This window comes from Indicator indicator, chromosome 17 (assembly GCF_027791375.1).
Source record: "Indicator indicator isolate 239-I01 chromosome 17, UM_Iind_1.1, whole genome shotgun sequence".
Classification (NCBI taxonomy): domain Eukaryota; kingdom Metazoa; phylum Chordata; class Aves; order Piciformes; family Indicatoridae; genus Indicator; species Indicator indicator.
Window position 1 is genome coordinate 17,301,608 of NC_072026.1, and position 69,094 is coordinate 17,370,701.

A 69,094-nucleotide genomic window follows, 5' to 3' on the forward strand; every position below is an offset into this window, starting at 1 on the left:
GCAGCGAGACCACAGGCAGTGCCAGTGTGCAGGGCAGGGTGCACCTCACTGAGGCACCCCACCCCAGGGACTGCTGGGGACACCCGAAGGGGGCAGGCAGGGGTTTGTACCCCAGCCTGCTCCTCCACTCAGCCCTTAGGTGTCCTCCCTGCATGCTCAGGGAATGAAGGATCAGTTTTCCTGTCGGGAAAAAAAATGCCCTGAGTACTGACATGGTTTGTGGGCCATGGCTTCAGCTTGGTTAGATGCTGTGGTCTGGCAAGATGCTGGGTCCATCTGTCCCATAAGGTCCCTGCATGTGGCCCGGGGGTATCATGCAGCAGGAAGCCAGCAGCACTGGCTGCTATTTTATCCCCAGCCAACCCAGAGAGGAGCCACCTGCTGTGGGTCAGCACACTGAGAGCCACAGCTTTGTCCCCGTGCAGAGGTGGCTTTGTGTGCCAGGACAAACCTCCCAAGGCTGGGATGCTGCTGGGAGCTGCTGGTGCAAGGCTGCAAAAGGATTTCAGCTTCCCAGGTAGAAAGAAGATGGAGCAGCCCCAAGGAGCTGAGCTTAGAGGAGCAGCAAGAAGAGATGGAAGGAGATGGTGTGTGAGGGCTGCACAGTGGCAGCAAGTGGAGGGGCTGGGAAGGTGGAAACCAACTGGGTCATGCAGGAGTGTGAAAAGAGGGCACTCAACACACAAACAACCTGAGATTCCTCCTGCCTGTCTGTGACAGCCAGCGTGACTCCTCTGCAAGATTAATGGGATCTATCAGAGGTGATAAGGAGGCTGCTAAGCAATGAAATGTTCCCAAGAAAGTGAACTTCCTCATTCCTGCCAAGAAAGGGAAATTCATTCAGAGCAAACAGCACTAGGACAAACAACTCAGCTGGAAACAGAAAGTTCTGGAAGCCAGACAAACAGCCAAGGGACCCAGAGGCTTTCGTGTAGGAGGAGCTGTGCTCGGAGGAGCCTTGTCCCCTGGGGACTGCCACATAATGAATGAGCAATGGGAGCTGCAGAAGGTGCCAGGGATTAGCTGGGATTTAGGGGCCTGGGGGACCCAGCCAATTTGCTTTAATTGATCATTAGAAGCAGCATAATCCCAGGGACAATCAGCGTGGGAAATCCAGGCAGCCATGCTCCAGGAGGACTTCTCTGGGGCACAAGTCACAGAGGGGTTGTCTCAGTCTGGGCAGGAGGCAGAGCAGAGGGGCCAGGGGTTGATTTGCACCCTGGGGAAGGCTCACCTGTCCATCCTGCCCATGCATGTCCCACTGCTACCCCACACCCAGGACTGCCTGCAAGCCATGCTTGGGGAAGGGGCAGACAGCTGGCAGACCACCTCAGTGATGGTGATACTGGTGGCAGTTCTGTGCCAGGTTTACCCCATCCCCAAACACTGCCATGGACATTTCTCCTGAGCTCAGCATGTAGGTTCCCCTGGCTGTGTTTAAGGTGTCCTGCCAGCCTTCCCAACCCTGTCAATGATTACCCAGGAGAGAGGTTGCCCAAGAGCCACTGGGACACGAACAGGTCAGGCATGACATCCCCACACAAACACAAACAGCTCTGGCCGGGCAGGGTGCCAGCTCCCAACAGCTCCTGCTACAGCCCTTTGCTGACACAGCCTCTGGCATGCAGAGCCACCCCAGGCTTCACCACCCAAGGGTGAGCTGCTGCAATAGGGCAGCAGAGGCCCCTGCAAAGCCAAGATCCCATTGTGAAGTGGATCAGCCATTGGCCCCTCTGCTCCTGGAGGAGATAATGCCCCTGTGGTGGTGGCACTGCCCCATGGCTGCTGCCATCCTGCCTGCGTGCCACATGTGTTTGCTGAGGCAGGCGTGGCAGGGAGGAGGGCACCCAAGGCCGCTTGGATACCATAAAAGGAGAAAAATGTGGGTGCAGGGCACACCCTGCCACCTGCCTACCAACCTGGCAATCTCAGGGCCACTTCCACCCCTTCCTCAGCAGCCCTGGCTCTGGGGAACACGACCATATTCAGCCCTTGCTTGGGGCTGCCTCCTGGTGTGGTGGCTGGTCTGTGACCCTTGTCTCGGTTGGGGACATGGAGACGATGGCAAAGGTGCAAACAGATTCCATCTGATCATCCATGGTGATTTGCCTCCCCTGTCGTCAGCCCTCATCATGGGGAAGGAGACACCCAGCTCACATGTGCCAGATTTCCAGGGCCCTGTATGCAGGGATGGCCTCTGTGAAAAGGAAGATACCCCTGGCACCCCCCAGCATTTGAGCAGCTGCCTTGGAATCTGCTTCTAACCCCAAGGCTCTTCTGCCCCAAGGCTGTTCTAGGACTAGCCAGGGCTCTTGGTGTCCCTTCTCCCACGAATATCATGGAGCCTCCAGGAAATCCTCCCACTTGCAGAATGGGTGTTCTGGCTGAAGGAGGGGGGTGTGGGGCTCACCACTCCTCACCACTCCTCACCACAGTGATGTTCACAGAGTAGCCTAGTCCCCCAGGTCCCTCAGGAAGGGTCTCACTCTGCCCTTCATGCCCTGACACCCCTATCCCATTGCACAGGCAGCGCCCAGGCAAGGTCCCTGGAGCTCCTGCCCCAAACTGGGCAGAGGGGACCCTGCAGAAGGGAGAAGGGGCTGCAGAAGCAGATGCAGCGAGTAGCCTGCCCTGCAGCCGGGGCCACAGGCCACTGCTGTGCAGGCAGAGATAAAGCCTGGAGCTGGCTGGCAGTGCCGTGTGGCGCTGGAGTGTTTGTTTTGTCTGAGCTCTCCTCCACCTCACACCACCACACAGGGCAGGCAAAGCCAGCAGCCTCTGCCTGGCTCTGCCTGCTGCAGCTGGCTGCTGCAGCCCTGCAGGGTGCAGGGTTGGCTCTGATGCAGATCTCCCAGGCTGTGGCATGTTCCAGGCCATGGGATCACAAGCTGAAGTCCCTGCCATGACTTTCAGTCTTTGCTTTTTGCTGTGGAACCTCGCTGGTGTTTTGCAGAAGGGGTCCCCAGGAGAAGGACCCCAGAGGCCCCACTTGCTGCATCAAGTCCCAGGTACACCCAGAGCTCAGAGCAAGAGGTAGTCTATGAGAAGATGCTGCCCTCCAGGAGGATGTGTGTGCTCTATCTGCACTCAGACCAGCGACAAGCAGCATCACTTTTCCAGCCTTTCCCTTCCAACCCTGCAGAAACTTCCCCTTGTACTTGTCTGTGCTGTCCCCTCAGCCACTTTGGTAATTCTTCCATGTGCAGATGGACCGGAAGGTCAAAGCCCTTGGCCACCTTCAAGCCAAACACAGCTAAATCTCTTGCCTGAGAGAACTGAGGCATACAATGGGGCTCCTGACCCACCATGAGCATCCCACATTGTGAAACATCAATGAGGTCCTGTTTTTAAGCAGCAAACTCGAGCCCTGCCCTCAGCCCTGCTGTTTCTGCTGCCTGAGCAGCTGTTGCTGCTCTGTGCTTCAGGGAGAAGCCCTGGGGAGGACTCTCATGCCAGGGAGATACAGATGGATGCAGAGTGTGCTTGGGTGCTCAGCTGTCCTTGGCTCTTCCTGCAGACGCCCAAACCCTCCCCTGCACAGAGTGACAGTGGGTGACGCAGCCTACGTGGTGGCAGGGGCGCTGCGGCTGGGTCAGTGCCACAGGAAGATGCTCCCATGGCAGGAGGGGAGCCGTGGGGGTGAGTGCTGGCAGGGCTCTGGCTGGTGGCTGGTGCTTTAGCAGCACCTTGTTACTGATTCTCCAGGAAGGAGACCTTTGGACTGTGGAACTTTCGAGGCTCAGGGAGAGAGAGGGTGAAGGCAGAGTCCAGGCTCAGAGCTGGCTGCCCACGCTTCCTTGTCTGGTGCTCACTGGGCTGGAGGCACGTTAGCAGCTCTGGGGTGAATGCCCTCTGCCAGGGCTGGTGCATCTCCTCCAGCAGCAAACTCCATATACCAAGAGGCCCTTTTCCCCTCCCATGTCCATTCACAGCCCCCCTCATTCAGACCCCCCACAACCCATGTGCAGGATGAGGGGCATGCAGAGCCCTCTCTCTGGCTCAGGAGGTGCCGTCCTGTCTTGATGTGAAGGGGGTCCTTGGGGGAGCTGCTTGGGGACTGCTGCAGAGAGCTTGTCCTGTGCCAGAGAGCAGCTGGGTCCCTCCAGGCTGTCCCAGCCTCATGTTGTCCCCGCAGCAATGCCAGTGCCCAATTCCTGCACCCTGGGCTATGCTCACATGGCCACAGCAGCAGCCCCTGCCCTGCACTTGGCAGCAGGGCAGGACCACCGGGCACCGCAGCTGCTTGTCGGCCGCCTCAGCTCCCAGCCGGGTCCTGCTTCCTCCTATGGAGGATCCCAATTAAACCAATTTCTTGGACGTCTCCAGCGATGCAGGAGCCGGAGGCTTTGTAGTTGTGCAGCCCCTTGTGCCACCCCCGGGGTCTCCCTGTGCCCCTTGTGCCCTCCCCATGCCCGGGGCAGCACCTGCCCTCTTGTATAACACGTGGCCCGATCCTGGGGCAGTGGCACCGCTGGCCCCATGCTCGCCATGAGTCTCATTGGGAACAGATCCCAGCAGGGGCTGAGTGCCGGGGCCTGGCCTGGCCTCACCAGGCACAAACAAGGCAGCAGCCTGCTGGGCCAGGAGCCGCTGCTCCTCTGAAGCTGCCGCCCGGCCCGGGCCCCGCCGGTGCCAGCCCGCTGTGCCCAGGAGCCGTGGCGCCGAGCAAAGTGGCACATCAAAGCCCTTCTTGCCTCAGCTCCCACCGGTCCCAGCCAGGCACAAAGAGAGGATTTGGCTGGGGAGAGGCAGGGATCCTCCTGCTTTGAGCACCCCTTCCCCTCGCTGGAACCCAGCCCCAGCACATGGCGAACGCTCGGGTTGGGGCAGAGAGGGATGGGAGCTGCCATGTGGGAATGCAGAAGGTGGCAGAGCAAGTCTGCATGGGTGGCAAGAGGGGCAGCAGCCAGGTGGGCTGAGCTGTTCACTCCAGGGCACAGGACCTGCACTCCCAGAAGCCCAGGACAGGTAGACAGATGGTGGCAGGGACCTGCATTGTATAGTGGGAGGATGCACCGAGGTCCTGCTGCAGGAAACTCCTGGGGCTGTGACATGAGGGACACAGCCCCAGAAGTGTCCCATGCCAGTGGGACAGTGCATGGGCACATGCCTGAGTCAGGGTGGCAGTCCATGGCACAGGGACAGTGCCAGGGCAGGGTGGACGTGGGCTGTGGCCAGCCAGCAGACAGCCTGCTTGTGGATGGCCTTGACGTCACCAGCACCATGGGAGAGCACACCCACACCAGGACACACACAAAGCCCTGCACCCATACACGTGTGCACACACCTGCAGCCACACACAGCTCCATGCTCAGGGGCACCAAAGCTTCAACGTTCCCCAGGCAGCCCCTGGGATGGCAAAAGGCTCTGGAGATGTGAGCAAGACCTTGCTGCAAGGGAGGAGATGAGAGTGGCTCAGATGCCTGTGACAGCAGATACTGGGTGGAAACCACTGGTTCTGGTACCATCCAGAGCCACGGGCTGCCCTGCAGACTAGGAGCTCTGGGACTGGCTGCAGGGCAGCAGTGCACAGCAAATCCTTGAGCCATGGGCTGCCTGCTGGCTCTGGCAGGCAGTGTCATTATCGTTATTATGGTTATTACAGCAAAACCAACAGCAACAATAACAACTGCTGCTCGCTGCAGTTGCATCATTGCTGGCATCACCACCACTATCAACTCACTGGGAAACTGCCACCCCAAGGGCAGGAAGCACAGCAGACAGGGAACTCATCCTGTGCCAGTGCTTGCCCAGTGAGCTGTCCTCTCTGCAGAGGACCCACAGCCCTGGGCAGAGACACAGGGGTGGAGATGGACTGACAGCTCCAAAACACCCTGCTATCACCCTGCTGGGAGTTCTCCCTGTCCCCAGGGGCCTGGCAGGGTGTCACTTGGAGAACAGCCAGGGTGGCTGTCACTGTCCAGAGCTCTGCCTCTGCCAGGCAGGATGCCCCACTCATGGAAGGGGACCTCTTGGCTTTCTGGCTCTCCTCATGCCCTAGCAAATGTTACTGTTAATGGGTGGATTATTAAGGAATTAGGGGTTTGTACAGTAAATTGGTCTGGTCTGTAGGCTGCTGAGGGGCAGGGATTACCCTGGGGCAGCGGCTGTGTGCCAGCACCTCTCTGGTCAGAGCTGGTGCTGCTGGAGAGCTGAGCCCCATGGGTTCTGGCACCCAGCCTGGCTGGCTGTGCCTGGGCTCTGCTCCCTTCAGGAAGCCAGAGTAGGGATGCTACATGCCTCTGTCTCTCCACGTCACTCTCCTGTCCTTGAACTCCAGGTCTCAGAGGGGTCCTGCTTTTTGGGTGGGGCTCCCAGCTCTCCTAGAGACTGAGACAGGGCTCCCAAACCTCCTGGTGTTGTGGGGCAGTGCCTGGGAAACAACCCAAAAGCTCACTATCTGCCCTAGACAAAGGGAAGCAATCCCCAGCTTCCCGTAACTGCTCACTCTTCTCTGACATCACACTTAGGAGAAGCATACAGCCACGGCACGGGCAGCCCACACCCAGCAGAGGCCACCCATCCCTCCTGCTCTGCCCTCCCTGCCTTTGCCCAGGCTGCTTCCTTTGGGATGTCGTGGGGAAGCAAAACAGCCAGAGCCCAGGGCCAGGCTGTCCCTTGCAAGGCTGAACCCAGGAGCACTGTGGAGCGTTTCTGGCCAGTCCCAGCTCTGCCCTGCTGTGTGCAGCACAGCTGTGATGGTGCTCACACGTCTTCTGCTGAATGCCACCACATCACTGAGCAGGGGGGAGCAAGGTTCTCACCCTGAGAGCAAATCCCTGCTCTGAGCCAGGCCAGGATCATGCTCAGGGGATTCTGTGGCAGCAGCTCTGGCCAGGAGCCTCCCTGCTGCCACAGGGCCAGAGGACCATGCCAAGGGGGACAGCACACGTGTGGGGACATGTGAGCACGCACAGAAACCCTGCACCAGGCTCTTGGATTGGGCATCCCACCAGAACCTGAACCGCTGGGGCTGTCACCTCTCTGTGTTTTTGTCCTGGGGAAAACAGAGAAGCCACTTGTCATTGTCACCTCTGCCAGCACCCCCTCCCTGCTACCTGCCTCGCACAAGAGCTTTGCTGGCTGGTAAGGCCTGGGCAGTGCCAGCAGAGCACAGTGGGGCAGACCCTGCATTCAGACTGGATGTGATTAGGCAGACAGAGGCTGAGAACAGCACGACTGCACCACAGGAAAGCTGTAATGCCAATTAATCCAGGCTTGGGGACGTGGCACAATCCTCTGGGGCTGGTGGGGATTCAGGCAAGGAAAGAAAATGCTCATGCAGTGTGTAGGCACCAAATCAACCCTTGAGTCTGGCCACCAGCATGCCCATCCTTGAACTCTGTCCCTACCCCCTTGCTTGGGGTGACTCGCTTCTGCCCAGGGCTTTAAGAACCATCCCCTGCTCCCCTTCCACCACCCTGGGGTCACTTCAGCTCTGATTCTGGTGACCAAGAAGGGCCAGAAGCTATAGGAGAAGGTGACAGGGTTGCTCCGTCCCTGTCCATCTGATCCTCCTCAGCACAGGCCAGCCACCCACTGAGCTCATGCCTGTGGCATCCAGGGCGGGCGAGTGCCAGGAGCCGGGCACCGTGCTCTATGTAAGTCCAATGTATCTGCTCCCTGCCTGCTGCTCCCATCGCAATGGCAAGCAGGCAACCAGCCAAAAACACCCTTCCCTTCCCACCTCTCCTCATAGCAGGACTGTGGGACTTGTGGGGAAGATGGGGAGACATGAAACCCCAAGGCTGGCCTGGCACCCCCTCTCCCAGGCTGTCCCCCTGCATCCTGTCACCAGGATGGGTCCCAGCCCTGATGGTTTATCCACTGTTGTGATTCAGCCAGCTCTGCAGGCTCTTCAGCCTCCTCCTCCCACGAGCTTGCAAGCTGCTTCTGGGCAGCCTCCCTCTGCCTAACAGCTCTCACACCTTCTGCCACCCTTCTGCCAGCCCAAGAGCTGGCACAAGGCAGCACAGGGTGATCTCCTTCAGGGCAGCTTTCAGAGATGGGTCCTCAGCACTGGGTAGGAGCCAGCCCTCAAAAGCACCCTGGGACCCCAAGCGCCCCCATCCCATCTAGGTGTTGGGGTCAGCTAGGAAGCAGGGAACACAGGTACCAACCAAGGCACTGGTGGACTGAGGAAGAACCTGAAGGTGTTTTCCAGCCCAAACCACTTCCATGAGGGACCAGTTCCCAGACACATCAAAAGCAGAACATTTTCTTCCTGATTCAAGTTTAATTTTTGCATCAGGACTGATTATTTTTAACCAAAGCCATGAAGCCAGAAACAGGCACTATGCTTCTGCTAACTCTGTTTCTTTTGGGAACCCTCTAGTTTTCAGGTCTAAAAGATCCCACAGATGATATGGAGATCCCACTGGTGTAGAGGAAGCTTGGTGGGGAGGATCTCTGGGCTGAAAGCTGAGATGTGCTGTGCACTGTATTTTTTAGGTGCCGGATCACAGCACTCTGAACCACTCTGGACCCTCCCCTACCTGATTTTGACTCTAAGCTCTGGATCTCCAAATCAAGGTGACCTGAGGCACCCAAGAAGCTTTTCTTCCCCCCAGCCGTGTTGTGCTGCTGAAGAGGAAAGCCAGGCAGCACAGGGCTCCTTTTTTGTTCAGAACTAGTCTCTTCAGCTGTTTGCTGTGCAGATGACGTTCACCACGGCTGTTGTTCCCTCCCTGGAGAGGGAACGTTTTGGAGCTGCCTCTTGCGTGGCAGGGGCTGATGCAAGGCGCATGCCTGGGGCTGTGCGTGTGCAGGATCAGGCCCTCCTGGTCTGTGCCCAGCCGAGCACACCACAGCACTCTAATGCTAGACTGCTTCGAGGCACCGCTGCTGAGCCATCAGGGGACTCTGCCTGGGTGTCCCCACCCGGGAAGGGCTGCCGCATCCCCCCAGCAGCAAAACTCCCGCTGGGCACAGGCACTGCCAGCCTGCTGCAGCCACTTTCCCACGTGGAGCCCACCGAGCCCCGGCGCAGCCCTGCCCGTGGAGCTGCCGCCCGGCCCGTTACCATGTTTGGGTGTTTCTGAGCCAGAGGCTGACTCAGATCTTCATTCCCGGGACTTGTTTACACGGCCGGGGCAGAGTGGGAGGAGCATGAGCAAGCAGGACTGGCACTGTGGCTGGCAGCAGGGCTGGCACTGTGGTTGGCTGCATGGCTGGCCCAGCATGCCCCTCATGAGCAGCTGTCCCTGTCACCCACTCCCATGCCCCTGCTTTCCTTTCAGAACAGGAGCTGGCAGGAGCCCAGCCAAGCACAGGGAGCAGCAGTGGGGCTCACACAGTGCGGCCGGGGCAGAACCAGGTATGCTGCTCCAAGCAGGTCATTTTGGACTGCTCTACCCCTCTGAGCAGGATCAGACCAGCAACTTCATTTTCCCTTATTTATTTCCGATGCTGTGCAATCCCTTCCCCTTTGCCAGCTGTGCCCATGGCACAGTGATGCCCCCATCCTGCCACCGTCTCTCTCAGCAGCAGCTGGCATGCATGCCTGGCTCGGGGAGTTGATGCCATTGGGGTTTCTTGGAAACCAAACCACTTCTGGGCCTGCCTGGAATAGCACTCAGCAATCAGCACAAAACCCTCCCTGGGAGAGCAAGAAGTCACTGCTCTCCTGCCTTGCCCCCAGCATTGGGCAATGCCTATGGCAACCCCTGGAGCCATGCCCTCCATGGGGAAGGAGAGATGGATGTCTCTGGGCCTCTCCAGGTGGCTGCTTCCATCGGGATGCTATCAGCAAGCCTGCAGCAGGGCAGGCAGAGGTGCAGATGAGCAGAGAAAAGACTGTTTGGGGCACTGACTTTTCCCAGTCTCCAGCTCCAGGGTGCTGGAATGGGCACCCAGAGGCCTCTTTGCAGCCCTTGTACTGAGGGTGGTGGTTGCAGCCCTGGAAGGACATTTCTTGCTCCACAAGCTTCGTCACAGCAGGCTTGTTTATCCCATCAAGTGTTTGCCCTGGAAAGACAAACTTTTTTTGTTTGTTTTGATTGCTTGGTTCTCAGCCATTGAAACACCTGGCTTGACATAGAAAATGAGAGAGAGTGAGAAAAATTCATCAAAGCAGGCTCCTCTGCCTCTGTTCTTCCTTTCCTGTGTGCCCTGAGCAAGCGGCTTACCTTTAGCAAAGCTCTTCCAGGAAGCTGTGACCAGCCCAGGATGGCACACACCTGGCCAGCCCAGGCTGGCACACACCTGGCCAGCTTGCCTGTCTGGGTGTCCTGTTTGGGTAGCTCTGAGGGCTTGGGCTGGGGGGAGTCCCATGGCCTCACAAAGCAGGGGTGCCTTTGAACGGGACAACTTGCTTCTGCATTCCTGGTGCCAAGGCAGAACGTGGCAGAGAGAAGAGCCATGCCATGGTGGGAAGGAGACAGCATCACCTCCTGCTCCTCCGTGGTGGCTTTGGTCCCTGGCTGGAGCTGAGCAAGCAAAGCAGGGCTTTGCTACAAGACCGAAAGCAAAAACCACATTTCCTGAACTGCAGGCAGCAAGCAGAGGAAGAAGAGTGAGCAAAGCAGCCACCTGTGTCCCACTGCTGGGAGAACTTTGCATGGAAGAAGCTAAGCAACAGCAAATAGGGGTCTGCAGTGAGGCCTTGTGCATGCAGAGCTTGGTGGCAGGGGCAGCAGAGAAGGACTAACAGTGCTGGGGAGCGTTTGTCAAGGAGCTTTGTAGGTATCCTGGGTGCTGGAGCCAGGTGGGTGCTTGCAGGGCAGAAGAACAGGCAGCTCCTGCTCCTGTGTGGGAAGCTGTGCAAGAACTTTCTCCACAGCCTTTCAGTCACTGCTGGACCTGGGCTGGGAGCAGGCAGTGTTGCTGGTGTGCAGCAGCTGATCCCACAGCCTTTGCCACTGGGGTGGTGTTTCTGGGGGATCTGGGAGCCTCTCTAGCACATCTTCCCCAGCTCCCTACCATGCTGTATGGCCATGGGGATCTTCCCATCCCTCCTGACCACTACAGCACCCAGGATTTCCTTCAGCTGTGTTCTGTGGACATTTCAGGGCTTTCCTCCACCCTGCCCTATCCCAGCCATCCCCATCACCAGCCCCAGCGCTCCTCTAAGAGCAGAAACCAAAGCCTGGCCCTTCCTGCCTGCCCACAGTGTCTGACAGCTACTGCCCAAAATAGCTAGAAAAGCCCTAAAATAACCACCACTGCCCACTCATCCCATTCAGTGTCATGAGGAAGATGTAGGAGTGCGTGCAGGGGCAGGGGTGGGCAAGCAGAGGGCCCAGCCTAGGAAAGTTCATCCCGTGGGAGCATGACTTCCCTGGCCACGCAGGAAAACAACAGTTGCTGTGGTGACGGCTCAGCGCTTTCTGCTTCCTCCCACAAAATGGGGTGAGTGTGACATCAGCAGCCATCATCCCTGACAGCACAGCTCCAGCCTCTCCCACCCTGACTCAGTGCTGGCCACCTGCCCCAGCCCCACCTGGCACCCAGCCAGGGTGAGGATGTGGCTTCCCCAGTCACCCTCTCACCATGCCCAGGCATCTCTAGCTTTCCTCAAGCTCTCTTCAGGTAGCAGGATATGGAGCCTGGGTGACACTCAACACGTTCAGGCTTGGAGATGGGGTGTCCCCATCCTTCCAGCCCTGTTCCGGCTTAGCCAGCAACATAAATGCCACCCCCAGCCATGTAACCCCTCTGCCAGTGGTGGATGTTTAAGCAAACCCACTGTGGTCCATGTGCCCTTCACCTGCCTTCCTCTTCCACCCTGGGCATGCCAGGGCAGCCAGCTTGACCCTGCATCCCCAAAGTGTCCCCTCCACATGTGAGGTGCTTCCAAGTGTCCCCAGGCTAATGGCTGCCAGGGCACTCAGGGGAGGTGCTGAGCTGAAGGCTGACAGGGATTCCCAAGCCAGGGGAGCAGGAGTGGGGTGAGCTGGCTACAGACAGAGCAAAGTGTCCTCTCTGCCTGCCCAGCATCAGTGATCCTGACAAGCACAGCATCTCCCAATCCATCCAATCCCCACTGCTAAACTCAGAACACACTGAAGTCTCTTTTCCTGGTTCTCACTCTCCCTTCTGCTTGATGCCACCGGACCCCTTGTCCCACTTCCCTCACCCCTAAAACGGGGCCAGACGCAGGGCTAGGCTGTCCCAATGTTTCCCCTCCCTTCCAGAGCCCTTCCTCCCCAGCCTTCCCAGCCAAGCACCCCAGGGTGGGCACAGGGATCCTCTCTGAGCAGCTTGTCCCCAGCACATCCCCAGCACTCCAATGGACAGAGTGCTCCTTGTTCCTGTCCACATTTGCAGCTCATCTCCTTCATCTGGGGGGGGACATGCCAATAGCACCCCTTGTCCCCTCCCCTCCTGGCCCATCACGTCACCTGGTCCCAGTCCAGCCGGGATCCCCTCGCCCCCGGGGTGCCCGCACTGACTGTTTGTGTCTGCTGCTCCCTGGTTACCAGCCCCTGAGTCACCACAGAACCTCCCAGCCAGGGCAGGGAAGCCCAGAGTCACATTTTCCATGAAAGCCCTGCAACGTTTTCAACCTTTCGAGGTGGGGAGAGATGTTGTCAGGTTGTGATGCAGGGTAGGGACCTCCCAGGGACTAGGACTGCCCCCAGCCCCATGAGCAGGGACCCTGCCAGCACTGTGCCCTGCCAGCCCCAGCCCCTGTCCAGCCCCATGCTCTCCAGCTCCATGCCCTGCCAGATCCAAAGTCAGGGGGCTTCCAGGCAGACCCAGTCTGGCTGCAGAGCAGGGCACTGGGGAAAGTGAGCTGAGATGCCAGGAAGATAAGGCAAAGCCTGGGCAGCTGGGCCTGGCAGTGAGGCTGCAGCATGACAAGCAGCATTCATCACTTGGTGGCTGCAGCCTTGCATCAGCTTTTCCAGGGCAGATGGAAAATGTCACCTGTCAGGTGGCTCTGCTGTGCCTCAGCATGAGCCCAGGGCTTGGCTTCAGTTCTGCTGCATGGCACTTGTGGATCTCGACCACCCCAGGGCTGTGAAGTGCCAGAGCCACAGTGCAAACCCCTCTGGGGTGACTACACCAATCCAGCCAGGGTCCAGGCTCGTGTCCATGCTGCAGACCTCCCACATGCTGGAGAGCACTGGGCAGTGTGTGCCATACCAGCTGGGGACAGCATGAGGCCCTCTCCCCCCAGCCCTGGCAGCCCTAAGGTCCCATCCAACCCAAACCATTCTATGAATCTATGAAAGTGGATGGAAAGTGTCTCCAGCACACAGCTCAGCACACCTGGCCCCCGTCTGTGGCACACCCAGGCTGCAAGGGGTCAGCAGGGTGGTGCTGACAAGACTCCAGATTTGCCCACCCATGCCAAATTGGGCTCTTGCATCCTGAGAGCAGCCTGGGGACACAGGCTGCTGGGCTCTGCAGATACAGCTCCTCCTGGGTGTGTTGCACCCTGATAGTGAAGCTGGTCTGCTGCCAGCTGGCCAAATCCTGCCCCCTTAGGGACAAGCGGAGCCAAATGGCTCACAAACAAACAGCAGCAAAAGCTTTCAGGGTCCAGAAAGTAGCTCCGGGACAGGGAGGGGTGTGTGATGCAGGGGTGTGAGGTAGTTGGAGGGGAAGGGTATTCTTCTATCCATGCTTTTCCCAGGAAAGATTGGACCAGATGATCCTTGAGGTCCCTTCCAAGCTGGTGTTTTCTGATTCATCTTTCAGGGAATGCCACTTACTCCCATCAGCTCTGAGCACTCTTCCCTTTATATTTGCAGCCTTCCAGGCTCCCATCACCCCCTCCCATGTTCAGCTCATGAGAATCACAGAACCACTGAGGTTGGAAAAGAACTTTAAGATCAAGTCCAACCTTCAGAAGAAGGCAGGAGGTGTGCATGGACAGGGAAAAAGGCACTAGGCAGGGAAGGCACAGACCAGGGAGATGCAATGTGACAACACTGTGCCAGCCAGCACGTGGGAGCTTGTCACTGGTGGGGTGGGATGTGGGGGACATGGACACAAGAGCCCTGCTGCTGAGTGAGGGGTGAGCAGGTTCCCTGCAGCTGGGCAGACAGTGGGGCAAGACAACTTCCTGCAGGCACTGTGTCACCTCCGGCCCTTCCTCTTGCCCAGACAGACAGACAGACAGAGAGATCCCTTGGTGAGCAACCTCAGCAAGCATGCTCTGCACACGTAGGGAGCAAACCCACAAGTGGGCACTGAGATTGCTCACCCCCTTCCTGCCTTGCAAGGTCTGTGGGGGCTCTTGATGAAGCCTCCACTCCCTTGGAGCTGGCAAAGGTAAAAGAGCTCTCAAAAAACATTATAACAAGAAAGGTCAACAGGATCATGCCCTGTTTGGGTTGGAGATGGTAGAGCTCCTCTTGAGCCCCATCTCTCCCTTCCCAGCACCATCCAGCCCCACAGCCCCCACCCAGCCCCACCAGCTTGCCAGGAACCAGCATCTGGAAGGGATCAGAGCTGCAAACCGCTGCAGGGAAAGAGGAGGGCTATAAATAGCAGCAAGTTTCCAAATCAAAGACTAAAAACAACAACAAATGAAGAGCACAGGCTGCAGTGCTGGCTTTTCTGCCCAGTCCGTTTGTATACTTAGTCATTTTTTATTCCTAGCTTGTTTTCAATGTTCCCTCATCGTTGTGATGTTCTGAGTCTCTCCTCTTTCCCACTGGGCAGCTTCCCAGAGACACATTTCTTGGAAGGTTGTAACCTCTTTAGTAGCTTTAAACCAAATTCCAGGCAGAAATGTTCCGTTTTCTGTTAATTTAGCAAAGCCTTATCCCTGTCCAGGACAGGACTGACCTTGTTGGACCCAACAGGGTGGTAGGTACAGCTGGGGGGCTCTGATGTTTCACCCAAGTGAGTGGATGATGTTTTCTGGGGAGCTCATTGGTGGTGGGAAAGCACCTCCAAGGAGAGGCTGGATGGACACCCAGGTGTCACCATGATGGTCAACATCATGGCTAGGAGGTGGTGGAGGGATGAACTGCAGAAATATTGCCCAGCTGCTTGGAGGGTTTCCTTTGGCCCATCTCCAGAAGTAGACACTCAAACTCAACCTCAGAAACTGGTTCCCAAGGGTATCTCCTTGTGTCCCAGGAAGAGGCTTGGCACCCCACAGGTACTTCCCACTCTCCCTGCTGGTGCCCAGGGACTGGCACGATCCATGGGTCACTCTCCAGCTTCTCGCAACCACCACAGCTCCTGACAGTTCATCTTTCATGGACCACTCATGGTCCCAGAGGCATGGCCAATGGAACATGTGGGCCTCAGCTCCTAGTGAGTGTGCTGAGTGTTGAAAGACAAGGGAGAGATGAGAAATCTCACCTTTCCCCAGCACACCACTCCCCTGTTCAAAATCCCCAACCACAGCTCATGCCCTCAAGCCCTGGGTGAAGGAGTCCCTACCATCTCCCTCTCCACCCAGGGCACCACAGATGACTGCAAACCAGGGCCAGACAGCCCTGGGCAGCACAGACACAGCCTCACGTGCAGCCCTGCCCCAGAGCTGCTGCTGTTTACCAGGTTTAGTGCTCACTGAGGTTGTTTTCGTGAAGGGCTGAGGCTTGGCAGGCTCTGCACTGGCAGCAGTGCTGTGCTGCAGCCTGGCCAGGATGACAGGGCACACACTCAGCCACCCTTTGAGATATAACCTCATAAATCTGCTCCATGCAGCCAATGAATCACCCCTGCTCCTGCAGGCTGAGCCTTGTTGCTCTGTGCTGGGGACAAACATAACAAAAACACCTGGGCAGTACCCCCTGAGCAAAGTAGCAGCAGAGCCTGCACCCTTCTTGCAGCCTCACTGCTCTCCCCAGCACCCCTGGCCTCCTGCAGAGGGGCAGGGAGGTGCTGGTGCTTTGGTGCTGAATCCTCAGGCTCCCTGGCTCATGGGTGTCACAACCACAGCAGCCACACAGCCTCCAGTTTCCCTCTCCTTGGGCCAAGTGTGGAAGAGGACAGCACGCACTGGAAGTAGCCAGGGCTGAAAAAGCTTCATCTTTAGCTTCCTCCTTGGGATGCTATTTGCTGCTGGCTAAAACCAGAGAAGAGCAGGGCCAGCTTCCTGGGGACCTGAAGGCACTCAAGGCCATGGTGGTGGCTGCAAATACCAGCCCTGGCAGCAAGGGCATCAACAGCCAAATGGGGAACCACAGAGAAGACACTTGCAGCAATCACACTAGAAAACACCAAGTAGGGCAGTACTTGGCTCCCTGGGGTCCCCTGTGGGAATGCTGCCCATCAGTGGGAATGTGATGCTTGCCATGAGCTCTTGGCCTTTGGACACAGTAGAAATCCAGAGCAAGGTCTTCAGGAGCTAGAAGAAGGCCTTTGGGCTGGACAAGATAAGACAAAGCTGCTTGGTTCAAACAGCTTCATGTCCTCCATCTCCAGACATTATGAGCAGGGTGCAAGAACATCCTCACTTGGGATGGACCACAGGAGCACAGGCTGATGGTAACAGCTGAGTAGAAAGCCAGGCAAATGCCATGAGGCTGAGAGGCAGGGACACCATCCTGCCTTCGTGTCCCAGCCCTCCTGTTTAAGAACTATTACCCATCACACCTCCCCTTGAGCCCCTCAAGGGGTCCCAGAAACCCAGAGCACCCTAGCAGGGTACCACCCCAGTCCTGGGGGCACAGAGCAAGGTGCTGCCACTGCCTGTCCCATGGGGACCCATCCCTTCTCCTGGGGTGGCATTCAGTGCTGGTGGCATGGCTGGCATGGCTGGGAGCTGCTTATCTCAGGTCGTTGGCCCCATGCCCAAAGCCAGAGCTGCTCACATCCCTCAGGGTCACTGGGGCAGTTCTCAGAGTTCCAGCTGAGCCACAGCTGGGAATGGCCTGGCCCCGGGCATGGGTACCCACAGACAGGGGCATGTGCTGGCACCACTGTCTTGGCTGGTATTGGGCTGTGTCCTGACCCACAGGCTGCCCTGCTTCGTGTCCACATCCCACTGATACAGCCAAGCACCCAGGACAGGCTGCCTTGGGGGTACCCCTCCAGCCAGACACCCCCACCAGCACCCACCACTCACCTGCCTCCCACCCTTCTGACTCACTTCCAAGGAGGGATGAGGAATGGCTGCAGTGGGCAAGCTGGGAACAGGCCCTGCCTCACCACCATGGTGCGGAGCATCACCTTGCTGTGCCCTCTGGCCATGGCTGGCCCCAGCTGGCTGCTGTCAGGAAGCTGAGTGGCACAGCAAGGCATGCTGCTGCCAGCCCAGCACCAGAGGGGCTGCCAGAGGGGCTCCTGACTTCCCTTTCACAACAGAGGCTGTGCCATCAGCCCACGATGATATCAGTGTCCTCCCATGCCAGATGATGGACGCTGTCCAAACTCAGCCTACAAGGAAGCAATTAAGCAGTTGTGTGCCAATCTGGGGCAAGGAGAGGGTGGCAAAGCCTCATGCTGTGCTGCCACTGGGTACACAGGTGTAGGGGCTGGTCCTGTCCCACAGCAGGTCTGGATTCTGGGCCGGGGTTACCACGGGGCAGAGGCAGTAGCACCCATGCAGCCTCTGTGATTACCACAGCTCTGGCAGGGTTAGACATTGCCGTTGTCCAGCAACCAAGGGCAGGTCCCAAGCGACCTGTGAGGTTTTGAGCCTCCTCACAGCAGCGGGAAGCAGCCTTCAAACTCGTTTTTGATGGCAGATGGCTGTAGAGACTCGTGATGTCACCAAGTGACAACACACACAAACCTGGTGGAGCTGGGTGGGTCTTTCTCGAAGGCTTCAGCTGCAGGAGTCCCGTGATGCTGTGACAGTCTGCGTTTTCCTTTGAAAGGCAATGACACAAATGGTGAGTTTCCTGCGTTCCCAATTATGGTGGGGAAAAACCTGGAAACTTGCCTAAATACGTGCTAAAAGCACCCACAAAGGAAATGTCACCGGAGAGGCGGTGACAATACCTTACTTGAAAGGATGGAAAACCGAAATCCCACGATGCCCTGGGGACTGGAGCCCCTGGGGTGACACACCGGTTCCCCTGTGCCCACAGGGCACATCCCGCTCCTCTGACCAGGTGGCAGCGTCTCTGGCAGCGGGGCCACATCCTGATGCTGTGCTGCCAGGGAACAGAACTCGCTGGAGAACCCAGGACCAGCCACCGTGCACTTTGCTGACGCAGCACAAAGCTGGAGCACTGCGCTTGGCCGAGTCCAAGGTCAAGGGCTGTAAATTCCTTGTTATTTTTATCTCCAGGGTAGTAGCCGGCTGCAAACAAGAGGAAGAGCATCTGGGAGAGGGGGGGGGGGGGGGGGGGGGAAGAGGGGAGGGAGGGAATTAGGGAGAGGAGGTGCAAGGAAAGTGGTTGGGTTTGCCTGCTGAAATAAGGGCAAAACCTTAATAACCAGGTGGGAGGGGAGAGAGCAAATAGCGGTGGCAGGGTGCTGGCAGAGAGGGGCTTGCAGGGGTGGGCAGAGTGTGAGTTTATGCCCCAGCAGCTTTGGAGCTGCAGGTGTCCTGGCAGCTGGGGTAATGCTGCTGCAGCCCAGGTATGAGGGAGGACTGGAGCACGGGCACAGAGTGCAGGGCAAGCTGGACCCCGGGTGTGTGTCTGGGCACACGTGTGCAGCAGAGAGGATCTGCCCTGAAGGCTGAGCTGGGAAACAGCAGCTTGTGTCTGATGTTAGGAAAGGCCCTTTTCTCCTCTTTGGTGCAGTCTTTAGAGGCAAGGCAGGCACCAGCTCCCTCCTGCTCTGCCTGGGGCAAGGATGAGCAGGGATGCTGTGCTTGGGGACCACTGCTCCATCAGTGACCACCACAAAACCAGGGTGTTCACTGGCATGGTGTCCCCTGCCCCCAGCCAAAGGGAGATGGGGGTGCTGGGCTGTGCTCTGGGTGTGCCCCCCCATCAGATGGGAGATGGGGGTGCTGGGCTGTGCTCTGGGTGTGCCCCCCCATCAGATGGGCATTTTGCATGCAGCCTACACATCCTGTGGCATCTCCACAGCAACGGGCAGAATACAGCGAGGGGAGATGGTGACCATGAAGAAACCACGTGCCTTCAGCTCCTCACATCCCACTCAAGGCGTCAGTTTAGCTGCTGAGAGAAAGCAGTGATGTTCCTGGGGTGTGAAATGACTAAATGCTGGGGCTTGAGGAGAAGGAAAAAAAAAAAAAAAGTCAGGGAATGGTAGGAGAGAGGAGTCTGGCAGCAGTCGCTGCCGGCTGCGCTGAGCATTCTGGCACACACCCCCGCGCCTGCTCGCAAGCTGAGCGATGGAGCCATGGGGTCCAGCTGGGTGCACAGGGCCCCTGTGCCCACCCCTGTGTGTCACACTGTCACTGGGGCCTGTGGGGCCCATGGGATCTGGCCAAGGGCAGCTCGTGTTGGTGGACAGCTACACAGCCTCAGCCTTGCCCTCTCTGCCCCAGCCCAGGGGCTCTGCTCCTGGAGGGGCAGCACAGGTGGAGCTGGTTCTCCTGCTCCGGGAAGTCCTCAGGTCCCAGTCCCTGAGCCCAGCAAGGATGAAGCAGGCATCAGAGGAACAGATTTCCATGCTCACAGCCCTCAGCCTGCTGCTGGCAAAAATCTGTTTCCTGGCACTCTCCCAGACCTGCCCTTCTGTCCTTCCCTTATGCCCTGCCCTCCCCTGCTGTCATCTCTGACTGCAGCTGGTCCTGCTCTCTCCACACATCCTGCTGAGACACCAGGGATAATCCCAGCCCCCAAGGTGCTGCGGGGCCTTGGGTTCTGCAAAATCTCTCTTGGGAAAGCCAAGGTCTGGCTTCAAAGACACCTGGGGCTTATGCTCTCTGGAGTCCCCAAGAAAGTCCCACAGGTAGTCTCCAGATGGCCATGGGGCTGAGACAGCCACCACCTATGGACCCTGCTCCATCTCAGCTGTGGGTTGATGAAGCTTTCCTTTTCCCCATGGCTCTACCCTGGGGTGCTGGATGGCAGAGTCCTGCCAGCCCCTCCATGCCCAGAAAGCCCAAGATTGGCAGGTGCAAAGTCCACACTGCCCCACTCCTGCCCTTCCCATTGTGCCACCGGCCTCAAGAGACACCAGAGCTGCCCAGAGCATCACTGCTCCCAGGGCTGCATTCCTGAGCAGCAGAGCCAGTCTGCACTGCAGGGCACACACAGAGGCACTGCCAGACAGAGCCAATCAACCAAAGCACACCTTTCCCTGCTTGGCAGTGCCAGGCCTGGCAGCTCCACTAGGAGGATGGATGCAAGTGAGAAGATACTTCATGCCCCAGTCAAAACCAGTGTAAACAGAGCAGCGTGATCTGAGGAGCAAGGGGAAGACCCTGCATGGGGAGAGGACCACTTCTGTGGCACACAAAGGCCCTTTTCAATGACCTAGAAAGAGGAGCACTGTGTGCAGCAGCTCTGAAATTGGGACAGAAGACAATGCAGTGTGAGTCCACTGCAGACAGAAAGGTCTTTGTGAGCTGCTGAGCATCTCCAGCTCTGCAGCTCTGCAGCCACCATGGGTCCAAGCACAGCTCAGGCCATGGCACTGGGTGCCCCTGGGGGCAGGTCACCCCATACCTACCCCAGGCAAGGTCTGCATGGAGAGCCCAGTGCATGGGAGGTGCTGGGAGGTGCTGGGTGAGCACTGGATCACCTCACAGAGGCTGGGTGGCACCCACAGGAGTTAAACACTAGAGCTGGCATAAGAAATGCTTTTAGAAGCTCACCCTCAGCAGCTATTGGGCCTTGCTGTGACAGCTGCAAGGTCTCCATTAGTAGCCTCTGGCTTGTGCCTCACTTGATCTATGCAGACCTTGTTGAATCTAAAACCAAACCTTCTCCTCTTCTGGTCCCTGGCTCTGGGACAGATCCTCTGCCATCCCTATGCCCTGTAGAGCAGTAGGAGGACTGAAGTTTCCTCAAAACTCAGTCCATCTGCCAAGGGGAGGTGCAGATGAGTGCTGAGCTCATGGAGAGAGGTGTTGTGTAGGGCTGGTAAGGAGCCATGGGAACACCAGACAGCTCCAGACCCTCAGTGAAGCTGCTCACTGAGATCAAAGCCCATCACCAGTGAGTCACCAGTGCCCAGCCTCTGAGCAGTGCAATGTCTCCTGAGATAATCCCTCTTCTGGAGACAGGATTTCTGCAAAGATCACAGTATTCTGCAAACTCAGCTCAACAGAAGTGGACACTGCCAGATCATGACCTGAGGAAGGGCAAGTTCTCCTTTCCATGTCCATGCTGAGCAGGGAAGGAGCAGCCAAGGAGCAGGAGAGGAGCAGGACCATGTCCCTCTGGACAGGCCAAGCAGGGTGAGTCCTGCATGAACCACGGTGCAGGAGTTGTGACCCAGGGGAAGAGGCTGAGGAATTGTGCTGCCAGGTGCCCAATACAGTACTGGCCATCTGCAGAGGCACTGGCACTGCCTGCCAGGCCAGAGTTAGCAGAGCATCCTCACCACCACCACCAGGCTCAACTGTCCCTTTTCCAACAGGAGGGTGGGCATCAGGGCATTGCCATGGCTGGGGAGGGCTCAGCCTGAGCTAATGCTGGCAAAGTGCACAGCCCAGCCATGGCTCTCTAGCCCTGCCTGGGTCCCTGCAGCACCACCATCGGTGTTACCCAGGCTTGCATTCCCTGAGGAAGGACCACAGGTCTCAGGCACCTGGAAATGCCAAGCCTGGAAGCTGATCAGTGCTTCAAGGGCACTGCAGGGAGAAGGTGCTCTCCTGCCAACAGCCAGTGCCTCACCCCTTGTTTTCAACTTTATGTAAGCAGGGAGCCTGGCCCTGCTCTGGGACGTGGTGAAACTGGATCCATATGGAAACAATCAGAAAGGGGAGGGATAAGGAGGAAGTTTTGCTTTGTTGGCACAACTCTCTGCCCTAAGAAGAAAACAGAGGTGTGAGCCAGTCCAGATGTATTTGCACTGGGAGAAAATAACCTGTGAGGGAGGGAGAGGAATGGAGCTGGGATTTGCTCTCAAGTGAACCAGGTTTGGGGGCAGCTCACCCCCCATCCAGCCCCAGTGCAATGGCTTTGAGGGTGAAACAGGCAGGTCCTGCTGCACCAGGACAGGGAGGCTCTTGAGGAGACTTTGTCTCACTAGGGAAGCTTTCCTTACCAGGTTGCAGACTACCAGCCATGAGGCCAAGGCCAAGGCAGTCACACTGTGACCATAAAACACCCACTGGGATCCCCTCTAGCAAGCCCACCTCTGTCCTCACTCTGCTCCCAGACCCAGTGCCATGCTCCCAAGCCAGCAATGCCCACACAAACAGACCACCTCTGCCCTGGAAACCAGTCCCTTGCATAGGACAATGGGGGGACAAACACTCCACAAGAGCTTTGGGTTGTGTTACTATCCCAGCACTCATGGTCCGTGGCTCAGGACGAGCCTCCTGACTCAGCCTGTTGCCTGGCAAAGCAACAATCCATCCAGCCTCCTTACTGGTCCCAGCTGGATGGAGCTGCTGCAGAAGAAATTGCCCTGTATCCATGTTTTTCACTGGTATTCCTTTTTCCCTGTCACTGAGAGGGAGATTTACATCAGGCTGAGGTCATCACACTGTGCTGTGAGCAGGCTGGTGGGGGTCTCATCAGAGCTGCAGACAAGGGAAGAGCCCAGCATGGCCACGTGCATGCCTGATGGGCTCCCAGCAAACACCCAGCCAAGATCTGCTGCTGGTCCAGGGATGCTGGGGCACTGCCAGAGCTGCTGGAGAAAAGCACCCTGTGGGCACAGAGTGTCCCAGAATTAAAGCCATTTTATCCCCTAAACTGTGAGTCAGCTTCCAGAGTAGAGGCTGAATGCTCCAACCACAGGTTCTGCATCCAAGCTGGGCTAAAACCCAGCTGTGCTCCAGCTGTGCCAAGGGCAGATGGGTGGGCAAGAGGCCCAGAGAAACCCCATTTCTGGGGTACCTATGCAGACATAGCCACACTCTCCAGCTCTCCTGCTGGTCTCCCCAGCAGGACCAGACAGCAGCAGCTCCCTCATCTCTTCTTGGGGCAGGAGGTCCATGAGACAAACAAGAGCTTTGCAGGGCACAGGGTGCTGGCCGTGCCTCTGACCCCAGCCAAATCTGAGCACCTGATGCAAGCCCACAGGGAGCTTGCTCTGCTGGCAATTTTCACTGAGTCTTTCATCAGCCAAACGCCTGCTCCAGGTCAATGCCTTTCATCAGCAAAGGTCTTCAGATGGGGAGTCTCAGGAGGTAAATACCTGGAATGTGCTGGGAACAGCTAATCCAGGTCTGCCCTTCCCTGCAGGAGAGGAGGAGCAGGGCAGGTGAGATGGGGCTGCAGGCGCTGGCTTGTTTCCCAACCTGCTCCACAGCAGCACTTGGCCACCAGGCCAGGGCAGGGGCTCCTTGCTCTGACCCCACTGTAAATGGTCTGCAGGAGCCATGCCTGTGCCTATGTCCATCCTGCAGACCAGGACCTGCACATAGTGGTTTGTCCTCTCCTCTCTCCAGAGCCAAATCGCTGGAGTCCTGTCATCCATCGTGTCCCTGCCACCCCCCTCTGGTGTCTCTGATAAGGTTCTGAGGACACCCTGGGGGACTGTCCCTAGCTAAAGGCTGCTGTCAGACAGTGCTCAGGGAAGTGGCAAGGGGACAGCGGGAACTGAGACCTGCCACCCAAGACATCCAGGTGCCCCTGTGCAGCAGCACCAAGCTCAGGCTGGAGCACTTCTGAGAGATGTGAATGGCTCCAGCCAGCACTAGGGGCTGGGAATCTGTAGCCAGAGGACGGAAGATCCAACTCAGGGGTGGCCAGAGCCATCTCAAACCACCCCAGGCTACAGCATGTAGTACATCCTCATACCCACGTGTGGAGGTGTTCCCATGCCTGACCCAGCTTGTCTCCTTGTGACAATCAGCCAACAAAACTAGAGCTACAGCCTGACACCTCCTCACCTACAGACTCCAGCCCTGCGCTCACCAATGTTGAGCTCCTGAATTGCTAACAGCCTGCTCCAATGTGCCCTAAAATACCCCAAAACCTTTCCCCAGGCAGGCAGCTCAGCCTTTGGGCCTCCTGGGGTGACCAGAGAGACCACCTGCCCCAAGCTGAGCAGCTCAGCTGGGCCACCAGGACCAATTCAGCTTTTTCAGGTGGCTGTTTCCATTCCCTACTCAGCTCCCCGCCAAGTGTGGATTGTTTTTGGGTAGGAAATGATGGATTCCTTCTTTAATTCCAAATCTGAACGTTGTTTTCTCTTGCGTGCCTTTTGTTTGTGTTGTTTGGGATGTGGAAAGTTCCCAGCGTTTGTCTGCCTTGGAGACCAGGAGGGGAAGTGAAAGCAAACACTGTGCTCAGCAGAGCACAGGGAGGCTGGGGGAGATGGAAAGTTCAAGCACAAACTAACCCCAAGCACTTTCCACATCTTGGGCTGGCCCTTGGCTGAGCCTTTTGCAATGACCAGGCGTCTTTGTGCTGTGCCTTAGTTCCTCATTCCCAGCTCCCTGTTTCCCATTAGCTGCAGAATCCCAGCCCAAACCAGAGCTGCCTCAGCCTGGCCTGGCCTGATGCAACTTACACGTGGGAGCAGAAAACTTAGAGAACATTCAGAGGGATGTGGGCACCATCCATTCTGGCACCATGCACCTCGGTCAGCTCCAGGGTACAATCTCCAGACTCATCCTGTTCTTTCCCTCTCTGCCCAGTCTTACCTTCCATGAGCACCTCTCCAACACCAGACCAGCCAAAACACCTTCTCCATCTTCCCAGAGTTCCCAAATGTTTTGAGCCTTGCCCTGACCCTCATCTGTAGCTTCTCTTTTTCTTCCACCCTTGGTGAACATGTGCTGGTGGTGACAGGGGAAACCTAGAGATGGATATCAGTGTCCTTCAGAATACATCCTGGAGTGCTTCTGACCCACATTCTATAAAGACCAAGGTCCAGTGAAGCTCTCAGGTGTACATTTTGCCCATTGAGACACTGAGGACCCTGGATCCCCTTAGTGCAATGGAGAGAGATACCACTCTATGGTCAAAAGCTCCTGCAGGAGCTGAGCCATAGGTGGATGGCAGCAGGTGGAATTGCTGGGCTGTGCAGTCCAAATCAGAGGTGCACCTGTGGCATCTGAGCAGGCCAGGGTGCAGAGGGAACCCCATCCTCCCAGGTCTTCCTCTCATCCCCTTCCCCTTATCAGGCCTACAATCTCCTTCTTTCATCCAAGCTGCCAGAGGGACCTCCTGATGCACCTGGAGAACACTCTTTGCCATGCTGGGGAGAGGGACAGGATCTTTGGTGCTTCCCCAGAAGCAAGCTGGGAGAAAGGAGCAAGGGGCTTCCCTGGGAAGTGGAGCAGGATTCATAAGGGAGTTCAAAATGGTCTAAATGCAGGCAGAAAGGGCTGCAGAAGCAGGTGCCTCAGCCCTCCTCCCTGCACCAGCTCTTCAGGAAGGGTGGCAATTTTGGATGGGAAACACAATGGTGAGGACCAGTCCTGGCCCAGCCTGGTGTAAACTGATGCCCCATGGAGAACCTCTTCCTTCCACTCTTCCTTCCTCCTCTGTGTCCTCCTCAGGGTCTGCACATCCCCTTCCCTCCTGCAGAGGCAGCAAGCTGAGGCCATACCTTGTCCCCCAGCACAGCGCAGCCTGTCTGGGTGGTGGCTGCCAGCTGTGGGAGCTGTGTGCCCGCCGGCCCCGCAGCCGTGCCCGTGGCAGCCGCAGCTGGGGTGGCTGCTCAGCAGCCCCAGATAATTTTAGCTCCGTGGCTTAAATACCCACGGCCGGTGCAGGAAGGAAGGTCGGAGGACTCGCTCTACGTAACAGGGCTCCCACCCCCTTCCCACTGCCCCCTCCCACCTGCACCCCCGCCTGTCAGCCTGGCACTGATGACAGCACCACAACACTGCCTTGTTGTGCAGAGCTGGTTACGGCCACAGCTTCCCCTTTCTGCCACAGGCTGGGGCTGGAAGTGCCACCCACGGGGCACTGCTCCAGGCTCTCCTCTGCTTCTCAGCTCCAGGCAGTTTCCCTTTCTCTGCACCATTCTTGGTCACATCCTGCATCCGTCAAAGCTGGTGGCTGCTTGGTCCCACAGCTTGTCCCTTTCCCCATGCATGGCTGACCCACATGGGTCCTCCCTGGGCAGTGGAGTCCAGCAGCCCGTGGGCATCTCCAGAGCTATGGATTGCACTGAAGCACTCAGGGGTGGTCAGTCATCACCTTCCTTCTTCACACAGCTTTGCCACAGCATCTCTCTGCCAGTCTTTCCACCCTGCCCTTGAATTCCAGCACATGGCATGGGCATGGCAGTCCCGTTACATGTGCCAGTGGCCAAGCAGGACCAAGCAGAGTGCCAAGGTACCCCTACCAAGGCACAAGACTTGTCCATCTCTGCAGGGACAAGTCACCTCCAGCCACTGCTGGAGGGGGACACCCAGGAAGCTGCCTTGTGCCAGGGGGCATTTGCAGTGGTGTGGGAAGGGGTTGCACAGCCCTGGTGGGGGGTAGGATGCAGAGCTCCTTGCCCACCCTGCAGAGCACAGCAGCAGGTGATGGCTCAGCACCACTGGCTGGGCTGTGTGGACAGGATGGGCTGTGCCTGCAGCGCAGCCGAGCCTGCAGCTGCGCCAGCACCTCGCTGTTTGTTTGGGCTCTGAGATAACTTCGAAAGCAGAAGCTGGAGGGGCTGGCGGCTGAACAGTTTGTTCTTTCCGACTTCCACTCGCTGCTGCCTCAAACCACAACGCCCCACAGGGCCCAGCGGCGAGATGCTTCAACCACAGCCCAGCTGTGCCTGCTCAGAGAAACGCCATGGCCCCGGGTACCCGTCCTGCAGCGTGCCACTACAACCCCCTCCAGCTCGTCTGCCCTGGCAGCCCTTTCACAGAGCTCTGCCTTCTTCTCCCTGTGCCCTCCTCGCTAGGACAGGAGCAGTGGGAATGCTTCTTTCAGGAGTCTCAGCCCTGCACCCCCAGGCTGGCACCACAGTGAGGGGCTGCTGCCACCTCCTGGCCACGCTCCCGGCCCCTCTGTGGGCTCGGGGGTGCTGCCCGGGTACCCCTATGGGCAGGGCAGCCGGGCTGCAACCAGCACCCAGGGTTGCAGGAATGCTGTACCCAGCAGCAACGGTGGCAGAGCTGTCCCTGGGCTGCACCCAGCCACAGACAGCTGAACAGAGGAAGGAGCAAGGGCCAAACGCTGCCATGCAGCCCCCAGCACAGCTCTTATCTGCCCCACACACAGCCTCTGTGAACTGGGGCAGAGAACAAGGGAGGGCAGCAAGGCCACTGCCAGACATGTTCCAAGGAGCATGCCAGCATGGTGTTGCCAAAGGGCAGCAGCAGGCAGTGGGTTTGGGTTACATTTGGGTAGCCCCAGGCTCTCCTGGGGACAGGCAGCCTCATTCCCCCAGACAGGGAGGGGTTGCTGGGGCTGCAGGGCTCTGGTGTCAGCTGCTCGGAAACTGAGCCACAAAGGGGCCAACCCTCCTTAAACAAAGGGAAGGACATTTTTCCACAGGTGGGCACCAACATCCTTTGCTGGGCTGCACCACATTTCCTTTCAAGTGTCAGAGCATCTCAGCTAGTAACAGAGTCCCAGCTTCCAGCAGCAACTGGGAGCTTCCAAGCAACTCTAGGGACAAAAGTCGAGGCCAAACTGCTGACACAGGGTTTTCTGCATCCAAAGGATTGTGATGAAGGCCTGGTTCTGTGCCTGATAGCCAGGAGCCAAGCACATCACCCTGGAATCCGCCAAGATCCCTCTCCCAGTACAAGGCCACCAGCTGCTAAACACCCCCAGGCTGAGACCGAGCAGCAGGTGAGGAGCAGGGTGTGCTTGGCCCCATCCAGGAGCAGGAGTGGGTGAGGAGGGCAAGGAAAGCAGTGACATGTCACAGCTGCTCTGCAGGCAGACAGAGGCCAGCAGAGCTGAGCAAGAGAGAGGACAAGAGGGATGGAGCACAAACCAAGTGAACATAAAGTTGAAGATGCTGCAGCCTTCTCCAGGTTGGGGCTCACCCAGCTGAGCACAAAAGCGAGGCTGACCTCCCACCCTCAGCCCTCCCCAGCTTCTCCTGCTCTGGTCACAGTGTGCCCTGTGCCAGGGACTGTGGGAGGCTGGGGGTGCTGCAGCATGACTGGGCATCATGCCTTGACTCAGGCCACTGTCACCATGCATGAGGCAGAGTGGAGAGGGGATGGTGGCTCAGGCAGGAGGCAGCCAAAGCAGGCAGGGTGCTCCCCCAGGGTGCTTGGCCAGTCATGTGAGAACCTTATGGGCTGGACAGAGCAGCCCTATGTATCCTTGGAAAATGGTTTGGTTTTCCAATTCCTCTTCCTCCCTCTGGTGCCCACCAACCTGTGAAACCACAGTGCTGAAAAATGCCCCAAGGATGGCACAGCATCCACAATTCACATCCAGCTCAGGAGCCACCATGTTCCAGCAACACCACTCTCCTGTTGTCACCAACCTTCCCCCATGGGTAGGGCATGGGGAAAGCCCCAGGTTTGTCCAAAGAAGCCCCATGGCTAGCTCAAATAATAGATGGAATGGCTCCTGGCAGGGCTTCAAAGGTGAGGGCAGGCTCTGTGGCAGCTGGTGTGGTTTGCCTTCACCTAAGCCAGGGTGTCCTGAGGAACTGTGTGACCTCAACAGCTCTGCACCAAGCATGCTGGGGAACAGCCAAGATCAGAGACAGCAGAAAGCTACAGGTTTGTGCTTTTTAATGTGGTCACGGAGCAGACTTGTTTTCAACCTGCCTAAGACAAGGGCAGGTTTGGGTTTCAGCGTAGGGACAAGCTGTGGGTACAGCCCAGCTCTCACCTCCCCCAAGCCAGCAGCACACCCTCTGTCTGCTCAGTGCTCCTGGCCCAGCACAGCAGGAACCACATGGTGCCAGATGATCGCTCGTGACTTCCACCATCTCCTCAGCAGCCCCAGGCAGGGAGATGAGGAATGGGCCAGATGTTGAACTAGTAAAAGGCAGGGACAAAAATCCAGCCTGCAGTGGGCTTGGTCTGCTGTGGAGCCTCGAGTCCCCTAGCTCCTAGCTGTGAGACTCCTCTGAACAGGGAGCCAAGCTGCACAGTGCCTAGGGCTGTCCCAGCTGTGGGAAGGCAGAGCTGCCCCAGTTGTTGCCTCCAGGCTCAGGAAGAGCTTCCCATAGGCAGGATGTTCCCAGCATGGACATCAGAAACGGTAGTCCCCCTGAGGGATGCAGCAGCCATTGTGCCAGGGATGAGGAGCGCTGTGCTGCTCCCTGGGAGGTGCACAGCAGTGCACAGAGGGTGGGAGAAGGCATTCCTGCTTCAGTGGAGCTCACTGGGAGCCTCCTCCACTGCCCTGGGCCCAAAGGTGCATTTGAGATCAAGCAGAAGAGAGAGTTCCAACATCAGGAGTGCTCAGCTTCACTGCTCTCCCTGGCAGGGAGGGCCTGGCAAAGCTCTTGACCACCTTAACCAGGCTGCTCCCTACCCCAAGGATCCAGCTTTGCACACTACAAGGGGCTCAGTATGTGCTAGGCCTTTGCTGGATCCACCTGACCAGATTTTTCCTAGAAGTCTGGTTTCTGACTGCCTCCAGCACCTTCCAAGCAAAAGCCAAACCATCCAGAAGCTTGCTGGCTATAAAAGAGCTGCAATGGGCTGATTCCTCCAGTTGCTGTGAAAAGCTAACCACTCCTGCAACAAAACCCCACAGGGCAGCTCTGGGTCCTCCGGGTCAGCCTCAGGATGCCATAACAGTGACAATACTCTTCCTGCTACTGCTGCATGAGGAGCCTGCAAGCTGTCCCATGGGAAGGAGACATGTGCAGCCTGTCTCTCTCACTCACTCTGGTGGCTTCTCCCAGGCTTGCCCAGCCACATCTCTGGTCTCCATGCCATCAGCTACTGGAAACAAGGCAGCCCAAGCTTGCATTCAGCAGTACCAGCTGTACCTGGTGCATCAGGATTGACCCTGTTCCACTACCCTGTGCAGGGCAATGGCTCCTTGCCAAGATGGAGGGCATCCAGCTGAGACTGGGACATGCCCCCAACATCCCCACACTCCCCCAGCTCGATGCAGCACTGAGCTGCATCACAGTTCCACTGCCATGTGTGCCTGGTGAGCAGGCTGCCTGCAAGCAGACTTGTTCTTAACTCCAGTTCCTTGCTTGGTTTTGCCAAGCAGAGGTAAGGTCAGCTGGTGTCACATCCAGGCTTGGGATAAGGACCAGCCCCTGTGGGACCTTAAGTGGAAGAGAAGACTGTGAGGAATGCAGTGCCCACCAGCACCTTGGTGTAACAGTGCCATGACCAGAACCTCTCCACTGAGAGTTCTGATGGGGATGATGATGCTGCCCTGCCCCAAAAAACAGAGGATATGACATAAAGCAGCACATCCTGGCCCCCTTGATACAGCCATGTTCTGGAAGAAGCAGTCTTTGGACAGCAAAGAAAGAGCAAGCCTGTGTCTCCATCAGGCAATGGGAGTCTGGTCTGAGGCTGGGGTCCTCTGATCACAACCCTCCTGAAGAAGCTGTTTCAACTCAGTGGGGCTGGGCCACAAATGTCCTCTTGGGGCAGGAGGAGGTGGTGGGACTGTGTGGCCCCACAGTGCTTTTCCTCCTGGAGAGCTGCAAACCCTCGAGCTTCATCGCAGTTCCCAGAAGCTCAGAAAGAGCCAGAAGCTTCTGCAAGACAGACGCCCAGGCTGGCTCTGGGCCAGCTCGAAGCTTCCAGGCTGTTGCAGAGAGCTGCAGCCCTGTCACCGCTGCTCGGCCAAGGCACTGCAAACCCTCCCACGGCACTCGGACCCAAACAGTCCCTGCCAGCTGGGCCGGGAGGGGGCTTTAGTGCTTTATCAGGATCTTGCTGAGCTGTGATCTGGGCGAGTGGGTCATGTTTGTGCAGTGGTTTGTAACTGCAGATGTTATGTAAGCGCTGAGGGTTACTCCAGAGCTGGTTGAGCCTCCCTGCGCATGCACCCAGTGCACACAGCCCTGCGTGTCCGTGGGCCAGCACAGCATGAGGCTGAACCGCCCAGCAGCAGCTGCCTGCAGGCCCGGGGGGCTGCAGACCCAGGGCTATGCCAGGGGCTGCCAGCTGCAGGCTCCAGCAGCTCTCTGCCTCTGCTCACTCCCCGCACCGCTGCCAAGGACGCCTGCGCCAGCTCCAGTGACCCAGCTCCCGAGGGTTGCTGGCTGCGGGCCGGGCTCGTGTCCCAGCTGCCTGCTGTTATTGATTGCCCTTATCGCTGCTGGAGAGAACACCATGTCCCAAGCACCCCGGGGGCAGAATAGGGCTTGCTGCCTCCTCTAATGCTTTTTGCCCAAGCTCTGTCTCTCCACAGTGTAGAATGTGCTGGCATCAAGCATGCCACCACCCACCCGTGCCTCTGACTGTGTGTGCAAACCACAGTGCCAAAGCTGGGGCCAGGAGGAGAATGCAGCCTCACCACTGTCCCCAGCCCTCTGCTCCATGAGTAAACCACCCATTGGCCCTTCCTCTTATCCCCATCTCCATCCAAAGAGTGTGTAGCAGGCACAGTATCAGGCTTGGTACCACTTCCAGGGAGCGTTCCCAGCAGGACCATCAGCAGGTGCATCCCATCACACTAATGGCTGCTGTCTCCACAAGGGTCAGACTTCCATCATGCCCAGATCCAGCACCCACCATCCTGAAGCCTTCAGGGACTCTAGGAGCAATGGTGGAGCCTGACCTGCCACTGGTGCCAGAGCAGATGTCAGTGATCACACAATGTTAGGGGTTGGAAGGGATCTATAGAGATCATTGAGTCCAACCCCTCTGCAAGAGCAGGATCATAGAATCTAGTGCAGGTCCCACAGGAATGCATCCAGGAGTCTTGAAAATCTCCAGAAGAGGAGACTCCACAACCTCTCTGGGGAGCCTGTTCCAGTGCTCCATGATCCTTACAGTAAAGAAGTTCCTCCTCATCTTGAGATGGAATTTCCTGTGCTGTAGTTCACATCCATAACTCAAACTATTCCGTCCCAAATTATCAGTCTTCAAGCTGTGCAGGAAGCGTGGATAAAATGCTTGAAATAAAAAGACAGCAGCTTGGGCTCTACAAGGAGAGTTGTGACTGAAAACCTCAGCTGCCACTTTAAAAAGATGCTAGAACACAAACCCCAACCCTTCCACCGTGTACAAACTCTCAACTGCAGCTGCAGAAAGGCTTGATACAAATTCATAGTGATAAAATTTCCTATTATATCACAATAAATGCATGTTTCATTTTGACCTCACTGAGAAGAGGCACTAAAAAGTAAATTAAGTAATTGTACCTTTTTTTTTTTTTTTTTTACATATTTACCTTTATTTCTCCCAGAGGCACAACAGAATCCCAACAAGTTGTTCATTTGCTAAGGCAGTTTCCATTTTTCTAGCACAGAAGCCAAACTTGCTTTTTGAGGCACTATGAAAGCTTGTGAAGGAAATCTACTTAAATGTAAGACTCAGAAAATTTTGAGGTTAGTTGCTGAAATAATCACCTTTACATTAATATATTTCCAGAAAAAAAAAAAATCCATCAATAGACACAAGAGTGTTTATTTCCATATATTTCAGAGTGCTTGGAAGCAAAGCTAGCTGTTAACAAATGCCTGTCATGGAATCAGGGAGTGGTAGGGTTTGGAAAGGACCTCTGAAGATCATCTAGCCTAACTCTCCTAAAGTATCCTTCCTGTCTTTTTTTCTGAATCAAAATTTATTGAGTCAGGCTGCAAAATTAGGCATAGATTGTGGAATTTTCTTTCTGGAATGTCATAATATATTGTTAAGACAACTTGCCTTTGACTTATGAATTTACTTCAGTGTTTCCACTGCCTACACTTCAGACAAAGACTAACTTTTACTGAGCAATAGAATTGAAATAGCCAAACCCTTTCCACAAATTCAGTGGGATTTTAAGTGGTTCTTATGCCAATGATTTTTACTCACTCTTGAATTTCATGTAACCATTTCATTTCTTATGCCAATATACAGAAGACCTTTTTTTTTTTTTTTCAAAATAAGGTAGCTTCAAATCCAAAACCCAACAGTTCACCACAGCTACCATATTATGTTTTGATTTTTCTGTACAGCAAACAAAAAAATAATATGCCCTTAAAGATGGTGACTTGGTCTAGTGGAAGGTGTCCCTGCCCATGGCAAGAGGGCTGGAACTAGATCACAGAATCACTAGAGTTGGAAGTGGCATCTGAAGGTCATCTAGTTTAACCCCCCTGCCTCCCCCATCACCAGGCTTCATCTTCCCAAAGCAGCTCCTGCTCCCTCTACACCAACCTCCACCCTGCCTAAACAGCTCCTGCTCCACCACCACCATTGTTGCACCCATCCCAGAGCCAAGTGCAAGACCCTCCACCAGTCAAGATACCACACAGAGGAGCTCAGCCCCAGTAAGGAGGCCCAGCCAGCACCCACAGATGATATTGGATATTATTCCATCAACCCTATTCCTACATAACCAGGGGGCCACCAGGCCCCCCAGCCTTTGCCCCCCATCACCATCACCCAGTGCACACCATGGGTACTCACCAGTGATGAGAGGAGGATCCTCAGCCCAGATGGGCTCAGCTTAGGGCTTCTGCCTTTCCTGGGGGATTAAAAAGGGCAGTAGGCAGGAAGGATCAAGTGGCCACACCTGGGGTGGGAGGAGACTCCAGGTGCTCTGCATTTTGAGGGAAAAAGGCAGGGGAAATGGGTGGGGTGGAAAAGGGGTGGAGATGGTGGGAAAGGGGAGGTGGTGGTGAAAGAAGGGAGTTTTAAAATAACTTTATTTTTCAGAAATCTTTCTTAATGCACAACTGCAGTTCCTGGTTTGCTTTGCCTCCATGCCAAAAGAACAAACCCATCAATACCTCATAAAGTAAAGCACAATGGTGGCTATTACAATGAAATCTTCCCATAATTATCATTTTGCTTGGCAAGAAAATCTATGCTTTTCAGATCAAGATAACAAGTTTTAACAACAACAAAAAAAGTTCTCCAAGAGTGAATTTTCTCCCTCCCTAGAGAAGCAGGGATGCTTTACCTGTTGCATGGTTACAACATGAATAAAGACTCTGCTGCAAGGGACAGGTAGCAGCTCTCGTTCTGATCTATTAGGCTGTAAGAGCAGTGCAAAGCCATGGCTGCAATTCCCTTTGAATGTCTGGCTAAGTATTCCCCTCCATGGATTAATCAGGTCCATGGGAAGTTAAGGTCCATGCTTAGCACTCCTTGTGTCTTTGTTTCCTGCAGCATCATTCTTCATAATCATAGAAACATAGAATGGTCTGGGTTGGAAGGGACCTCCAAAGCTTATCCAGTCCAATCCCATTTTCCTTGTCCTATTATTGTGCACCACCACAAAGAGCCTGGCACCCCCATCCCAACACCCCCCCTCAGATACCTAGAGACATTCATAAGATTCCCCCTCCCCCTCTCCAGACTAAACAGCCACAGGGCTCTCAGCCTCTCTTCATAGGAGAGATGTTCAAGTCCCTCCATCATCCTTGTAGTTCTCCACTGGACTCTTTCCAGTAGGTGCCTGTAGAAGTGATCACTTCCCTGGGGAAACTATTCCAATGGCTGATTTTCATTAAATAATATTTCTCATGTGTCCAGCTGGAATCTCCACAGGAGGAACTTGTGCCTGTTACCTCTCTTATTTTCCATTGTGAATCCTTGTAAAAAAGAAGCCTCCACTTTTTTCATAGCCATCCTTTAAACACCAGAACATGGTAACAAAGCTCTCCCCTAAACCTTCTTTTCTCCAGGCTGAAAAGACCCAATTCTCACAGCCTTTCCTCGAGAGTTTTGATCTTGTAACAGAGAGAGGACACTGATGTTGACAGCATTTATCCTTTGGAGGCTGTCAAGCTTCTCGTTAAGGCTGCTGACACGTTAGCAGCAGTCTGGAAGCAGAAAATGCCATTGGCATGAAAGAGCCATAAGTAATATTTGACCACCCAGACCTCTCACACTTTAGACTCTCTTTTGTCCTTTTCCTGTTCTGCTTTACACAGCCCTGGTGTGGCTGCCACAGCCATCACACGCGGTGCAGGGGGAACAGCTGGTGCAAAAGAGCATGAGCCACCCTGGGCTGTGAGCAGCTGTGACACTGGCTGGGTCCTGTAACTACAGCAGGCGTTTGGCCACGCAGTACAACACCAACTAATTGTTTTTATTCACCCTGTGGGCAAAACACAAAGCAGGCAACAGCAGGTGCCCTGCCAAGGCAATTCTAGGCGATGGCAACTGAGCACAAGGGAGCCCTGGGGGAAACCTGTGAACTAGGAATTGTTTCTACCTTGTGGGAAAATCTCACTTTGGGGGACTGCCAGTCCTTTCCACACAGAAGCAAAGGAAATCTTCCTTCCTCCTCTGCCACCTCCTGGCTCAGGTCACAGTGGAGATGCCAATCCAGCTCTACCAACACTGCCAAGGATAACACAGAAGGGAACAGCCCCAGGGTGGCTCTAGCTTGCAGTAGAAGCTGATAGTCTGAGTCAAGACAGGGAGAAAGGGAGCACAAAGGACTCCAACAGACACCTGTGATGGAAGCTAGGCCTCCTCCATTCCTGTCTTTGATGGCAGGGCCTTGTCATGCTGTCCCACATTCACTTCATGTGGGCCACAGGGTGCCCCACAAGCACAATCCCAGAGGAGGTGGTGCCCAAAGCTTGACTCTGTGCTGAAGCCATGATCCGTCCATATCAGAGGTCACATAGAGACAGCACTTCAGCAGTGCCCTTCCAGCAACACACATCTGCTCCCTGCCCACTGCACCCACCCCATCACAGTCCTGATGGCATGAGCAGGGGTCACAGCCCTGATGGCAGGGGCAGTACATTCCCCACTAGTGGACTGGGTGACGGTGTTTGCCATGAACATGGGCCCCATTCATGTGCAGATGTCATTGGCCCAGAGGCCAGAGGGATGGGCAACAGGGTGGCAGGGGGGACATGTTCAGGAGGAGGCAAAAGAGAGGAAGAAAGGGAGGAAAGGGAGAAAAAGAAACCAAAAGAGAAACAAAAGAGAAGGAGAGAGGGAGAGCGAGAGGGAGAGCAAGAGGGAGAGCAGAAGAAAAGAGAGAGGGAAGGAAGGAAGGACAGGAAGGGAGGAGAAAAGGAAGGAAAAAGGGGAAAAGCAGAGTCCTCCCAGAGTCCTCACTGCCAGTATCCTGTCCACAGCAGGAGACCTGTGATCCCCCCATGTCTCCTCCCTCCAGGTGTTAGCTGACATTGGGCTCCTTTGCACATTGGTGGAGGAGGAACTCAAGCTGTGCTTTTCCCAAGCAGGTCCCTGTGGGAGCCTTGGGTCTCAGAGGAAACCCCTGCCCCCAGTCAGGCAGCTCTACAGCTCCTGCTGCTGCAGGACTCGTTGCTGCTGAGGTCACAGGGCAGCCCAGACGGCCTGGGTCTCTGTGCATCCTCATGCTGGTGGCTTCCCACAGGAGGCCATGGGGAAGGTGGCCTTTGGAAAGGGTCCAGCTGGTGATGATTTACTGATGCTGCCCCAAATATTTGGATTTTCCTGCTGCCTAGGCAGCTGTGGGTGCCATGCTTGCTCATGGCTATTGGCAGGCTTTCCAGATGCCCTTTACACTCCTCTTCATCAGCACAGTCCTGGCCCTTGGGGGCACTTCATGGAAAGCCACAGGTGATGATGTGAGGGTTTGAAATGTCCATCCTAGCAGTGGGGCTGTGGGGTGTAGCACATGCCAGGCCGTGATGGGGAGCAGAGGTGCACAGGGACACATGTGGCACCATGCACAGGCACATTAGGCAGGTCCTGGACCAGCCCCTAGAGCAAGCTCAGCCTCCATTTACTGAGAGCTTTGTATGCATCCCTTGAGAGCACAGCAGGATCACAGGGCAAACACAGGGAGCTGCAGCTCCCTGACATCAGCTGGGCAAATTAATTACCACATACCAGTGGTGGAACACGCCTTTTTCACACCACAGACCTGCTGCTCTTTGAGATGTTTCCAATATGCCAGAAGAAGATATAGCAGGGCACAGCTAACCCAAGAGCCTATAGGGCACTGGCAAGGGTCACCCAGTACCCCCAGGATGCACACCAGTATCACTGCAAGGCAAGTCCTTGGGACAGGGACTTGACACGTGCAGGGCTCACCCCAGCTTGGAAAGGGAAAGCTGCCAGATAGCTCACCACCAGGACAACAAGATTGGCCCATGGTGAGATGGGGGTTGTTGGGTCACCATAGGGATGGTGGCACCCCAGCACAGCCCAGTAGGGTGCCACCACACTCCAGGTGACCCAGTCACCTTTTGCCTTGACTTGTGCTTAGGACAGCACTTGTGTGGCAAGGTTTGTAGGGCCAGAAAGGGGCAGCTGGGACACCAGCAAATGAGTCTTTCCCTTGCTGGGGACAGTCCCCCAGCAGGGTCAGACACGCTCACTGGAGAGGAGTGGAAAATTCCTCTCCTCATGGAGGCACTCCCTGCAGCCCAAGCACATCAGCTGTTGTCTCGCAGGACTTGGCATGCCCCAGAGTGTTTATCAACACTCTTTCGCAAGGGCCATGGCATGGCTCAGCAGGGCACGCAAGTGGCTTGGGCAACCAGCTCTGCTGAAAGCCAGAGCTCTTGGGAAACAGGCCTGCAGCCTGCCCTGGCAGTGGTCAGAACAGAGAGTCCACTGCAGGCTGTCATCACTGGAGTGGCCATCAGCACCTGATGCACTACCATCAGCACCTGATGGCCATCACCACTTTCTCCTCCTTTCTGGCCTCCTGAATTCAAGGCACCACACTCTGAGTTCCACTGCTGCCCTATCTCAGGCCACAGAGCCCTCTCTGCACCTCTCACAGGGCTGACTAACACGGTGCTTCTCCCTCTTGCTCAGCACCCATCACCCAAATATCAATCAAAACAGAGAGTTTTAGCACCAATCCCACCAGTTTCCCATCAAGCTTCCCTGCTTGTCCCTCTGTTATTAGGCTGTCAAACTCTGCATGCTGGGATGCTCCATCTCATGCAACTCTCCCAGCATGCCCTTGGCACAGGCACCAAGGCAGGATAGTGCCAGTCTCTGTGGCACTGCTCATCTCTTGGGTCCAAGGAGCAATCTCAGCTCCAGTATTCACCCCTGAGTCCCATCTGCACCCAGAGCTCCCTGTAACTCTCCTAACACCCTGTTTTGGTTTCCCCTGGCAAGGTTGTAAATGACCTCAATATGCTGAACCTCTCTTGCCCAAGGAGTGCTGCTCCTTCCCTCCTGGCTGGAGGGTAATTACCCCACCCCCTCCAAGGGGTTTGGATGTATCAGCAGGAACAATAGCATGAATATGCTGATGGCACATCTGGCTGAGGGCTGCCGTGCAGACAGCCACCCAGCTGTATGCTGCTTGAGAGATGACAAAGGCCAGAGGGGCCATCCTGTCCTCAGCTAACTTCAGATATGCAGAACTGGCACAACCAGTCCCCTCAGGCAGGGAAGGGAGACAGCACATCCCAGATGATGCTGGCTGGGCAGGACAGGGGACAGGGAACTGCAAGCACAGCAGCCCTGGAAATCAGTGTTAGCTCTGCCATTACCCTGGCTGGTGCTGGAGACAGGCTGCTTCTACCCTCTGGTGTTGCACATGGTCATAACCGTGGTCACCAGAAGGGAGCTGAGAAGGCACACTGCCAGGAGAAGCGTTCTGCACTGCCAGAGATATCCTGGAACCCAGGACTTTTTTTTTTTTTTTTTTTTTAGCTTATCCTGAAATCTCGAGAGGCACTCCAAAGCCCTGCTCAAGTGGGAAAGAGGTATTGAGTTCATGGGGTGGGTGCTTACCTCCCGGGGTAAGGAAGCAAAGTTTGGACCCCTCCGGCCCCTCAAAGGGGCCAGCAGCTCCCCTTGGTATCAGGGGGATATCAAGGGGATGCCATCCCCCGTGGCATCCAAAGCCCCTCGTAGCTGAGCTGGTGGGGCAGGGACTGAGTGGAGCTTCGTGGGGCAGGGACTATCTGGAGAAGGCAGCAGGCTCCAAATCAGCATAGTGCAGACCCTTCCCCAGCCCTCCCGGCAGCTGCAGCCGCGGCGGGGAGCCAGCTTCGTGCTCTTCGAGCCAAGAGTCCGTCGGGGAAGAGGCAGAAATACGGGTTCGGTGCGGGGCTCCGCCGAGCACCGCATACTCCGGCTCCGTGCGGAGGAGACCGTTCGGCCGGCTGCCGGTAACAGGGAACGGAGACAAATGGCGGTGGCAGAGCGACCTCTCGTGGCGCCGACACGGCCTGGGGTGCTCAGCACCTCGGTTGCGATGGCAGCGGGCACGGAGAGTCCAGGAACACTCATCTGCACATCGCACACCTCTGCGGGAAGAGACAAGGGGGTGCCTACTCCCGAGCGCTGCTGGCAGCAGTTACACAAACAACGCCGTGAAGAACCCAAACCTCGCCTTGTCCCACCTGTGCCTGGCTCCAGTTTTCATTCCCAAGATGGACAAGCAGCCCTGTGCCCGTTGCCAGGCCCAGCTGCTGCTCAGCTCCTCCTGGGCACAGCTCTAAGTGAGGGCTGCAGGGAGCTGAGTGAGCAGTGGTCACAGCCCCCACTTTGGTGCAGGGAGCCTAAGCTGAAACCCAACCCTGCCCCTTCAGATGGAGTCTCAGGGGGAAGAGAGCTCCTGTCTGTGCCTCCAACGGGCACTGAAAACAGTGTCCCTCTGAACAAAGCTCTGGCAGCCCGAGCCCTGCCCAGCCCCGGGTTTGCCTCCCCACATAGACAGTGGTGCCACCATGAACTGGGGTCTGCACTAGTCCCATTGGGACCTGGCAGCGGCTCTGTGACAGCCGTGCCTGCCAAAAGCACTCCCAACTCTGCTGTAAAGCACAGGGTGTCCTGCCCCTCAAGGGCACAGCAGGGTGGGCACTGGCACCTGCTCAGGCCTGCACTGGCACACAGGGGACCGCCTCCCCAACACCTTGGGGAGCACAGGGGCCACAATGTGTCCTCAAGGCTGCCCAATGCTGGAGCTCTGCTTTATCTGTTCTCTGCACAGCCTGAGTCAAAGTGCAGAGATAGAGTTCAAGTCAGGTGGCCTCTCCCAGGAGGAGAGAAGGCTCCAGCAACTACCTCTGCAGAAACTGATGAAGTGCTCTGTCTCTCCTGGTTGCCCCTTCCTGCACCCAGGGACCTACACAGTGACACCCTACAGAGCTCAGGTGCCTCTGGGTGTCCTTCTGTGTGTACTTGAACTTGTATGCCTCCTTGTGCAGCACCAGGACTGCGATGGCTGCTTGAGAGCAGGGCAAGGCAAGGTCAGAGCCCTTTCTCTACACCCCTGGGTGTCACAGCAAGGGGTGTGACACCGACCTGGCTGCCAGCCAGCTGCAGAGAGCCTGCTCACGGAAACACGGAGCACAGCATCCCTCAGTGCTGGGCCTGGATAAGAGCAGGCTCACAGATCCACCTCGACATTTCAGGGTTTTTTCTGGGATCAGCTGGGATCTGAGCACCTGAGTTGTTGTGTTTAAATCTGAACCTATAAATGTCCTTTCTCTCTTCTCCCGCCCCCCCCACTGCCCTACACACAACCCAGTTTTCTTCTGAAGCTCTAAGAGTAAGTTTTAAATGACTCATTTTGCAAAGGGATGAACTGCACTGGCAGGCTCTTTTTGTTCTTTTGCATTCCCGAAAGGTGTTGTGTGTTGTTTTGGGGTTTTTTTCTATGCTGAGGAGAGGATCCAGAACAGCTCTGATGAGCTTGATGAAGCAGGCAGGACATGGCAGAGCCGACCAGCACAAGCCCCTGCTCCATGCCAGCCCCGAGCTGCCACCGAGCCCGTTTGGTGGGTTTCTGGCTAGTTCATTATTACAACACAGCCAGCAGAGCCACTCCCACCCTCCCACGGCCCTGCTCATCTCCTGTGCTTTCTTAAGCTTTTGGTAATACCAAACGAGCAGCATAATGACAGCCATAAACTCCAGGAGTGCAAGATCCTGGATCATGTTTTTCTCTAACCAGCTGGTGCAGCTCAGGACAGAGTGGTGAAACAGGCTGGGAAGTGTGAGCTTCTCTGCCCATTTCCAACCTCACTGCACTTGGCTGCTCATTTTTTAATCAGATTGGAATTAACTGGCTCCTCAGTGCACACACAGGGCGGTGGTTGCTTGTTTGGTTGGCTCTGGTAATCAAAAAGCAGGCTTAATGATTTTGACCTTGGACTCCCAGATCTCAGCATATTATTTCCAGAGTACATTCTATCCCATTTCTTCCCTTTTCCATGGAAATGAAGTTCCACTGGGCTCCCATGAACTATGGTGGATGCTCTTTTGGCTCTGTTCCCAGGAAGCTCACCAGCTCAGCCTAGTGAGGAACAGCAAGAGCTGCTATCTGGGGCAGGGCAGTGAGTGGGGACATGGGAAGCTCCTGCCTCTGGCAGCTGATCCAGGATGGATTTCAGACTCTTGAAAGTTGAAAGACAAAAATTAAGCTGTGCTGCTTATGGAGGATCTCTGCTACAGCTCCAGAGCAGCAGAGGAAGCAAAGAAAAGGAACATAAGCAGGTTTGCTCACACCCCTCTCTGATAACACTTGAACAGGACTTGAGGGGCAGCTGCCAGCTCTGAGGCAGCCTGGTCAGCCCCAGCTACAGACCTAGAAGCTGAAAATGAACCATGAATGTAGCCAGAAGGTTTCCCAAGGCAGCCCCTAACAAATGCTGACTGACAGTTTTTTGCAGGCAGGTGACTGCAGGCTGTACTCAGCCGTGATTGCACACACAGGAGTGAGGAAAAGCAAGGACATGGCACAGACCTCCCCAGCCTGCTCCTGCTGCAACAAGGTGTGTGGGCACTTGGTGTGGAGGAAAAGGCAAAGGTGACATCAGGATCCCGATAGGGCCTTGGGTGTTCCAGCAATGTCAGGGAAATGGAAGAAGCAGCTTTTAATCCTCTGTCAGCTACACAGCCCCAGCCTGCCTGACAAAGCACCATGTGCTGCACAGCTCAGCCAAGTATGGCCAGGGCAGAGGTGCCAAGGAAAAGGAGAAACTGGGTCATTAACATCAGCAGGGAAAAACATTCCCTGTGTTCCTAGAGGAGTTTGGGACTCCTGCTCCAGTTACTGCTGGAGGAGCTGTGCCCTGCAGAGGCACCTGGTGACCCAACCCACCAGGGATGGAGGAACTTTTCCTGGGGAACCTCACTCTAAGCTGGGAAGCAGACATGCCATCCATCTCTCCTCTCCTCCATTTGCATGAGGCAGGGAAAAACAGGTCTCTCTGATAAGAGTTTGTAAAAAAAAAAAAAAAAAAAAAAAGAGCTATTATCAAGGTGACTTTCCTTTTATGGTCAAGTTAGGGTTTTATGGACTTTATCTTTCTGAGATGTGTGCTGCAGGTTATTTTTATAAATGCTGACTCATTGACTTGGCAGCCATAAAATGTTTTCCCCAAGAAATGTATCCCCTCATCTCCCTTGATTTTTCGCTGATAATTTAATTGCCAACTGTGTGGAAGGAAAGAGATGTAATGAGGCCAACCTGGCTGCTGCTTAAACACTTGCTTTAAAAGACATTGTTTTTTTTCCTAGCATTGCAGCTTATGTTTGGAGGGTTGATGATTTCCAGTGCTCTTCCAGTTATTGTAAACAAGTGACTGAAAAATCTCAGTACTTGTTTGGAATTAAGAATGTTAATGACTGTCCTTTAAAAAAACGAAGAGCTTGAGAAAGAAGCTCAGCGTTTACAATGCAAAGGAGGAGTATAATTGGACGGCAGCTTTAAGCTGACCAGCGTTCTGTTCCCCGAGGTTGGCAGCAGCCTATGGGGCGCTTGTGTTTGGAACTAGACCCTGAGGACAGGCTTTTGGACATGCAGACTAAGCGGAATCATCTCCCTGTCACCCCCCAGCACGGGACGCTCGGATAGCAGCTCCTGAGGCTTTGTCGATGAGCTCAAGGACGCCCTGGTTCAACCCCAGCACTCCAGAGCCCTTCCACATCTCGCAGCTATCGCTCAGGATCCTCCACAGAGTCCATGAGGCTTCCCTGGGCACATGTTAGAGGTGCGGCCTTTCCTCACTGGCTGTCACTTCCCAGCAGCTCTATTCACCCCGCTGCTGCCTTCTCTCCCAGAGCGGGATGTGGCGAATCTCCACGGGTACCACGCGGCGGCTCCGGCGAGGCGGCTCCGGCGAGGCGACCTCGGTTCCGCATCGTCAAGCGGCGGTAGGTCTGGCCATGCACAGCGAGGCCGCCTGTCTCCCGGTGGGCAGCGCTGCACTCCCAACCCACTGCGAAGCCGGGCGAGGGGTGGACGCCACGGAAGGCCAGGGGACCCGGCCGCCGGGAGACGAAGGCCGAAGACAGCGGCGCGGTTGCTATGGCGACTCGGGCATGGCGCTGACGTCAGTTCCGGCACGCCCCCGACGCGGTGCGGAACAGGGACGGACATGGCGCTCTCGCGCGCGGAGCGCTGTGTCGCGCTGCTGCTGCGGCTGCTGTCGCGCGCCTGCCTGGCCCTGCTGGGGCTCGTCAGCCCCGCGCCGCCGCGCGCCGGGTCCGCGCGTCCCACGGCACCGCGCGCCGTCCCGCCACCGCGCCGCGACCTCCTGCTGGTGCCCGCGCGGCGCCTGGCTGCGCGGCTGCGGGCGCGGGAGGTGCGGAGCGAGGGGTTGACCGGGGCCGGGGGGGAGTGGAGTGAGGAAATGCAGCGAGATCGGGGGTGGGGGGCGGAAAGAGGAGGGGCACCGGGATCCAGCGGGAAGAGGAGTGAAGAGGGCAGTAGTAGGTCTCGGTGTCGGGGAGCATGACTGCCGGAGGGTGTCTGAGGTGTCCCGCGTCCTTCCCAGGAATCTTGGGGGCACCGGGACCAGGGGAGTGGAGCGTGGCAGGAGCCGCTGCTTCCCGTAGAAAGTCGCGGAAGCAGGAGGCGTGTTGGCAAGGGGGTACCTGGGCTGCCCGCCTTTGACGGCTTTCTCCGCTGTGTTCGGTGTAGGTGAAGTGCATCGAGGTGGTGGAGGCGTACGTGGAGCGGATCAAGGAGGTCAATCCCCTTATCAACGCCGTGGTTAAGGACAGGTAAGCCGCGGAGAAGAGGGGTCGGGATGTACCGGTTGGCTGAGGGGCTGGTTGATGCCGCCGACGGTTTCCACTACCGCCCCAGGTCTGGGTGCTGCCTCGCACCGGGAGCGCAGCGGGACCCGGCTACCCCCGCGGCAGCACTGAGCCAGTGCCCGGTGCTCTTGCCTGCGGGGCAGGCGGAGCCGAGCGGGTTCTGCAGACCGGCAGGTCTCATCTTCCCTCCCTAGCCCCTGCCGCGGCTCAGCAGCTCCCGCTCCGTGCAGCTCCCCAGCCCCACAGGGATGGAGGGAGTCCTGGAGCTTCCCCCTTTGCTGCCTTGCAGATTCGAGGAGGCCCTGCAGGAAGCCCGGCAGGTCGATCAGCTGCTCGCCGAGGGCCCTGGCGATGACTTCCTGGAGGAGAAGTTCCCCTTGCTGGGGGTTCCCATCACCGTCAAGGAGGCCTTTGCTCTGCATGGTACATTTGCCCCCACTTCTCTTCACCTTTGAAGGCCCTGACTTGCTCTGTTTCAGCCCTGCACACTTGGAAGGGAGCAGCTTCCCTTCCCTGGTATGCACAGAGGAAGCCCTGGGCTCTTGTGTTCACTTTTAGCACCAGTTGTGGTGTCTCAGGGGAGCAGCCCTCAATGAGGATCCATGTCTCAGATGTGGTCCCTGTGAGTAGCCTTGCAACCTGCTGGCCCTGATATCCCCCTTCCGTCACACCCCAGGGATGCCTAACACCTCCGGCTTGGTCAACCGTCGCAACGTGATTGCCACCTCAGATGCCACAGTGGTGTCCCGACTGAAGCAGGCCGGTGCTATCCCACTGGGTGTCACCAATTGCAGCGAGCTGTGCATGTGGTATGAATCCAGCAACAAGGTCTATGGCCGGACCAACAACCCCTATGACCTGCAGAGGATTGTCGGCGGCAGCTCAGGTTAGTCGCAACCCCTTGGCACAGTCCTGGAGCAGCAGCAGCAGTCATAGTGCAGTAAGGAAGGGGTTCCCAGGTGCCCTACATGCTGCTGTAACACATCCGCTGGGCTTCAGCAGAGCTCGTGGGCTTCATACCTGGGCAGCGGCAAAGGCCATTTGGAGGTCCAGCTGCTCTGTACCTCCCAGGTGTTATGCCTGACTTGCTGTGTCTTGCTCTGTGTGTGAACAGCAGGGCTGGGGTGGCTTTTGGGCAGGGAATCCCTTTGACCCATGCTGCCTGGGCTTTCCCCAGAAACTGCTACAACCAGGTTAGCTCCCACCCTATGAGACCCCTTCTGGCACAAAGTGCAGCACCTCGAGATGCTGCTGCTCTTCTGGGTGACTCCACCCTGTGTTTTTTGCTGTGTTTCTTCCCATGCAGGAGGGGAGGGCTGTGGTCTGGCAGCCGCCTGCTCACTCATAGGTGTGGGCTCCGACATCGGCGGCAGCATCCGGATGCCCGCCTTCTTCAACGGAATCTTTGGCCACAAACCCACGACAGGTAGAGCGGCCACAGGGATCTCCTCTGCTCCCCTGCAGAAGTGTCAGGAGGTGGGGTGCGGGTGAACCCGTGTGGGGTGCTCCTGTGCTTGTCTCTGGTGGGATTGCTGCAAGGGCACAGGCAGCTTCTTGCACAGGACAAGCCTGTTGCGTGAGCTTCGGCAGTGGGGAGCCTTTTGGTGGCAGCTTGCCCAGCGCATGGCAGGTGGGAGGTGTTTCACCTCAGCATTGCATCCTCAGCGTGGGATGTTTTGCCGAAGTCAGGCTTTGCAGCTGGGGTGTTGCCCTGGCAGCTGGTGTCCCGGCTGGCTGCTTTGCACCCTGCTGCCAGCTTGCCAGCGCTGCCGATGGGTGTAAGCCCTGGTGACAGCTTCCCTCTGTGCCTGGAGGCCATGCCCTGGCTGGAGGCAATGCTCGTGGGCACTCTGGGGGTGATACGCAATGTCTCCCTCGGTGCCCGCAGGGGTGGTGCCCAACGATGGCCAGTTCCCAAATGCTCAAGGGGTGCGGACCAGCTTCCTGTGCACGGGGCCCATGTGCCGCTACGCGGAGGACCTGGAGCTGATGCTGAGGGTCATGGCTGGTCCTGGGGCCAACAAGTGAGTTGCTCTCACTGCTCCAAGCTGCTGAATCGCTCTCGGCTGCTTTCTGGCCAGCGCAGCGGGTCAAGTCCTGTTTGTACCAGACAAGTCTGCACCACCCAGTTTGCTCCTTACTGGTTTCCTTCCTCTGCCCTGGCTGCAGCAGGGCCATTGCAGCTGAGCATCACTCACGTGCTCTGGGGAACAGGCAACAATGGTCACTTGGGTCCTCCTTCCAGGAAGTCCATCAGCGCTGCCCCAGCATGGCCCTTCCATCCTGGGACTGGCCTTTCTTTGGGCTTCCACGTGTGCTTTTTCCTGGGGCTGAATAATGAGCTTTCCATCCCAGGCCATGGCCCTATCAGGTCTCTTCATGGCTCCCTGCAGCCAAGCAGCCTTTCGTGTGTGCGTACCAGTAAGGAGTGAGCAGAGGTGGGGCAGACTGGGCAGGTCCTGCTTCTTGCTGCAGCCTGCACAAAGCTGCTTTCTCCATTACCACTTTTGGGTCTCCATTACCACTTTTGGGTCTCCATGGCTTTTGTCCCGACCCCAGTCCCAACCCCAGCTGTGGCCAGGTTCTGTGGTCACAAGGTGCATCTGGAGAGCTGAGAATTTTCCCTACAGCAACAAATGTGCAGAAGCAGCTGGGGATGGCAGGGGGTCATGTGAGCAGCTGGATGGGCTGTGAGCAGTGGGTGGCTGTCTCCTCAGGGACTCTGTCCTGCCCTGATGGGTGGAGCAGTGTGGCCTAGGGACATTCCAGGTGTCCTGAGGATGCATTTACAAGTGTGTGTAAGACTCTGGCAGCTGGGGAGGAGCCAGGGATGGATTAGTGAGCAAAAAGCTCTTCCTTTCCCAGGCTGAAGCTGAATGAAAAGGTGTCACTGGAGAAAATTAAATTCCACTGCATGGATCATGACGGCGGGTCCATTTTTGTGTCACCTGTGGACAAGGAGATCTTGCAGGCCCAAAAGAAGGTAGGAAGGGATGGAGGTTGGCTCTCACTGGGGTGAGCCTAGAGATAAAACCTGGGGAGACCACTCCAGGGACTCCTGTGGAGGTGAGTGCTCTGTGCTCCACTCCTCAGGGGCTGCAGCTTCTCAGAGACAGCCTCAAGTCCCTGTCTTGTGCTGCCAGTGGAAGAAAAGTGGAAACATCTTTTTCTTCTGCTATGTTAAAGAAGAAAGGGTAAAATCTTGCAGGCAGCTGCAGATCCCTTGCCAGCAGCACCCATGTATTGGAGCACACTGGGGTGTCCAGAGCTTTTGTCCCAATTTCCATTGCAATGTCTGTATTTTGCTTTCTGAACACCTCTTGTCCCATGTCAAGGAGACCTTCTGGGGCTGCAGGGTGAAGTGATGGCTGTGTGTTTGCCATTTCCCCAGGGTGGCTGCTTGGCATTTAGTCACACAAAGGAACTTGTTTGTTTTTTAGTGAAATCTTCTGTGTTGCTCTTGGGGCTCTTTGGAGTGTCATTGGGGTGGGTGGAGGGCAGTTTGGGGAGCTCTAAGGCTGTTACAAGATGAAGGAGGTCCCACTCTTTGGGGCAGAGGGCTGCAGACAGGAGCTGCAGGATCCTCTGCATGACAGCAAAGCAAAGCTGCTCCCAAGCTCTCTCCTGCCCCTGGTTCTTATGGGCAGAGCCACTGCAGAAGCAAATCCTTCCTGCTCTTCCCCTTAGGTGGTGGAGCACCTTGAAAGGGAGCTGGGGGTCCAAGTTCGGCGTGTGGCCATCCACAAGATGAAGTATTCTTTCCAGATCTGGTCAGCCATGATGTCATCCAAGGACAGCAATGGGCAGGTGTGTCAGACTGAGCTGGCAAAGGCACAAATTCAGAGGCAGCAGGGAAGAATCAGCTGTTTGGAGCCAGCCATAGAGAGCTGTAGGCTTCCTCGATCTGGCCTGGGCTTTCTCTGTTCGCTTTGTCCTCCTGATCCTTCTTTCACCTCATTCAAATTTGCACAGCCTCTTCTTTGCTTTCCTATGAGATGATGATGCAGCTCCCAGCTGAGGAGCAACGTGATTTATGGAGGAAGAGGCCCATGCTGACCTTCTCAGTGCAGGCTGGCAAGACAGCCAAGCAGACAGTGTCCCGCCTTGCTCTTGCCCTTGAGCTCTGTCCCCTGACGTTGCAAGTCAGGATTTATTCCTGTTAGGATGCCAGGACTGAGGCAGGAGATCAGCAGCTTTCCAGATGAGTGCTCTGTGCATGCAGCTGGTATTTAGCAGCAAAAATAAACTCTGAGGAGTATTTTAACCTCCTGTGTTCTGCCATGAAGGCCATGATGGAAAGTAAACCAGCCCCAACTAGCTAAGGAGGCCATGGCTGGCCCCCACTGCCTTCCTTTCTCTGATCTCACAGCTGTATGACAGCACTAAGTGCCTCCAGGAGACATTCTCCAGAGCATCATGGAGAGGAGGGGGAGCTGAAAGGTGCTGCTTTGGGAGGGGTTCCTGCACAGAGCAAGGTCTCAATTTCTGGCTCTGTGTGCAGCTCTGGGTTTCTGCTGGTGCTGTGACACCCCTGATGGGCAGCTCTGGGCACAGGAACAGGTGATGCTGGGATGGTTGGGCAGCCTGGGGTCTCACTGCTCCCCATGGCACAGCAGCAGTGGTGCTGAGGAAGGGCCCTGCGTGTGTGTTCCAGGAGGCACAGCTCTTCTCAGACCTGCTGGGGGATCATGGGAAGCCAGTGTGGCCACTCTGGGAGCTGATCAAGTGGCTCGTGGGGATGTCTTCCCACACTCTTCCAGCCATTGGTAAGGCCAGGAGGAGCCTGGGGTGCGCAGGGAGGTGGGGGGCAGCTGAGATGTTCTTTAAAACATTGTCCTCCCAGTGCCCTCACTTGGGACTCTGGAGTTCACACTGGGAGCTTCAGACTGTACTTCTGTAGTGGCACTGGGTGTGTTCAAACACTGCTCAGAGGGGAGCTGGCCGGACGGTTGATAGGTAGGATTGGATATCCTGGGAGAACAAGTGCGGACAGTGGAGCTGCAGGCAGGGTTTGCTCCTGCTGTGAGCCCTGCATGAATGGCTGGGGCTTGAGGGAGCCAGGCAAGGATCTGCACTGATCGTGTTTCTGAGCAGCAGGTACCAGACAATGCTAATTAGTGCTGCTGTCTAGTGAGTGCTGAGGTCGCTCTGCCAGCTCTGCTCAGTCCCAGCAGCTGCAAGAACTTGAAGTAAAGAGCAGGCTGAAAGCCTTTCCATTGGCAAAGATGTTGCCTGCAGAGCTGTGCAGGGGCCAATCCAAGGTGCCAGCAGAGAGGGGAATTTGGGGAGGGGGGCCTAGGAGCTGGGGTGGTGCATATGCTCTCCAGCCTGCTTAACTCATGAGCCTCCTGTTTCCTCTCTGTTCCTGTTTGTGCCCCTGCCCTGCAGCCCTGGGACTGACTGAGAAGCTTGTGAAACTCAACCCTGGTGGGAATGCCAAGCTGGTGAGCATGGGGAAGAGCCTGCAGGAGGAGATGGAGGCCCTGCTGGGGCCAGACGGGGTACTCCTCTACCCCTCCCACCCCATCACAGCTCCCAGGCACCACTCCCCCATATGCATGCCCTTCAACTTTGCTTATACAGGTGAGCTCTGATTGCTCTGCTGGGTGCAGGCAGGGGCTGTGGGTATGCCCACTGTACCCTCCTCAGAGTATTTCCATCCCTGGCAGTGGGGTTGCAGTGCAGAGTAGTGTCTTGCTGCTCCAGAGCATGGCACAAAGATGATGGTCATGTTTCAAAACAGGCATTTGTACCTGCTGTCCATAGTGGGGCAGGTTTGGTCTCGTAGAGGGGGTCACCCTGCCCCAGAGGGATGTGCTCGTGCTCAGACAGCTGGCACTTGGGTTTAGCAGGCAGGGAAGAGCTGCTGCATCTCTTGGGGTGCAGTTTGGGACTTTCTATGGGGCTTTCCCACACCTGGGGTTCCTGGCTTTTCAAGTCTTGGAGGGATGGTGCCTGGGGCGGGAGTGTCCCAAAGCTGATCTTGGCACGCCCCAGCAAGTGCCACCTAAGTGTACCATCATTCATGAGTGCCCGAGATATGGGTGCAGGGAACCTCTGTGGTTGTGTCTGCACTGCCTGCCTTGCCTGCACCACTCTGGCACAGAGGAGCAGCCTCTGCCCCACACTGGCAGAGCCAGGCAATGATGTGTCCTGGTTGTTGTGCTTGCTCTGATGCAACCTTCTCCCTTCCAGCTATCTTCAACGTCCTGGGCTTGCCTGTGACGCAGTGCCCGCTGGGGCTGAGCAGCGAGGGGCTGCCGCTGGGCATCCAGCTCGTGGCAGCCTCCTACAACGACCACCTGACTCTGGCAGTAGCTCGTTATCTGGAGAAGGCCTTTGGAGGTTGGGTTTTACCTGGGAAAGTTTAGCCTGGACTTCTGGCACGGTGGGGAGGCAGAGACAGAGATGATGGTGCCCAGCAAGACAGTGGAGGGCACTGATGACTGATGCCATCGTGGCACTGTCTGCTCCCTCTGTGCCCTCCTGGGTGCCTCCAGCCCTGGGGAAGCTAGTGTGGTGCTGCTAGAATCATCTCTTCCCCACAGCACCCTCTGCATGGGAGACCTGCTGTCCCCCTGGCTCCTGGGTGCCCTGGGCTGGCAGCAGGCTCCCTGCATCCTGCTTGTGGTGGGCACCAGTCTCCTGGGCATGGAGATGGCAGTCTCTCTAATGCTTGCTGCTTTTAAGACACTGAGTGAAGGCTGGGGAGAGGTGCTGCTCCCAGGCTGCTCAGGAATAACTGTTTAGCACCACCAGGTGCATCCTTGCTGCTGGGCCTTGCCTTGCCCATGGGTCCAGGATGGGGGAGAGGGGCTGAGGGTGCTCAGGGCAGCTACATGCTCAGCTCACCAGTGGTGAATTGTGGGGTGGATGATGCTGGGCTCTGCCCAACACAGAGCTGGTGAGAAAAGGAGAAGCTTTTGCTCCAAAGGTGAGCTTTGGAAAACACTGGAAGAGCTCTTTAAATGCCCCTCTCCATGTGCTGAGGCAGCTAAGGCATTTCCTGCCTGTGTTGTCTTCCCTTCCTGTCCTGGAGGTCACAGCCTGATTGGTGGCCCCTGCCCCTGCCCTCTTGCACTGCCTGGCCTCTGCCCCAGGAACAGGAAGGTCCTGGGGTGGGAAGCATGCATGAGGTGTTCTTGGCAGGGGTGGTATTAAAGAGTCTGTCCAGTTTGCTGCTGGCCATGTGTCCTCTTTCCCAGTGTCCTGCCCTCCCAGGGCACTGGCCTTGTCTCCACTTGTGCTCTGGGATCTGTGGAGGCTGCCAAACTCTGCCAGCCATGGGCACAGTGCAAAGACAGCCAAGAAGGTGCTCCAAGGGTGGCACTTGGCTGCTGCTGGGCTCTGCTTGGACTCATGGTGCCCACTCTGCCTCCTGGCAGAGCTGAAAGGTGCTGGTGAGCTCCAGTGGTGCCGCAGTCCATGGCTCCGCTGGTCTGTGTGGTCACACAGTGCAACTCTCAGAAAGCATGAGCCCTGCTGCTTTCTGTCCCTGAGGGGCTCCCAAAGGTTTGAGGCATGTGGGGTGATGCTGAGCCAAGTGCAAGCTCCTTGGGGCAGAGCAGGTCCCAGGTCTGCACCCAGCCTGCAGCACTGGTGGCACAAACCAGCCTTGGTGTTGGTTTTGCAGGAATGCCTGGTTTGTCTCTGTCCTGCCATGTGTCACCCCTGGTCCTGTCCCTATCCCTGTGCTCTCTTCTCTCCCCAAGCTGCTACTAGTCCCTGCAAGCAGGTGCTGCATGCCAAGGCTGGGTGCTTCTCAACACTTCCTCACAGAGGTCGCTGCTGAGCCGGCCCAGGGCTGCCAGCCTGGGGAGCCTCAGCTTGAGGAGGCACAGGCAATAAGGGAGAAAGAAACGTAACCCCAAGCCAGGAAAAAGGGCACCAACCACCAAAGCCAAATCACTTGCTGTGGGACGTCTCCACAGCCTCACAGATGGAGGACACAGCAGAGGGAGCTGGGCAGACCCTGCTGGTGCTCCCAGCAAATGCTCTCAGAGCCTGTGTGGCATCGCCTGAGCCCTTGGCAGAGCGTGGTGGGTGCAGGCAGCTCCACCACGTTTTGCTCCAGTGGGTTCCTGTGATGGCAGGAACTGGATGAGCAGCTGCACTGCCCAAGGTAGGGGGGAATCAAGGTGGTGGGGAAGTGGGTGAAGGGAAGGATGCACGGAGAAGAGGGGGTTTGGTCTCTGCAGTCTCAGCCACGGGGTCTGTATTTTTACAGAAACCACAAGACAGGTGTTCAGTTTTGCCCTCTGGCCAAGGTGGAAGAGACAGGGTGGCTGGGGTCATCCTGCAGCCAGTGTTGGTGCTGTCAAAGTGGTCGTCCTGCAGCAGGAGCAGCCCCATCCCTGCCCACCCAGAGGGTCCTTCCCAGGGGCTGGCACTGCTCTGCACCTCTGTGAGTCCCAGAACAGCCCTGTGGAGACATGGCTTGAACCTTCACCTGGGCCTGCCTTGAAGCCAGGAGGGTTGTGCTGGTACCAGGGCAGGGGGAAGCCTATATCCACTGCCCAGCTTTAGTGCTGGCATTTTGGAGGTCTCGCCTCGGGGCTCAGAGCTCTCTCCAATGGTGTGCAGCTGCCCACTACCACTTGGTGGCTGCTCCTCCTTGTTTCCAGCTCTGAACGCTTGGGGAAAGCATTTTGCAACACCTGCTAAAGTGTTCAGACTCCTAACATCAGTGCTGATTCAGTGTAAAATGCGAAGAGCAAGAGGTAACAGATGGGAGTAAGCCAGCCCTGTGAATGTCCAGTCCAGCCAGGGGGATGCTCCCACCCATGTGCCTCTCAGAGGTGGCCCCAGGCTCCCCACCTTTACTAGTGACTGAGTCCCACAGCTGGCAGGTTGGCATTGGTGGCTTCAAAGCCCTTCCCTGTCTCCCCTTGGAGAGTAATGTTCCTTCTGTAGCTGGCAAGAACAGGAGAAGAAACTCCTCCATAGCTGAGAGGTGGGGCAAGGACAAGCTAAGAAGCTGCTGCCCAGGTTTCAGAGGAGGAAAGAGGAAGCAGGATGGTGACGTGCCTCAGTCCCCCCAGGGCTGTGCAGAGCTGTGGTACCACTGCCCAGTGGGATCAGCCACAGTGGGTGACCCACGTGGACTGAGGTCTCTGCTAAAGGCATAGCACCCTAAGGGGTACCTCGGGGGGTGCCATGGCACCGGGGCAGGTGCTGGTGTGCACAATCCCCTCCCAGTGCCACGGGAGGCTGTGGGAGGCGGGGGTGTGTCGGTGGTGGTACCACCGGTTGTGCCGGTGTGAGTCACTCCTGAAGCACGCTTGAGTCACCACCAGCGTAGAGAGCACCAGCCCCAGAGCTTTTTCAGCCCTGTGTCCTGGTGATGCCAGCAGTGAGGCTTTTTGCTGCCTTTTAGAGAGGGACTAGACACCACGAGGGACCAGCTAGAGGTGGGTGCAGCAGAATGTCCTTGCAGCACGTATGTGGTGCCATGGCAGATTGTGGCAGCTGCCACAAGGCAACTGCCCTGCTGCTGTTTCACCCCATTCCCAGCAGGCACCCCTGTGCCATGGCTGGGCACACAGCCTGCCTGTGCCAGGCACACCTGCAGTGAGCATTGCTTGGCTGCAGTTTCAGGAAGTCTTCAGGAAGCCACAGGTTCCGGCTGCCTGTCGTGTTTGCGGTGGCAGAGCAGCCCTGGCACATCCATCCTCTCGCCACCGCACCCAGCATGGCAGTGTAGAGCTGGGGGCAGATGGACAGGGCACAGCGGGATGAGCCCTGTCCTGAGCCTGAGCCTGCTTCTGTCCCTGGCCAGCTGTACCCTGCTCCATGGTAAGTCGGGGGGGTGGCCCTGGCTGCAGGTGTGGGGTGAAGAAGGGGCACAACGGTCAGACCTACAGAAGGTACCTGCAGGGAGGACACGACCAGACGTGTTCTATATGTGATGGGAAAGAAACCCCCGGGGTCACAAGTAGCTACGTTAGGGAGCTGGTGCCTGTTGCATGACTGCAGGTGGGATGTTCTGTGGTGCTCAGGAGTTGCCTGGGACAGGCACGAGGCTCTATGCTGGCAGCCAGCACTTGCTCGGTCCTGGCAGGGAGCTGTTTTTTGCCTGTGGGGGGCTGAAGCTGTGGGTTGGGGTGGGAAGCCCTACAATGCCTGTGCAAAACAGGGAGAGCTGTGCAGCACAGACAAGCAGTGAGCAGCCAAGGAGCAGGTCCTTGCAGGGCAGAGTGCTGCTGCCTCAACCCCTTCCTCTTGCCCCATCACAGGGACGCCGCTGCCTCCGCGGGACGTGAGGCTGGAGGCACAAAACTTCCACGTCTTCTTGCGGTGGGAGCCAGACCTTGGCTCACCTGGTGATGCCATGTATGACGTGGAGTGGAGGAGAGGGTAGGTGGGACAGCAGGGAAGAGGGGGCAGAGGTGCCTCATCCACCTGCACCCTGCAGAAGGCTGTTGGGGACCCATGGCAGCCAGAGGATCCAGCAGTAAACATCAGAGTAACAGGACAACAGAGCTGGCAGAGATCTTTGGAGATCAGCTGGTCCAACCCCTGTGCAGGCAGGGCCAGCTCAGGACTGTGTCCTCTTGGGTGTGGACCACCTTCCATAACCTGCCTGAGCAACTTGTTGTCTTTCCTGGTCACCCTCTCAGGGAAAAACAAAAGTGGTTTCTTTTGGGGTTGGAGTTTTCTTTTCCTTCTTATGCTGAAATGGCATTCCTTGTATTTCAACCTGTGCTCACTGCCTCTTATTCCTTGATTGGCCACCAGTGAAGTCTCCATATTCTTTACTCCATCACAATAATCCTCTCACCTGAAGCCCCCTTTAGGGGCTAATCAGCCTTGCTCATTCAGCCTCCCTCACACCACAGAGACCTCCACCCCTTGGTCATCTTTTGGCCCTTCATCAGGCTCTCTCTGCTGTGGACATGATTTTTCTTGTAGCAGAGCACGGGTCAGCAGTCCCACCAGTGCCACTAAGAGAAGAGGGGACTTGAATTGCTGGCACTGCTCTTCCTAGCACAGCCCTAGATTGCTGCTGTTGGCTCTTCCACAAGTTCCCAGAAAGGAACTTCTGCTTGGGAGGGCACCCAGAAGGAGAAATCCCAAATCCCTACTTTCTCTCCATGGGCAGAGCTTTCCACTGGACCAAAGCAGAAGCCTGCTGGGGGAACAGCACCAGCTCTTCCTGGGTGTGTGAGCTGTATTTTGACAAGATCCACGATATCTACTGGGCAAGAGTGAGAGCAGTGGCCAGAGGCCAGCCATCCAAGTGGGCCTATTCCAGCGAGCTGCAGCCATACAGAGACAGTAAGGACCAGGGAGCTCCTGCAGCTGGGCTCCTGCTCTTCTTGGGGGGACAACGGGGAGAGGGGTCCTTGGAGAGGTCAGGTGGGATACAGTGGGAAATTGTATGAGGATATTGGTGGGAAAAGTGCCAAGAGCCCCAGTAGGAGGAAAGGGATGGGAACAGAGCTGCTGGAGAAGGACTAGTGAAAGAGCAAGGGGACAGAAGAGGAGATGCACTGAGACAAGGACCACAGATGGGTGGCCCTAGGCCACCCAAGCACTGTGAGTCTGAAAAACACAGTGAGGTGGAGTAGGAAAGAGAATACCCCTCCAGGCTTGCCTTTTAAAAGCATCTCCTGTTCATCCTTGCTGTGGGTCTGGGAGATGCTGAGTGAGAGCATTTTGTCCCAGCAAGACAAAGCTGGGTGAGGCAGGAGTAGTCCCTCCAGCACTACCTTTGCCCTGGCTGCTGTGTTTGTGAGATGCAGGCATAGACTGGCTGTCCTATCCAAAAACTCTCTCTTTTGGAGGAGAGAAAAGCCTCAGGACCTTTCCCTAACTCATATCACAGGGGGGTGTTGCAATGAACTGAATGTGCCAGCAGCTGGAACAGGATGGATGTCAGCTGCTTGGTTTCCCTCTTTAATTCCCTCTGCATCCAGCTGGCATGGAAATGGATGCACTTAGCTGAAAGAGAAGTTGCTGTACTCTACAGTGAGTCTCTGGAGCAGCATCTGATGGCTCAGAGGTGAGGTGCTTAGCAGCAGGAAGCCAGAGGTGCAAGCAGGTCTGTCCTGGCTTGGTTGGTGTGACTTGAGGAGGCAGAAGCAGCACTGAGTGTCACAAAGACATGGTGTCTGCTGTTTCTTGAGCTGGTTTCACAGGACAAAGTTCTATCATGCTAGACCAGAGGATGTTTCTGTGTGCTGGGAGTGGGATGTTCAAGAGAAAAACATCATCTGCCTTCTGTTTAAAAGGGCTTCATTTTCCTCCTCTGTTGTTTTTGGTTTGGTTTGGTTTGTTGGTTTTTTGTTTGTTTTGTTTGGTTTGGGTTTGGTTTGTTTGTTTGGATTTTTTTTTTCTCCCTGCAGCAATTGTGGGCCCCCCAGCGTTGTCCTGGCTGCTCCAGGGTGACATCCTCAGTGTAAACATCACCATGCCGCTGACTCCCTTCCGAAGGAAAAATGGCTCCTACAGGCCAGTGGACAGAGTGCTGTGGAAGCTGCGGTACCAGCTGAGCCTGCACGAGGGGAATGTCACCCTCCAGCAAGTATGTGGCAGGGTGGGCCACACTCAGAGGGCACAGGGCTTGAGAAAGCATTCCTGGTGCAGCAAAAATGCTCGTGGCCGGTTGTGTTGGATCGGTGACACCTGTGCCCATTGAGATGCCCCAGCCCTGCCCACAGCCAGCAGTGCAAGCAGATGAGAGATGCTTTACCCCATCTCAGGGCTCACAGGCTGGGGGTGGCAGGAGATCCTTCTCTTCTAGACTGCATGAGTGGGAAAAGCCCTTTACAGTTTCTATTCAGGTGCAAGCATGCAGTAGGTGTTCAGTGAGATGCTCTGGGAGTTGGACATCTCCTGGGGTGGAGAGAAAAGCACTGGACGTGCTGGGGAGCAGAGAGGGAGGGTCTGTGCTCTACAGCATAGGGCAAGTGTGTCAAGGCCACCCTGGGGAGAGAGGAGCCATGCACAGACCCCACCTTGGCCACCAATCCCCTCTGCTTCCAGGTGCCCTGCAAACAGAATGGGAAGAAAGTTCCCTGTACCTTCAAGTTCCTGAAGCCCAGCACGCAGTACTGCATCCGGACAGTGGCCATGGGCATGGCCAAGGAGCAGATCCAAGAGGCTGAACAGTGCCTGGTGACTCCAGCTGGCCCTGCAGGTAGGAGCTCCTCACCAGCTCAGCTGCCGTGGTTCCATCTCAGGACCTGATTGTGGCACAGCCACATGTGGAGGTGTGGGTTACTCATTCCCCAGACATTCTGGTCAAGCGTAGGCTTGGTGTCCCAGCAATACCCTGGGGAGATGCTCTCTCACCATTCACTTTGGGCTTGCCCCACATCTCCTTCTTGAACACCACAGCCTGCCTCGGGGTCTCTGGGGCTGGAGGGGACAGCATCTGGGCTCCTTCCACCCTTCAGCCTGTTGTGACCTCCTGGCAGGCTTTTCCTGGGTCCTCCTTGCCATGCTGAGTTGTGTGTTTCTGCTGAGCGTGACTGGGCTCTGCTTCATCCAGCTACACATCCTGCTGAGCACCTCAGAGATGCACCTCCCAAAAGTGCTGGTGAGTGACCAGTTCTCCCCCAGCCTCTGCCCCATGGGTGTCTCATCTTACCCCTGCCTCCCAGCTTCCCAGTGCTGGGGGCGGCAGCAGCCTGGGCTGAGCAGCCCTTGGAGCACTCTGGGGACAAAACGAACTTGCTGAGCTCTTTAGCTAACTTGCTCAGCTCTCCCTTGTCCCATCGTGGAGAGGAGGTGGCAGGTGGCTCTGCTGCCCTGGCCCACCTCAATGCCCTTTGCTTTCCTGGTCTTCTGGGTTTTTGCCTGAGGATTACTCATGTTTCTGCTGCTCATGTCTCCAAGCAGCTGGGAGCTCTTCTACTGGCACCTGGGGCATAGATTGAAAGGCAGCAGTGTGATAGCTTCTGTGGCTGTCCCCCAGCACCAGAGCCCCATGTTGCAGAGCCCTGTGTATCTCCTGGGTGTGACCCCATCAGAAGGGTTGCTTGGGACTGTTCTCCTCCGTGGGGTGCACAGTTCTTCACCCTGAGCCTGCTGGGGTCTCAGCAAGCCAAGGCTGACTGCTTCACTGCCTGTTTCCTGGCAGGCTGTCTTCAACAGGGACATGAGTGTGCCCACCAGGGTGCCCACCTTTCAGCTCAAGGAGGACTCCCTCTCCTTTCTCCTGCCATCTGTGCTCCCCTCCCATGGGTTGCAGACAACACCCGCTGCTCAGCTGCTCCCAAGGACAAGATTTTCACAGGACCTGGGTGGGTACTGTGCCAATGGGTTCAGGCCAGACCACCATGAGGGAAGGAACCTATCCTGCACCTTCACCCAGGTGGGTCATGCCTTGGGCTCCCAAGTTTCCTCACAGCTGGAGAAGGGTGAGGAGGCACATGATGAGGATGATGTGCTGGAGCAGCCGGTGCTGGTGGGACTGACCAGAGACAGCTACACAGGTGACAGGGACTACCAGACCTCCAAGATATGGCTCTCCCTCCACCTCCAGCTTTATTCTAAATGCCAGTGCCCAGCCCTGGGATCAGGAGGCTGCCTTCCTCTGCCTGCAATGGGCAGGAGCCTCATTCAGGAGGACCTGCGGGACAGCCTTGGCATGGCAGGGCACTGCATACCACTCAGCTCCGTGAGACTGCCAGCCAGCGAGGAGGACGACAGAGGGCAGCTGATCCATGCTCTCCAGCATGACCGCAGGACTGAGCTGCAGCCAGGGGACAGCACTGTGCAGCAGGACGGCTCGGAGCCCGCAGCACCGGGCATCCCCTGCCAGCTGCCCCAGCTGCCTGCTGCCCGCCCACAGGTATCAGCCTTCTCTGGCTACGAGCCGCGTGTGCCAGCTGACAGGAAGCCATAGTGGGCAGGCAAGGGCACAGCAGCAGTTCCTGGCACACCAAATCAGAGAGCATCGAGCAGAGCTCGAGGAGCAGCCTTAGTCAGGATGGCTGCCTGCTGGGACCTGCCTGTGCCCTTCTAGGGACGGGAGAGGGGCAGGCACCTGCATGGGCAGGAACCAGGCACAGCTGCCGTGAGTGGGTGAGATGAGTCTCTTCAGAGCTTCCCTCCATGGTTGCGGTGCTCTTGAACCAAAGCATAAGGAATAGAGACCAAAGCTGAAGCACCCCAACCTTTTGTCTATTTATCCACCTCTACATTTGTCTCCGTGTGTGTGTACAGCATGGATACTAAAGCAAATTTATGTGTGATCATGTACATATAAACCTCTTTAATCAAAGAGGAGGTTTTTATTATTGGTTTTTTCCCTTGTGTGGAAATCCTGATCGTGCACTGAAGCTGGTTTGCAAATAACACTAAATTATTCTGGAAAACTGCCTCCTGTGCTGATTCTCTCTGTGTTATAGAACCAGCACTGGCCTGCCTGAGCAGCATCTGGGAAAGGCACTGGGAAAACCTCAAGTTCCTCTGGGAGAAAACTGCATCCAGAGAAAGCTGCTCTGTGTATTGCTGTCATGTGGGAGAAGGTGGTTCCTCAGCAGCTGCCGGACAGCTTGGATATTGCTTCCATAGGGATTCATCTCTGAGCCCTGTTCTGTGGCTGTTGGTGAGGCTGTGCCTGCAGCCAGCCTGTCCCCAGAGCTGCTCAGTGGAACATGTGTGTTGCCCACACACCTTTTGCTGCCAACAAAGTTCCCATGGGGGTCAGCTGAAACAAGTCTGATACTCCTTCACTTGTTTCACTTTCTCTTTTTGATAAAATGAAAAATCAGGTCACACATAGGTATCATTCTGGATTACATGAAATGGCTTTTTTTTTTTTTTTTTTTTAATTTTCAGGTGTTTAGAAAGCAAACCAAAAGTCAAGGCAGAAGAATTCCCCCATGCTAAACCAAGGCAGAGGTCAGAGGATGTGAGATCTTGAGGCAAACAGGAGCCAAAACACTGCAATCTGTATAAGTCTAAGGTCACTACGTGGTGGGAGGGCACTTGTGGCAGGCATCTGTTAAGCATTGGTCAGTGCTGCCCTCATTGCATGCTTGAGGTTCCCCAGGCCAGGCAAAGAGCAGGCATGGTGCCAGTCCAGACCTGGGCTGCTTGCTGGGAGCTGCTGGCCCAGCACAGTGGGACTCTGCTGGCTTCCGTGGCCATCTTGTTGGATGCTGGGTTCAGCTGATGCTTCTCTGACAGCCTGCCAAGTCTCTAAAGATCTAAAGCAAACCAGCTCTTCTCTGAGTTTTTGGCAGGGTGGTGGTACTGGGATCCCTGTGGGTGGTTCAGGCAGGTTTCTCACCAGTAGCGAGGGCTCAGCCCAGCCCAGGAGGTGGTTGAAGCAACTGGGATGCCCCTGCTCTGTAGGAAACAGAGATGTTCATGCAGAATGGAAAAAGGCAAAAGGCTCGTGACATTTCCAGATGGTATTTTAGCAGCTGAAGTTTCTGAGTGGATGTGAGAGGGGGTTTTTATTTCATGTGTGAGGGGGTTTTCCCTTCACCTCAGAGATGTGAGCAGCCTGTGGGGCTCTGCAGAGCACAGCAAGAAGGCACCATGCTCACTGCAAAGGGGAGGTCTTGGCACGCCCCGACAGAGACCTGCCACAACCGCGTGTCTGGATGACACCCCAGGCTGGGTGTTAGGAGTCGAGCAGGAAGGGCTAGGGCTGGGTCCAGGGGCAGGCCCCCAGCTACAGGCAAGCCCATGCCGCAGGATATCTGGCCTGCTGCAGTGCCAGGCATGTGAACAACCTGGCTCCCATGCTGTGCTCATAGGTGTCCCAGGCTCCCTCCACAGCCTGGAGATGGGGGAGCCAGCGATGGATCCTCGGACATCCAGCCCACAGCCTCCATCATCTCAGAGGTCAGCTAATGTTCCTCCTGCTGGCCCCAAGCCCAGGGCCCCAGCACGGTGCCCGGAGGTGTTCGGAGCGTAGGTTTGTGGAAGCTCTGACTCACCATGATCGATGGGCTCGCTCCTGGCCTCTGCTGCTACCAGATCAAAGCCATGAGAGGAATGCAGCTGAGAACAACTCTTCATTAGAAACAGCAGGTTTAGGACTGTGCAGGAGGGTGTTTTTTGTTACTAATTCTCAGAGAGCTAAGCTGCCAGCACAATGAAGTATTGGAGGGTGGAAAATTGCTGTGCGGGGGCTAATGGGGCTTTTGCAGCTGCCAGGAGACAAACACAAGAGAGACAGCAGCTCCTGAAATGACAGGGAAAGGTGAAGATCTAATAGTGTGCAGGCTACCAGGATGAAGGAAGATCTCTACTTGCCTTTGGAAGCAAGAGAGAGGAGGGAGGCAGAGATGTAGAGAGTGGCATCTCAGGCTGCAGCCCACACCCCAGATCTGCCTTGTGCCCACCCTGTTCTGCCCACTCTGTCCTGCCTGCACTGCAGTTGCTCTAGGGCAGTCCAGAGCCACCCCAAATCTTTGCTGCCACCACAGGCATCGTCTAGCATGTCTGTGTACCTGCAAGGGATGTGGGACTGTGGGCTCACTGTGCAAAGCCATTCTCCAACCCCTTTGCAACAGCTCTCTAGCTCCAGGTGGGTTCCCAGGGTGGCCTGGAGCCATTGCTTCTTCCCATGGTGTCCCTCTCCAGGCTGTACTTCCTGCCCTTGTCCTGACAGAAGTGATGAGCCTGCCTCCAGGAGTTTTCATTATATGGCATGAAGCCAGCATCGAGGAGATGGAGCAGCTGGAAAACAGGCTAGATATGGATTTTTGTGAGGAGAAAGGGCCCAGCTAAGTGGCATGGATGGATGAACATTTCGAGTCATCTGTCTCCCAGTCTGATCTGTGCCTGGCAGACAAGGGTTGCAGACAGCAGTAATGATCTCTTGTTAATGCACCTTCAACCATGTTATGAAAAATGGGAGCCTGCACCAGGCTGTGCAGACACTGTTGTGTCCCTGCCTTGTGGTCAGCAGGGTCATGTTCAACCTCTTGGTTGCAAAATAGATTCTCAGGCTCCCAAGCATCCTGTCCAACCCTCCTTCAGGAAAGGCTTGCATGGATAATCCCAAAGCTGATTTGCAGCTCCCGAGAGCTTAAGATCTTCTTGTGTCTGTCAAATGCTTCCTCACTGCTCTCAGGAAATGAGGCACTATATGAAGAAGGCCATGAGCTGCTGTCACAGCAAAGCTGGCCTGTCTGAGGTCACCAAAGTGACCATTTTCAGCTGGGTTTCTCTGAAACCAGGCAAAGAGGTTTAAAAAGAAACAAGTCCAGTTGGCTGCTACAATGGTAACTTGGAAGTGAAGCTTGTGAATAGGATGGGGTCTCCAATGGGAACTGGAGAAACCTGGACATGGGAGACCTGAACCAGATGCCTGCTGACACAGTGTACAGCTGGAGTCTGCATTTGTCAGTTACTGAGTCCTGCAATTAGGGACTGGGGCACCTACTGAAAATCAGCTTGGGATACCTGAGGCCAAAGGCTTTGCCACTACCCTCACGTTGCCATGAGATGTGAAAGGAATGGAAGATGTGGTAACCCTTGGGGAAGAAATTCGTGATAAAAAGAAAGTGTGGATCCACATGTTTTGTCCAAATGTTGGTGCCATGTTCTCTCCTGATCCTCCTCCAGACCCCACCAGCGTCATGGTTAACCTGTTCAGCCTTCCATAGCACTCCCTCCCATGGCACAGCCACAGTAACCAGCAGAGTTCCTGAAAACCCAGCAAAGCATTCATCAAGTGTCTACATTCCGGAGTGAAAGAGATCAAACTGGTGCAGGGCCAGCTGTCTCCTGTCATCAGGACTGATGGCCAACCAGGAGAAAAGACAACCCACCTGATGAGAACATATTGATCACAGAGAGCTGGAGGACTTAAAAGAGAAGCACCCCACACTCCCTCACTCACAGCTTCCTAGGAAATTGGTCAAGGCTTGGAGAAGAAGATGCCTTCCCAGATAATGGTCATCACCTTGGTGCTACTGTTGAGAGCTTGTTGCATCAGTGCCTATCCTGCCTATCCTGAAAGCAGCAGTGCCCAAGGTAAGGATGATCAGCATGGGTGTTTGTGCCTGACAGACAGGTGAGGTTTGTCCCTGTGCACCACTTCACGGCTGGCAGCAAGTGCTGGCTCAGACCATGTGGCTTGTATCTGGTGCTTCATGGGGGCTTTGCTGCTGCAGGCATGCACAGCAGCACAGCTTCCCCCTGTTTCTGGGGAGGGTTTTCCCCACTGTCATTAGGAGTAGCGTATGAAGGGTTGAACCCGTTCCTGGTGTGGCCAGGCTGGACAAGAGATGACCATCTGCCCAAGGGGCTGCTTTGGCTGTTGTGGTCTGCAGAGAGCAGAGGTTGGGTGAGGTGTCCGGGTACTCTGGGATGACAGACAGCGTTGCCCTGGTAACCAGGCAGTCTGGAGCGTGCAAACAAAACGTCCCTCTCACCGATGTTCTCCTGACACCCTCCGTGGAGATGAGGGAACTACAGTTCACAGGTGGAGTGAGCCCCTTGTGCTGCTCGAGTCTGGCGTGGGCTGAGCTCTGTTCACAGGGCTGGCACCAGCCTCCCAACAGCCACAGCACTGTCTGATGGCATCGTGTCAGCAGGACACTGATGGCACCGTGTTTGTGCAGCACTGTGTGATGGTAGTGTGTTGGTGTTACAGGGTCTGCTGGCACCGTGTCCATGTGACACTGTCCAGTGGCACCATGTTGGTGCATCCCTGTCTGATGGCACTCTGTCAGTGTGGCACTGTCCAATGGCACCATTTTGGTGCATCACTGATGGCACTGTGTGCCAGGAGCTTCGCTGCAGTGCAGTGCCTCACTGTGTGCCACTGCCTGAAGCCAGAGCCTGGGGGGACCATTGGGTGGCTTTGTGCTGTGCCACCCATTTGTACTCTCCCTGTGCTCCTGGGCTGTACATGTTGGTGCCAACCAGACGGTTTAGACACCCTGGGCTTCCTGATGCTGGAGAAAAGTCAGTTGGGCAGAGCTTGTATCCTCGTCCTCTTGTGCAGTCCCTATGAGCAGTCCCAGTGTGGCAAACCTCCCAGTGCTCTTGGAAGTGAGTGGCACAGGGGCTCCTCTTGTCCCTCAGCTGAGTCTTGGGGACTTGCAGAGCTTTGGTAGCTTGACCACTTTGTCTAAGGCAAAGGAAATACAACACCAAGGTCAAGCGCCTAAGGTTGCTCAACTCCCAGAGCTTAATGGGAGCTTCCTGGGGGCTGTGCACTGGCAGGCACTGGAGGAGGGATGAGTTGAAGGATGAGTGCTGGAAAGTCCCTGACACACCAGCTGGATTCCAGTTAAAGTCAGGCTGGAGAGATGGACTGAGAGGGGACTTCATGCAGTTCAGCAGGAGAACTGCTGAGCCCTGCCCTGGGAAAGAGCAACCCCAGGCACCAAGACACAGCAGGGCTGGTTTGGTCAACATGCCCTCCAGCAAAGCTGGCCAGTAGTCTTCAGTGGTCCTGGATTGCATCATGTAGAGCATCAATGCAGATCAAAGGAGAAGGCTTTTCCCCTCTGTTCAACAATGCTGAGGCCACACCTGCAGTGCCAAGCCAGCATTTTGAGGCTGGCATGCATGGCCAGATGAGGAGATGAACCCTCACCCCCCTCAAATAACATGCCTGGCATTTTTTTGGATCTGTAGACCATGCTCAGGCTCTCCATCCCACTGCCCAAGGAACAAGCATGCTTCAAATGAGCCTCTTTGTCCTTGTCACTATCTCCCCATTCAACACAGACCTTATGCTAACGGATTTTAACCTGGCTGATGGTGCGGCTGACTTCATGGCTGATAGCAAGCCTCTAGCAGAACTCCAGCCACCCAGGAACCTGAATCAGGCTCTGTCTGCACTGGGGGAAGGGGCAAGCCACCACCAGAAAGCAGCTGGCAGCAAGGGTGAGTCCCAGAGCTCAAGGTGAACGGGACCTGTGGATGGGGCTGGTGTGGAGGCACAGGTGGAAGGGGGAAAGCACTGGGATGCTTTTGAAGAGGTGAAGGATTGTGTCCTGATGCAGCAGTGCTGCAGGTTAGCTGTTCCCAGGGCAACATGGAGAGAAGCAGGCAATGGTGCTGTGTCCCCTCTCCTTCTGATGTATCTTCCCTTGGCTCTTGCCCTCCATGCTGGACCCACAGCCCCTGACTGCTCCAGAGAGTTCATACACTGTCTTTTTTTTTCAGGGAATAAAAGCTCTCTGCAGGAGGATGTCCCTAACCACTTGGTGAGTGAAGATGCCTCTCTGGCACAGCAGAGGGTGGCCCAGGGAGATGCTGTGGGGCAGGGGAGTCCCATGAGCTGTCCACAAGATTCCAGCATATCCCAGCCCTGCTGGGCAGTAAATGGGGACTGACACAGGTCCTGCTCAGGTGCTTCCCTCCCTGAGTCAGCAGTGGGGGGAAGAGGTTTTGGGGCTGTTTTTTCCAGGTGGACACCACACATCCATGATGGGTCTGCTGTGCTGTGGCAGGTGGAAGACCTTGATGCAGTCCTCTGGAAGATGGTGGCAGTGGGTGAGCTTCAGAGCCAAGGATTTACCCAGACAGACCAGGCCCCTCAGCAACCTAGCAAGAGAAGTGAGTGTCCACCTCCCAGTGGGTCTTGGGCCTCACCCACCACTGACCTGCAAAGAGCAGGGGCTGGGCTTGGGATAGGGGATCCTCATGACTTGGGATGAGGGGTGCTCATGGTTGGAGCAAAGGATGCTCATTACTTGGGGTGCAGGGTATTTGTGATTAGGGTGGAAGGTTCCCGTGGTGTGGACTAAATCATTCACCTCCCAGGATGTGCTCCTAGAACTAACTTCAAAGTCAAAGGAGACCCTGGGAGAAGAGATGATCATCTCTCTTCCTTTCAACTTTCCAGCTGTAGCCAAAGTCTGCTGCAGCCCCTTCCATGGGTGTCTTTTCATTTTTCTCCCAGCTTGCTTCTGGAAGTACTGTGTCACCAAGTGATGGTACAGGAGAAGCTCTGCCAGTGAGCCTGCTGCCTCCACCCAGCACCTTCTCATGGGATCATCCCTGTGTTACCCCACACCTCACTGTAGGCTGAGCTGCACAGAGCTTTGGAAGGTCTCCAGTGCCAAAAGGGAGGAAGGGGAGAGATCTGCAGCTAGGAGGCATGTCATGGGATAGGGGGAGTCCCATGAAGATCTAGGGTGCAAGACAGCGGATCCCCAGGACCTGCAGCAAGGCAGGGCCACCACCATGGCCTGGCAGGGACATGCTGGCTGCCAGCAGGAGCTGAATAAACCCCTCACAACAGAGCAGCATCTTGTGGTTATTCCATCCCCACGGTGAGCAAGGTCCTGCACCCTCCCACTGTCACTTGAATGGTGTGGGCAGATCGCAGGGCACGTGCCCTGGGGAGGGGACATCTCTCCTGTGGGCAGAGCAGGAGCTGTCACATGCACCCCAATGATCCAGGATGGCAGAGACCAGGGTCTACAGCTCCACCTATGCTAGATCTCAAAGAGATTCCACCATGGGGAAGCCCTCCAACCCCTGCAGTATCCTCCATTCCTGGTGGCCTTCGCCCACATGCTGACAGTGCCCAGCCAAGGCATATTAAAATAGAGTTTATTGCTGTTCTTAGTTTAAAAAACCCAAACAAACCAAAACCCAACAATCACAAAGCCAGTCCCCAAGCCCGTTGCTGTCAGCAGCAGGCTTGCAGGGACACACCTTAGTGCAAAGAAGGGAAGGCAGTGAGGGCCGGGGGGCTGCGTCACCGTGTCCCCCCCACACTCACTGTACAGTATTTGTCTGCCCACAGAGCTGGCTGGAGAGGGCTAGGTGGATTCACCAGTGCTGAGCACTGGCAGGAGCCCCTGGGGGAGCTGGAGGAGTCATGTGGGCAGGAAGGGTTGCCATGGCTGTGCAGAGCAGCTCTGACTCCTCTTGCACAGCAGCACTGGATGGGCACAATGCTGGACCAGGGAGCATCAAACCTGCCTGCATGTCTCCTAGGGGCACAACACTTTGCAAAGCAGCTTCTGCAGGCTCTCGTAGACTCTCCAGTACTCTCCAGTACTGGGGTGTGGAAATCAAATTAATTCCCTACCCCATGCCTCCATCTCCATCTGAAGTGTCAGGGGAGACCAGGGAGAGGGTGGTGAAGCTGGAGTTGCACATGGCTGCATCTCCTGCAGTGTCCTGCAAGGCAGGAAGAGGTTTTTTGGCTCACAGGAGACAGGTGGGAGGTTGCAGTCAGCAGCACATTGCCCTGGGTGCTGACACACATGGGAGGGATGCCCTGATCCTCAGAGCTTCATGAGTCTCTGCAGCCCTCTTTCCCTCCCACACCGGCTCCTGAATCACCCCCAGTATCTTCCTGCCCTACACTGTCATGGGGACTCAGACATACAATACAACTCTGGCAGTGACAACAATTTGTCACTACAAACTACCAGGGCAGAACCTTTCAGTGTCTTCAGATGGTGCTTGGATACCTTGGTGGAGGAGAGCACTGACTGAAGCACAAGCTGTGGGGTGCAGAAGGGTGACCAGATAAAGAACAGCTCCAGCCCAGGAGCCCCCTCCTGAGTGCACAGGGACGGCCGGGACAGGGCAGGGCCTGCAGGGCAGGGCAGGCTGGCCCAGCCATCTGCAGGGTCTCATCCCTTCCATCAAAGTGCAGCTGCAGAAGGGGAGCAGGGATGCAGCTACCCCTGCAGCCACGTAGGGACCAGTCCGTACACGCTGTCAGCGGTGTTGGCACACAGGGGCTGCAGCCAGCCAGCAGAAGAGGAGTAGGAGGAGGAAGAGCAGTGGGAGGCTGTGAAGCAGGGCGATATTTCCGACAGGCGAGGGGCAGCGATGACCTAAACCCCCTCCAGTCCCTCCCTCGGCTGGGGCTTGGCTGTGTCAGGACTGCGGAGCTGGAGGGCTCGGCCGGGGCAGTGCCACCAGCACGCTGGGGTTAGGTCATCTTCCTGGCGACGCTGGCGTAGGTGTACTCTATCTCCTCATCTGCAGGACACGTGTGGCTGAACTCATCGCAGGCGTAGGCGTTGTTGAGGTACCGCCAGACCCCTGTCATGCCTGCTGGGATCTCGAAGTCGCGGTACTTCTTGGCTGCAATCTAGAGAGCAGAGGAGAAGGCTGAGACTTCCCAGCCCTGGGGAAGATTCGCTCTCCGATTTGGAGCAGGGGACAAGCACGGGAACTCCAGCCTCCCGTCTACACCACCTCACCCTGCCTTGGAGGGGGTGCCCACCACCATGGCCCTGGGAGCTGGTACCATTACCTTGATGATATGCAGTTTGGGTAGCAGGTTGCAGTCAGCCAGCGTCAGGTGGTCTCCGTCCAGGAATTTCCTCTTGGAGACAGTGATGTCCTCCACACTGTCCTGGTCAATCTCCTCAGGCAGAGGAGTGTTTAGGTAGACATCCAGCCGCTGGAACTCCCGCAGCAGGGCCTTCTCAAAAGCTGAGTGGGCAAGGAAATAAGCACAGTCAGCCTGGCACCCTGGGCTCCTAGCACAGCCCAGGGCTGTGCCAGGGTGGCTGCCCCTCTCGGGTTTTGCATACAGGGACAAAGCACTCAGGGCCACACCAGTGGTGCACAGCTGAACCCTGCCCGCTGTCGCTGTACCCAGGAGATCCCAGCAGTATTGCCCCATGCTCCCCTCCAGCACCTGCTCTCCCCATGTCTGCACATGAGGAGCCCTGTGGAGCACAGGACAGCCTTCACCCTTCCCACCTGATGTTCTGCTGCCCAGGGAAGCTGGTGAAGAGGGCAGCAGGAACCCTGTCCCAGGGGCAGGATTTGCTGGCAGACCAAAGCATCTCCCCACCCTCAGTGTGGCAGACCCCAGCCCCACTGCCCCCACTCCCAGCTCTCACTGCTATTGGCTTCTTTGCGCGGGTTCTTGATGTAAGCTGAGAACTTGGCAAAGATGTCACTGCCCACGTCGAAGGACTCCTTGTACTTAGGGCTCAGGTGTGGATACCTTTAAAGAGACATCTGTGTCAGTGCAGGCAAGGATGGAGGCAGAGACTCTACTGTGTGGTCCTGCGCTGTTATCCCCAGGGCTGTCACTGGAGGATGCAAGTGATGTTCAGCTGGTTGTGAGAGAATGGAGACCTTTAAATGACTGCATCTACTCCTCGGGGAGCTGTGTTAACTTGGGTGTCTGCCAGAGAAAGACCATGGTGAGAACCCCATGGTCTGGGGACGCTGGTGGCAGCAGAACCCCAGAGCAGAGCTCTGACCACAGGCAGCTCCAGCACAGCCTTGAGGTGCACGTTTGCCATAATGTCTGGGGACGCCAGAAGCTCTCATGAC

At 56.3% G+C, this 69,094-nt stretch overlaps 2 protein-coding genes across 4 annotated transcripts in view; one reads left to right on the forward strand and one right to left on the reverse strand.

Annotated features, from left to right (window-relative positions):
* The first annotated feature begins 43,227 nt into the window (after positions 1 to 43,227).
* On the forward strand, positions 43,228 to 51,063 carry FAAH2 (fatty acid amide hydrolase 2). The gene is made up of 11 exons (XM_054388592.1): positions 43,228 to 43,434; positions 43,773 to 43,855; positions 44,181 to 44,314; positions 44,568 to 44,777; positions 45,198 to 45,317; positions 45,780 to 45,915; positions 46,757 to 46,874; positions 47,579 to 47,698; positions 48,546 to 48,657; positions 49,280 to 49,474; positions 50,087 to 51,063. The coding sequence occupies exons 1-11, from the start codon at positions 43,228 to 43,230 to the stop codon at positions 50,260 to 50,262; spliced, it is 1,611 nt and encodes a 536-aa protein (XP_054244567.1). The 3' UTR covers positions 50,263 to 51,063.
* A 15,334-nt stretch (positions 51,064 to 66,397) lies between these two features.
* Positions 66,398 to 69,094, reverse strand: part of LOC128972772 (chloride intracellular channel protein 2-like) — a 9,861-nt gene continuing 7,164 nt past the window's right edge. For all 3 annotated transcript variants that reach the window (XM_054388883.1, XM_054388885.1, XM_054388882.1), the window contains 3 exons: positions 68,653 to 68,759; positions 68,055 to 68,236; positions 66,398 to 67,889 (listed from right to left, as the gene is read on the reverse strand). In XM_054388883.1, coding sequence (XP_054244858.1) covers positions 67,728 to 67,889; positions 68,055 to 68,236; positions 68,653 to 68,759 — 451 coding nt within the window. In that variant the 3' untranslated portion in view covers positions 66,398 to 67,727. The remainder of the gene's footprint in view (positions 67,890 to 68,054; positions 68,237 to 68,652; positions 68,760 to 69,094) is intronic.

Coding starts and splice junctions, on each gene's coding strand:
- FAAH2 (XM_054388592.1), top strand. CDS start 43,228: ATGGCGCTCTCGCGCGCGGAGCGCTGTGTCGCGCTGCTGCTGCGGCTG. Junction 46,875..47,578: donor TCTTGCAGGCCCAAAAGAAG/GTAGGAAGGGAT, acceptor TCTTCCCCTTAG/GTGGTGGAGCACCTTGAAAG. Junction 49,475..50,086: donor CTTCAACTTTGCTTATACAG/GTGAGCTCTGAT, acceptor TCTCCCTTCCAG/CTATCTTCAACGTCCTGGGC.